Source organism: Periophthalmus magnuspinnatus, chromosome 23 (assembly GCF_009829125.3).
Source record: "Periophthalmus magnuspinnatus isolate fPerMag1 chromosome 23, fPerMag1.2.pri, whole genome shotgun sequence".
NCBI lineage: Eukaryota > Metazoa > Chordata > Actinopteri > Gobiiformes > Gobiidae > Periophthalmus > Periophthalmus magnuspinnatus.
In genome coordinates this window covers 13995098-14067186 of record NC_047148.1, presented here as the reverse complement: position 1 = coordinate 14067186, position 72089 = coordinate 13995098, and positions in this window count along the sequence as shown.

Below are 72089 nucleotides of genomic sequence, written 5' to 3'. Positions count from 1 at the left end.
CAGTCCCTTCTTCAGTTGGATCACCAATCAATATACACTGTTTGGAGAGCTGGACTTGATTAGACCTCACAGAACCACAGTTGTCGCTAATCATACACTGCATCATTTTCATAAGTTTGCACATTGAGTATGTTCTTAAATTGATATTTGCACCATCAGGGATCATCACTGTCTCTTTTTCAGTAAGCTTTTTATAAGCTCTTACAGTATTGAGACAAAGTAAAGAATCTAAGTTAGACACAAAAATCCAGGATGCATATGACAAGGACGTTTTGTATGAACTTTTTGGATTTACAGTTTTAAGGTTACAGGTTCTATTTAATTAGAACATTTTCACAAGCTTTGGCAAAGAACTCTACTGATTAAAAATGGTCATACAAACTACTCTGCATTCATCGAAAGAAATTAACAAACAAATTCATCAGGACAAGGAGAGACACAGCTGTCTTCCAGTTACCAAAAATACAGAACACAGTATTCGATTTCAATCGGGGCTGTAAAAGAAATGTTGAGAGTTCATATTTACAATTGTTCTGTTATTAATCTGGGCTGTATGACTGGCAAAAAGATCAATTTCACTGTTCAGCTCACACAGAAGTTGCTAAATAAGTGTGCTACAATGACTGTAATAAAGTTGTTGTTTTTTTTTGTGTGTGTTTTTATTAGACTTATTAAAAATAAAAATCTGAAAAATAAATGTTATTTGTAGTCTTGGAACTGAGCACCAACTTTATTGAGAATACACTACGGAAAAGTTATAGCATAAGCAGAGGGTTTGTTGACTTCACATGTGTCCTGCATGAGTCAATCAGTGTACTGCCCAGCCCGTCTGTCCCACAGGTGCATCCCACATCCAATCACACGCCACATCATTCGAAAATTTTGGCAACCCCCCCCTCCCCCCTCCCCCCAAGAAAACACAATAAACTGTGCTCATCTTTTATGCATGATTTTCAGTGTCTCTCTAGCTAGCTTGGCTTTTGGTGTATATCAATCATCATAGGACGCTGGAGGGCATGGAGACACAGAGACGAAATCAAAATAAAACACACACACACACATAGCACGGTGGAATATACGTGGCTACAGAACAAGGCAAAATGAAGAGTCCATTTTCTTTATCCACTGACTTGGATTTCTATTTTCGATTTCACCTGCCCCTTCCTCTCACCCACACCTGCTTTCTGCTTTGCTGTTCCCTTTTTACAGCTTGAGACTGCTTTGGCAAGCTAAGAGAGAAAAGAACACGTCAGTGATATGAAAGTGACCCACTCACCCTGTGCTGTGCATCCGTAGCTGCCAGTTAAGAGTAGCATGTTGGTGTTTTGAAGAGACACCTTTTTCCTGAAGCTGTGCGAGTGAGGCTATAGAGGGCACTGGTGCGCCCTCCCACACATCAACAACATAGACTGGAGAGATTTGTACAGTGTGAAATGTGGCTAAACCTGCCTGACATGCTAACATTATCAACATTCAGAGCACATCTGGACTTTTTTATTGTAGAAAAAATAAAAGATTTGTTTCATTTTGTTTCATGTTGGCTGTAGTCACTGATCATTTATTTATTGTTTTAATACATATGTAAAAGGATGCAGCTGCATGTAAGCCTCGCAAATAAAAAGAAAGAAACACGTAGCATGTAACAGTCATTAGTGTGCAAATTTTAAAATAATATGTTGCTACGGCTCAAGTTAAAGACGCTTATGTAGAAGTGTGTTATGCCAGTTGTTGCTCATAACATGTGGATGACACACATTCTAATGAATGAAACTGGGTCAGTGGCTCACATGCACAAACATTGCTCTCAATCAATAATATGCACAGGGAACTCCACGTGTTTTTACCCCAAAACCTTCTTGTCGCAGTCAGCATGCAGGTCAAACAACAGGTGTGAAAGGAGGGCTGCAAGACATTTAGGTGCATCTAGTGATTTAGCATTAGCACAGAAAAGCTTGATTCATGCTTGACGCATTCACGAGGGACATAATGTTTTCAGACCCCCCCCCCCATGCCATGCCATAAAGAAGCAAACAAATACCTGGACCACTGAGGGATTACACAGACATGCCGTAAAATGTGAAAGCTGCTGTTCTAAAATGAGTGAGTACACATTCAAACACAGGTCTAGTATTCTCCTGGCTGTTTTTTACCCTGTGCAGTTGAACGCCTGTAAATCGGACTGCACAGCTACATGCAGCGAGCATTCGAGCACAAACAAGCTTTTCCTGTTGTCTCAATTTTAGTTCTTATGTTAAGAAGCATTTTGAAAAATGGGTTTAAATTGGACGAGGCCAGTTATCCAGTTGTCCTGGCGTCCATGTAAACATATGTAATGCAGATTGGTATGTAGTCTAAAATAAACTCATTAAAACATCACAACCTTAAAAGTCAAGTAAAAATGTATTATCTCTGTACAAGAAATACGTGTTAAAGTGGTCTTTTTATTTATTATTTATTTTATTTATTTACTTGTGGTTCCACCTCATCTTTTGTGTTGTTGTCCAGCTGGAATCTGCCATGTACTGTAAAATTTTGCCAAAAATAAATAAATAAAGAAAGAAAGAAATAACCAAGCTCATTAAAAGGTAATCTATCATTCCTCTGTTGGCATTTGTTAGTGTATTTTACACATGCTATAACCTTTCAAGTGTGCTGCTGTTCACCACACACACAGATATTATTTCCCTCACATCTAATGCCTGACAAGTGTTGAGGGCCAAAGATCTTTTATAAGAAGAGTTGTGCTTTGAATAACCACCCCAAGCACCAAGGTGTTCATTATTCTGATCCACACCCCCGCAGGCCAAGCCATCACAATCAATCAGTCAATCAAACGCTCTTTTTGTGATGCTTTTAACCGCACCATTTGTCACCCTTCATCTACAGTTTCACAGTGCTGTGCACAGCGGGAATGCCAGAACAAAACAAAATGTTTTACGTTGATAATGGAACAGTCTAAGAATAAGGTGTTTAAAAGCCTCATGTAAGTGCGGCAAGTGTGTTTGCAGGTACATGAGGGGCCGAGCGCAGCCACAGGGAGGCTGAGATTACAGAGTAAAGCCCTCCTCTCCATCCCTCAAGTAATAACAGCACAATGCCATTGACATTTCACTCTGAAAGTCACACACACCGAGACAGCAGACACATGCAGTTTACATTATAGGTACTGCAGTAGGCTGGAATAAGCAAACATAACACACATTTATAACAATAATAATAATTTGTCCGCCACCAAAAATATTCTGCAGTGCAGCTTTAAATTCTTAATTACATGCCAAACACTATCTCATTTCTTTTTCCAGAATACATAAAATAGTGAAATGTCACAGAGGCCGAGCTACCAATAAGGCTCTGCAAATAGCAATTAGCCAGACCAAAAGGCCCTGAGTCAATACCAAGACACCCAAATGAGAATAAGACTGCAGCTGGTTATAAGATCAAAGGTCATACAGTGATGAGAGGTCAAACTCCAGGTCCATATGACACATTTAAAAGGTAAGAAGGTCGTAATTGTGGTCAGAAAAATAAGCAAGTGACGAATTGACATCTAAAGCTCTTTCAATGAAGGGCCAGTTTGATGAAATATACATCTGCTCAAATGTGAACTGAACTGATCTGGTGACTCATAGTTACTTGTGTGCTCACTTTTAGCTTCTAAGAATGTCGTTCTTTGCAGGTTACTTACTTAACACATATTATATTACATTACAGTGTTTGATTTGGCCTAGGGGTTGCTGTAAACGTTCTACCTGTTCTGGGCAGACACTCACTGCTCTCTTGTGAACTTGAAATGAGTCACTCTCGGCTCTGGAGTCGACAGGGAGGGTCTGTCCCAGCCACCAGGGTCTAAGGGGCCCACCCTCTTTTTATACACGATTTCAGGAATATCATATCACTGCAAATGCTGCTTATGGGACACGTAGTTCTCCAAACCACTGGCTGTATGTTTAAGGTATACTTTATTAATTCTTTGTTTGTTCTGTGCATTTGACCCATCACTGGGACAGCTGATTTTACCTATGGAGCATGATTGGATTAATGGCAGAAACTGGAATGTCAGGAAAAAAAAATCATCTAAACAGAGGAAAAAACATGAAAATTCTGCAGAGACCATACCACCATCATTTGTCTGTTATAGATGAAAAAATAAAATAAAATAAAATAAATGAATAAGTAAATAAATAAATAGGTAAATACAAAAATAAAAAATAAATAAATAACAAATACTTAATTTATAATCAAATAATAAAACACATAGTTACATAATAGCAGTTATTATTATGAATTTATTCTTACTTAGAAACTTGATAAAATACTAAAATATGAATTGTCTGAGAAATACCATATTCGTGCTGACTGCTCTCAGACAGAGCAGTGAACAAACAGGTCTCTCTCATTCTAAGACAAAATCTCTGCGTTGTTGACTTTATTTTACTTTCTTTTCTCAGGCATTTTCCACCAAATTTCAGTCTGCATGTCAAGTATGAAGCAATTGTAAATAATGTGCACCTGGAACCAAAGCCAAAATGTGTTCTATGCATTTGATAGTGCTCTTAATATATTCCGAGACATAACTGAAAAATCTTGAGTAAGATATGTATACAATATTCTGATATATTGCCTCATGCTTATTCAACAAACACAAGCAGGAAATGCAGATAAGCTTTGGAACAGTGAAGAGCAGGATTTAGTCCCAATGAGTTAGATAGGCTTTACTTTCAGACTGTATATTGCCATTGACATCTGGAGCCGGATCAAAGCTGCAGCTGTGTGAGATCCAGGCGAGGTTTGGTCAATTCCCATCAAGTCAACTGGATGTGGAATTTATCCATAGGTGCCTGATCTAATTCTCAGCACTGGCGCCGATGTGAAGTGAAATTGAACAGTGGACTGAATGTGCCGGCTAGTGTTATTGGTCTTTTCCTGCGCGGAGAGACGAGGGAGAAGGTGGCTCTTTCCCAGACGTGGTGCTCACCTTGTAGCTGCCAGGCCCCATTAGAGGGTGACAAACACACGTCCACTTGGCTCACCGCTGTCAGACCCCGGTAATGAAAGACACATCAAGCCCTGAAAAAGTGCGAGAGCAGGTAAAAGGATGTGTAAAAACAACAGGCCAAGCGCAAACACAAACACGTTTTAACAATAATTGTATTGATCACCATGTGGCACAGGGGGCAGCAAAGGAAGGGGGCACATTTGTTTAGAAGAAACAAATCCATGGGTAGTGTTGATACAGAAAACTAGTCTTCACTTTACAGAAAGAGAGATATTTTTAATGAAAGAAGCAATGGCAAAACAAAATAACAAAATAAAAACAAATACTTCGCATAGGTGTGACGTGAGGATTAGAAACTTCCCAAAGAAAAATGGTTTATTATGTGTTCAGTTTGTTTCCATTAAAAACATGAAAAACGATATTTGACAGAAGCCTTTTTTATGAGTTTGTTGGATGGTTAGATGAACGGATTGTGAGGACAAACTGATCTAAGCACTGTTTTATTAAATGACACTTACAGCATCAGGTTTATGCATATTTTGTGCTTTATTGAGCTGTGATTTTCAGAACTCACAAATATAAAAAGGTTCAAATTGTGCTTTCTATGAAACATCAACTCTTAATTGTTTGGATTTGCACAACACATCATGAGTAACATCAAAATGACTGAGCACTCCAAAACTGGCCTGACAAAACCATGGGGCTTTTTGAGGTTTAACGCCACACTACATGTCCACTAGACTAATGGACGGAGCTGTAAACTGGTAAAAGGCCAGGTTAATACAATCAATTATTTTGAACAATAATGGCTGTCCAAGAGTCCTTGATGCACCCACACACACCGGCACAGCCAGCACAGACTACTTTGATGGCTTGGCTTTGGATGCCTCCTGAAAAAATAATGAAAAACTAACTGCAAGCAGCGAGGTACCTGCACCATTTAACCATGAAGGATAGAGGATACAGCTTTGTGTTGAATATGAAAGAGCAGTTACAATTAAATCACTTTAAATCTCTTTGGAACTTTTTTCTTTCTTATTTTTCATTGAGGTGATTTTTGTCAACAACAACATGAACGAAAATGACTAGTTAAATACTTTTGTTTAAAGACATATACACTTCTAGCATTTAATTTATGACCCACAAATCATTATCATCATTATTTTACCTTTTGTTTATTGTAAATCAATCTATAGATACTTATATTGACTCCCTTTTCAAAACCACATAAACGATTCTCTGCTTCTGGCCCAGCCTCTTCATCAAGACATTTCACCGTCGCATCATAAGCAGTGGATTTAAAAAAAAAAAAGTGATACATTTTGACCAAGAGACAGGATTGTCCAAAGAGGTGCAAGGAAGTCTGATCACTCAAGCCTTGAAAACAGGACAAAGCGAGATTACTCTAACATCCATGAACCACTCTAAACCAATGAAACACCATTTTTCACAATAAAAAAATCGCATGTTGATGTTTTCTCTTTTGGAAAATGTACACTGCAATATGCATCTGGTCAAGTCATCTGGACATTCACTGGTCATTTATTTATTTGACTTAAACTAATCTTTTTTTTTTGCCTCATTAGTCAACCTGTGGTGCTATATCCACTGACCACAATATAACTGCTGCTGCTGTCCACATTGTGTTCCTCAGTGTGTTCCGCAGTGTAAGAGCAGGACATGTGCACTCGCAGGACCTTAGTCTAGTCAAAGTTTTGTGTTGATCCACATTTGTTGTTTTTCACTGTATTTCCAGAGTCACCAAAACGATGCTGTGCTTTTCTGCGAGAATACTTTGGCTGATACAACAAGAAGCTACCATATATTTCTCTATTCTTTCCTTATAAATGCATGAAAATCAGTTTATATAATTCTGATCTTATGGCCTAACTTCAGTTTTATTTATCATGTATTTATTTATCCAGAATACGCTTCAGTGCGGGCCATATTGACTCGCTAAACTTGTGCCACGCTCAAGTCACGTGCTTAACCCTCTTATGAGTTTAGATTCATTGAGAGAACAGTTTTGGTGATGGGGTCTGTTCAGCACTGTTAGCGCCTGCATAACATTAAGTAATAACTTGAGCTAATAACCATTTTATATTATGTTTACTGTGAGGCATTGTTCCCTCACACTAATACAGACAATGGAATGGCATACAATAAAATGGCTTTGACTGCATAATTAAGCACCTTGCCAGCACTAAGCCTGTCTATAAGTGTCAGAGCATCGGGAGCTTTAAAAGCCTTTCATTCACTCGAGCAGATAATTTGATTTTGAGTCTGGTGAGTGTCCAGAGTAATATAGGGGCTGAGCAGCTGTCATCTAAAAGCCGCATCAAACATCTGATAATGAACAATGTGCACCCAGGGTTAAAATACTCCAAAGACCATCAGGCCATCAAGGTCAAGAGAGCTGGGGTGGGTAGAGTTGAAGTTGTAAGAAAATAGAGGAAATCTTCTTTTGTTTGTTTTGTTTCTTTTGTTAAGATCAACATGAATAATAATAATGGGAAAGCAACAAACAGGCGCATAAAAGGATCATTAATTGGCAATAAACTGCATTTAAACTTAAAATGCAAAAGTGGCAGTACAATATTAACTGACTATGACTTGCCATTCTTTTAATAAAGAAAGGAGTGCATGCAATATTAGTTACTCCAGTGTAACCTCTTCATATAATTTAGACATAACTTGAACTCAATATAACATAGTCCCTCTCTCTCTCTCGTTGCATTCTGTGCCCTTCCAAGTAAACAATGAGTAGTGACTCGAGAACAGCCGGCGGAATGATATTGCCCTGTTTTGTTATGCACAAAGAGACATTCTAATGGCTTCCTCTTCTAAAATATAAAGGTAAAGGTTTCCAAATATTCAACGGTTGGTGTGAACTGTAGCACTGAAATTATTTTCAATCCACATTCTCAAAACACAAAAGGAATAAAATCACAACAGATAAGTTTCAGTTGAGCACAAACTCAATCAGTGCATGTGAGATTCCTCTCTAAAGATGAGTCGATGTGACAGGCCTAAAGACGTTAGCTATGAACTTTATTCAATTGCAGCTTAGCAATAAACAGTTCCACAATCCTCCTATTCCCCAACCTGATCAGGCTTATCTTCTGCACGTTCTTTAGCCACCCCTTATATTTAAACACACACACGCACACACACTGCATGTTTCCAATGGCCCGAGCTCATGACACTATTTGTGATGAGTGGGCATCATTTTGCATGAAGATGTGCCAATGGCAAGCTGCCCTCAGTGAGTGCAGCTGCACCAATCAAATATTCACAAACTCAATTGTGGTGGTTATTTTTAAGATTAGTGAGAAGCCCTTTGCATGTGATGACTATGTGATAGTCTGTTTGCCTACTGTGACTATTTGGGGGACAGTCAGAAGGTCTTGATAATCTGGTTTATGGTAGTGGCTTCATCCATCAAGAGCCGCCATGACTTTGACATTAGCGCGCAGACATATTAGCACATTAGCCTGAATGGGCAATGATGTGTTCTCCGCCACTTAAGCAGAGGATCTTAGCGGCTGTGTTATGGTTATGATGATGGTTTAATAGAGTCAATGACAACTCCATTGATCTCCAGACACATCTGCTAATGCTGCATACCTCTCATCTGCAGGGGAATACAAGGAGGAGGAAATTTACCAAACAGCTCCTCTGGGACAATTTCAGCAACCTCCAGCTTCATTACAAAGGCTAACATGTAAACACTGTAGCTACTAGCTTTGGTATATAATTGAAACATGTTTATTATTCAATATTTAATTGCATTATATCAATTGTTGGTTGTAACTTGTGTCTGATGGTGCTTGGAATGGTGTGATTGCTACCACTTAACCAGAGTTATATGACAATGCCAGAGCTCATTTTTGGTGGGGATGGAACACTGCCGGTATTTTAGTAAAATTATAAAGCTGCATTAAGTTCCTGTAAGTTGTTTAAACATGAAATACTTACAAGAATCAATTCGTAAGTCCCTGGAAAGTAATAGCTTGAGTGCATCATTATTTCTGGCCATAAGCACAGATCTATAAATGTTTGGTATTAAAACGGACCCATTGATGGCCTGCCCTCACTCCCTTTGCTCCTGGTAATGGGCCTTTTATGAATCTCAGGCCTCATTTGTCTCTCATGGTTAGGGGCTTTCTGTAGACTGAATTGTGTAATAATGGCAAACCAATTTGCTTTGTGCTACGTTAATCTCAACACGCCCCTTCTCTCTCTGTCATGCTTCCCTAACTGCATTCAACTCATTCATCAATGATTCTATTATCAGTCTATTTCTCTAAATGCATGTGTGCAAAGCTGTTCTATTGGCATATTTGGTGGCGGTGTGTTTGGGAGTTTGAATACACCCAAGTTGGGCTGCTCTAAAAACAAAAGAATATGAAAGCAAGTCATGATATAACTCTTAAATTATAACCAAGCAACTATCTCAAGATACTACTGAGATTGGGTTAGTATTCAAACGTGAGCTGTGTACAAAAAGGACACATATGCCTGGGATCCAGAATACACACTTACACACTAAAGACTACCTTACAAAGATGTGAGTCTGTCACTGATGAATCTCTCCGTTTTCAGATGGGCGTGCTTGACAGGTGGATTAGCCAATCACGGACACACATGGTCAGTCCATATCGGAAAAAAAATAAAGGAAAACAAATATCATAGGGGGGCTGAAAAACGAATGCGAATTTCTGCAGAATCAATGAGCGAAGTACTAAACTCTGTTAATCTGGTGAGAGGTGAGATCAATTTGATTTTATTTATAAATCATGGGTGAGCAATGAGGTCCTTCATTCATGCGTCACTGAAAAATAAAAAAACAAAACAAAACAAATCTGACAGCATGATCACGTTTGGCACGGCTTTAGATGCAGCAGAGGGTGTGGGAACCAGGCTGATAAGAATTTGTATAAAAAGTACAGAGATATCATTCTGGATTTGCCAGGCAAAGAACAAATAACTTCACAGGAAATTAAACCATAAGCACTGATTTAAATTTTTGTCAAAATGTGTACCATATACAGAGCCCCGATGAAATCAGGGCAAAAAATAATCACAGATAGCCACATAATTGTCTTGAGGGAAAGAGATCATTATCATGTGCTCAACTTACTAACACTTACTAATGGTCTATTCATCTATTATTGACCAGTTTGAGATTAAATATGGTTTATCAGTGCATTTGTTCCCATGGGCTGTTTACCTTGCCTTGACATAACTTGGGTGGGTAAGATTACCTCTGCAACTGTGCAAGAGAATGAAGCCTGGGCATTTGTTTGAAAACTTAAACAATATGCAACTTGTAACTATGAATGGTATTTTGCTGTCACAGCTGTCAGATGTCAAAAGCATAATAGACTGCGACGAGGAGAATGGTGTACAAGGGGCTTTTAGTCAATATGTCCATTCAAGTCAAAAGCTGGCTTGACCATGGACTATTGTTTTCTTAGTGTCCAGCCACTGGTTGGTCCAGCCTGCATGTTCTGTTGTATATGATTCAACTAAGAAATACATTAAAATTACAAACTGTGCAGAAATAATTTTGCACCACCTTGGATATAAGTTTGTGCTCTGTGCAAACCAAGGGGTCAGACAAGAAGATGAGCCAGTGCTGGATGAACTTTCCTGATGAATCTCACTAGGATCAAATGTTGCTGATGATGCAGAAACACTGTTCAAGTCTCAGACTGGCCAATAGACCAGCAGGCTATGTTTTAGTAAGTCATGCATACGGGATAATTATCTCTTTCCCTCAAGATAGTATCTTGTTCTCTCAAGATAATTATCTTGCTCCCTTAAGTTTTATATTTTGGCCACGTGGTATGTTTTCCTTAACATCATCTTCAGGGCTCCGTAACAACAACACTGCTTTATTTGTCCTCTAGTATTTGATCAATGCTTTCTGTTCTTTTCTACAAAATGTAGTATGAATAGGAGTAATGGGACAGAAGGAGTAAGTATCATAAAAAATAAGATGAGTGAGTTTGTGCATCCACTGTTTTCAATAACTGCTGATTTTTTAGAGACATTGAGTGAAGGTATTATGTCACAGTAAAACACTTAAAAAGGCCTTAAAAATAATTTAACCACAAGCTCCTCCAGATTTTGTCAGACAGTCTCTGCATATTTAACCAGTCTACTCAATGATGAATAAAACTCAGAGCTAATCAATCTCTTCATCATGTAAATCAGGTAGTATATTTTCATTTAAGAATGGCAATCAAATTCTCATCCATCCCAAATTACATGCAAAAAATAGACACATTCCCAGAATCACAAACTCCTCTGAGACGCTCTGACCTGAACTACGTCTTCATCAGGACTTTTTGTACTGACCACTGCAGACCAGAACACCACACAAGAGACTGGCTCGCTCAATACTGTCAGATGTGTTGACTCAAAGCATCAGCAATAAACACACATCACAATCCAACACCAGAGATTATATATCCAGATAAATATCATATAGATTATGTGTAAGACCATAGACAACTGGAAGTAAAGAACAGTGGATAATCTTTCATTTGACCAAAAAAACAACCCACTTTTGATTGATCTTTTCTTTATAAATTTATAAAACAGCCAAAAATATTCCCAAAGTTTTTTACTGTGATTTCACAAATGTTAGTTTTTGCAAAAGAACCCAAATCAGTCAGCACCAGGGTAAAATTGACAAAATGCATCTCAAAGAATTACATGGGCAAATGATAAGTGTAGGAGTTGGTGTGAAGGAGACAGTTTCATCTGTGCTGTGAAAAGATGGCAGAGAGAAAAGCAATGGCAACGGAGAAAACAAGAGTGCGGGGGACGAGCAGGGAGCCAGGCGAGGGAAGGAAGCAAGGCAGGAAGGCATTTGTGATTGGCTGCCAACTGGACACTTTCTACTATACTCCAACATCCACAGGCCGCCATGACACCTCCTACACACACATGCAAAGTTGTACTCACTTCACAGACAGACACACACTGCAATCAAATGACCTAATAGCATACGCATGAGAGAGTGATTGAGAGAGTGGGTGGAAGAATCATTATGACTAGTTTTTCGCTTCTTCTAATAATCCAAGTATTTCTCGGATTCTATGGCTATTTCTCCCCGCGCAACACTAAAGAAATTTATCACCTATGGCAAAAAAGAAAAGAGAAATCATGCAACTGTACTGCTAATACTGGTAATATTACAAAAAATAAATGAATAAAATAACAGAAAATGGTTTAGCAAAGACAAAATTGGCTGGCAACTGTTCCCATTGGGCGTCTTTTTAAGAGGCCTAGAGCACCTGCCGAACCTGGAAGCACCCCTAACTAAAACCCATTGAAAATTCCAAAATAGCTTCCATTCCTAAAGATTCAAACCGGATCTATTACCTCACTATTACACAAGAAATGTCTCAGATCAAAAAACACGCTAGCTGCTCCATGTGCATTTTTTTTTAATCTACAAATGCTTCTTTTTTAAAGGTTTTGCTCTGTTACGCTACCTCATCCCCTGCCACGGCTCCCTTGTTTTAATTCCTCCACATGTGTTAATGCATATGTCCCGGAGCCATTCGGATTCTCCGTGTTTTTTCATTGCATCGGTTTAAGCTTGAGCAGATGTGTTTGGGCTTTTTTTTTTCTAACCCCTTTTCTCAAAACCTCCTCAGCAGCCTCGGCGGAAACACAGAATACCTCTTCCTAATCCACTTTACCCGCTAATCCCTGCTCCGTAGACCTGTTGGCTTGCTTTTTCCATACAAGACTAGTTTTATCTTTCCCTCTCCCCCCTTCTTCCATTCACTGGGGGTCTTAGTAAAAGATCACTATCAAGGAAACCAACAGAATTAGCCTGCATCACCACGGACCAAGGGGACAGGATCTAGCCGCCACTAGATTTACTGATATTCGGGAGAAGAGTGGAATTGATCGCAGAGCTCTGGGATCCGGCTGCTGTCTACTATTATAGGGCTTTGCGGCGCTGAGTTAAGGTTGCCCATTCAACGGTCGGCCTGCCAAAGCTATGGGGACAGGATTTAGCTGCTTGACAAAAGCTTGAAAGGTATATGTGATATGTCATCTGCTGCAGTGGGCTACAGGGGGATTTTCAGTGGCACAGCGTAAATAAAGGCAGAAAAGGGAACAGCCAGTACTGGAGACCCACAGCGCAGGCACAACCCACAACCCCACGTGAATGACTGGAGGCAGAGATTTGATTCAGGCGACTGGCAGTGGGACATCGAAGAGGGACCGATTTAGGCTAACTGGTGCATTGCGAGACTTGTATTCTTGGAGGCATGGGGCCACAGGATGGTGAGAGAAGCGTAAATGAGTTGGCAAGAGTTAAGAATTGGTCAGTGCTTTGTACCGGTCAAGGGTATTAACAGCTATATGCATAAACAAAAGACTTTGGCCGTGTTTTCAGAATGGTGACGTAGGCGTGCGTGTAATCTGATCTCTGTATTTCTGTATTTCACCGTGTCTGCTATGAATGCGGCACGTGCGTGAGTGAGTGAGTGATTGGCGCTTGGAGGGGCTGATGGTGGTGAGTGTGACGTCACCCATAGCGTTCTGCTTCAGTCAAATGTAGCTCAGTGAGGCTAGCGGTTACAGGGTGAATTTGGTGCCAAGTTCCATATTTGGAATTCCGACGGAAGTATCATAGCAACCAAAGAGCCAATCCAGAGCGAGGTTGATGAAGGTAACAGCTCTTCCTGCCTGCACCGCTGGTTTTGCAGAGGGTGGGCGCTTAGCAACGCTGTCAATCAAACCTGTTGCTAACGCTAGCAGGAGTGACCTCGGGGAATGAGGGCGTCTGGTTTGTCTCTTATTAATGTTCATATCTTGATTTTCGGACACTATAGTGAAATCAAAATATCAGGATCATGTAGAATGGGTCAATATCAACATTTTAAGACCACAATGACAAGTCTGACAGCAGCAGTTACAGAGAGAGGGGTGGTGACCATTTTTCTGTGTAAAGTGAATTGGAGCCAAGAGTCGATAGAGCCGGAAGTGCAGCCCATGATCACATCTTATTGGGAACGTGGCGGATAGCAGGTTAGCTATGTCCATTTATATATATGCAGTCTATGGATTGAATGCATAATGTTTGGATGCATTCTATGGCTTGAAAAGTGCCTCAAATGCAATACTTCTTTACCAATGCATACAGATATCAATCACTTTAGCTATTATCAGTAGTTTTAAAATGTACTTAAATTGATCAGTTAAATGTCAATGATTCCTAGCATATAGCAACAATTTTGCCAAGCGTTTTGCATCAAAATTAGGACAGAAAGTAGAACTTTACTGTTGCTGTAGGTCAGTAGCTCTTGGAACTTATTTTTATTATATGAAGAGAACAAACTGATGGCACACTGCTCATTTAGTTCATAGCCAGGGAGGATAAAGTAAACTTTCTGCAAAAGAACAAAAAAACACCCAACTTCTGAATGTAACTTTTGTTCCAAACTTGCTCAGTAACCAAGTTTCAGGCTATTTTCGGACTCTGTTTCTTAGCAACATGTTTAAGTCAGAGGTGATGTGTTGGTATGGGCAACCAACGTATCTACAAGTCTTCTTTCAAATGAGCTTTTATTGTCACAGGTTTGAAGATTGAAGATAATTACAAAGAAAATACAGGCTCAATTAGTATGGCTTATTTTAATTGAATGTCATTGAAAATGGAACTAAACAAATCACAATGAGAGGTACAAAGACGGGTTTAGCAGATGGTGAATGACTGCAATCCCAGGGAAGAGAAGGGGCCATAATGAGGGACAATAAGGTGGAGGGCACTGGGAAGACCACACTGGAGCAGATGGAGCCGGGCTCCTCTCCCCACACACCCCGGGGAGCGCGCAGTAGAGGCTAGTTCTGGACCGTGGATGGACAAAAATAATCTATAAAGAAATAAGAGAAGCTCTATGTAAAAGCGCCAAGAGGCAGACATAACTTTTTTTTGTTGTTTATTGTGAACTTGGAATGGAGTGAGTCACACACTGCATTCAAGAAACACATTTACACTAATATTGAATACAAAAGCAGATAAGGTAGAAAGGTTTCAAAGGTAGTCAAGCCCTGCTTCGATTCTCACCCAGAAGTCATTTTCAACTTGATAGTTCTGGTCTGAGACACTAAGATTTATAATGCGCTAATTATGAACGACCCACGAGGCGAGCTTGTAAACAAAGGTTTCAGCTAAAAACTCTTCCTCGGGGCAGGACTTATTTAACTCAGTGCATTATAAATCTTAGTCTCACAGACCTGAATCATCAGACTGAAAATGACTTCTGGATGAGAGTCAAAACATCTTGATTTCAAAAACGGTGTCCAGATGACTAGCTTTAAAACCTTCTGTATGTTAGACCACTGCTGAACGGATGAGGGATTACACTGTCACTGAAGCTGATAAGGTTGCTTGTTTATGTTAAATATGCATTCATGGTCATGATTATTAGCATCATATGTGTACAATTAACTAAACATGCAGTATCTAATACATTTGGGGGCAAGACATTCTTTAAGCTGTGATTACTCCTTCTCAAGTGGAATGTCAAGACCTCGGAAGCAAAAGAGGACAATGTATAAAAAGAATGGAAGATAAAGACACTGTTGTACGGAGCTGGCTTGTGCTGAATGGTAATTAAAGGGGAAAATGTCATTAATTAGCAAAGAGGCCAGCTGTGGCGCTCTTTAAAGGCCTGCTTCCTAACATTAAATATAGATTACAGGACATGCAGAACACATACACACGTGAGAGGAGACAAAATAACAGTGATGCACAGATCTAATTAGTGGGATCGATTTTGCTAACCCCAGTGGAGAGGCAGCAATAGGAGCCAGATCCTGTAAATGCCACCCCTCGGCAGGAATCTACACTTGATAATATGATGAGAAATAACATACCAAAAAAGAAAAACAATTGTTATGCCTGGGTCTTGTCAGGGTGCTGCATACAAATATGATGGAAACATATGCCAACATACTTTATTCCTGTTTAATAAAATTGACTCCTGTATTAAAAGTTTTGTTTACATCTTTATTTGACTGTGTGATTACAGACCCTGCCCTTCTTATTATAACTCTGCAACAATACAACAAATGAGAAGCAGAGACGGCCCAGAAGCAGAACAATCTGCTCAAAATAGATGCTATTTACATGAGTATTAATAGTATTCCCAGTGCACTTACACAGTTGAAAGGTGTTTGTTCAGAGATATTTTTGTATTGTGCTTTGTATTTGCATTTTCAGATTCTACTAAGCAGACATTTGAATCATGCTCTCATATGCGATGCGAGGTTATGGTTAATCGTTCACAAGTGGTTGTCCATTTTCAAAACTGCACATATGGGCACAGACACTCTCCATGGAGAAGAAGCTGGTGCATTTTAAGTCCTGTGCTTGATGTTTTTATCGCGTGGTTCATAATTGTACAGCTCACTAAACGGTTGACTTCTAACACAAAACATTCATAATTTATAATAAAAGTTGGAGAATGCTGTTGAAAAAAACATAAAGTAAAAAGTACAACACATGATTGATATTTCCTGCTGCTTTGTTATATTGGTTTATTTAAATGTTACTACTCTATGATTTCTACATGATTTTTTCTCTTTGTGCCGGGGTGAGGGTATACGGACGGCAGTAGAGCCTCCTCCCAGGCTCACAAACCAGAATGCACAGTGGAATAACAGGAGGCTTTTGTCTTCTTTCATGGTTTACAGCACTCTTTGGCTGCTCTATCGATCCTTCCCTCCATCTCTCCCACACACTTGGCCCCGTCCCCATAGCCGTGCAGTAATGTGTGTGTTTGCCAATGAGTGTGTGGGAGTCATACAACTTTGTCTGTCCACCTTTTGTACATTCACTGCGTCTTGTTCAACAGAAATAGTATTACACATGCAAGTAGAACAGAAAATACATATCCGGCTTTTTAAAACAAGCAGAAAGAGTAAAATGGTCACAGCGGCACAAGTTAGTGGAAGGTGTGTAGTCTTTCATGATAATCATTGTGTGCTTTTCACTGTGGTGTCAGTACACATGACAAAGTACTCATGTTTTGCCATGTTTTCCACAGTTCGGACAAACTCCGCTCAGACTAGTGCAGAGTTTGCTCGTTCTCTCTGTGTTTGGATGGGTTTCCTCCCATACCTCCCTCATCAACCTAAAACATCCGGCAGCGGTTGTCCACCTGAAAGGCTGACCCAGCAGCACTGAAAAATGGGTCAAATGTAAAGGTTACACTTTCCTATGGAGACAACACCTTACCTTTAGTGGTATTAAAAAAAGAAAATTACAAAGTTTACAATTGCTACTGCAGTTGAAATGTGATATTTCTCTCACTTGGTGAGTTAGTACAATACATTCTGTGAGAGATCTTGCAGACAGTATGAGATCAATAGATTGACAGGTTCTCCCCCTCCAAGCTATAGCTAACACACTCATACACACACACAAGCTCAAATATTCTTGCTCCGGAAGTTTTTTTTTTTTTTTCTTCAAGACCCTCTCCTTAATCCTGTTGATTTGATAAGAAATCTCATTCCCCTGCGCTTGGTCACACAGAGCAGCCAATCCGACAGATCTGACTCCACTACAGCCCTGTCAATGCTATCTCCAGCGCTTACGGCTACAGCAGACAGAAGGTAAAGCCTGGTACAGGTGGGGGCTGAGAGGCTGTGAGGAGAGGGTATGTGGCCAGGACCTGTAAGACCCTCTCCGGAAAAGGTCTGAGATACCTGAGACAATCGATTCTTATCGACACAGTTGGTAATTACATTTCATTAGCTGTTGGTGCTAATCCACAAGGCCCCGTTTCAGGAAAATAAGACAGAGACAAAGAAATAGAAGAAAAAATACTTGAGACTATAGTATCGAGAATAGCTGCTAAAATACCATTATTATTTTTATAACGACTTAATGTAACATATAATGGTACACAGATGATCAGATATGACTAAATCTACCACCTGCCATGTTTTGTTTAATTGTAGCCTGCTCTGTGTTTAATCAAGGACTATGAATACACTCAAAAAATACAAACATTTGAAATACTAACTGGCAAGTTTTCTCTCTATATCATTTAGATTTCCTTTTACTTTGTTCCTGTGTATCTTATCTTCCTGCAACTGGGACAGAAGAATTCAGTTTGAATGGACCATATTTAACCCTTGGTCTGGAGATTTAAGCAGAGTGAATTAAATACTAATTCTTCCCACTTTTTTCCCTCTCGTCTCCACTGACCCCTCCTCTCTCATTTCTCTCTTATCCTTTCCTTTCTACTCTTCCTCAACCCCTGAAGAGCATGTCAAAATGTTAATTTCTCTTAAATTACTTGCCATTACAGTGCAGAGATGGTTAGCAAGAGAGGGAGAAGCTTTTACTTTGTAAAGGTGAAGAACGCTCAGAGCTGAGCATGCCTTTGTGGATTGCCAGCAGGTAAACTCCTTCTTAGCTGTTTTAGTATCAGATCATCATTCTTCCAGATCAGAGTTTTACAATAATGATTTTTGCAAACAAGGTGAAGCAGCTTTTTTCCCCTAGTTTTCCAGAGTTTTAACAATTTTGACAAGTTTATAAACTGACTTCACATTTGGACATGTTATTTTTAGACTGCTGTGAAGCTATGAATATTATTTACCACAAGTTGTATCCTGCCAAACTAAGTACTGACTTGTCCAACTTCTCATATACACATTAACATCTCAGTTGATCGCTCACATTATTGCCCCACAGACAAGAGGAGATTGGCCTAGCACAATAATCGCAGTATTAAAACTATCTTTTATCTACATCTAACTATATTTGAAGTGATCCACAAATCCATATTCCATGTGTGTTCACGTATACTGGAGCTGTCAGCTTTCTTTAATCAGGTTCATCTATTCTGGACCCCGGTGGGCGGTGCCCGCTGAAGCATTTACAGAAAGCACATGAGGACTGTGCTGCTGAGCTGCTACAGACTGACAGATCTAGCGTAGGCAGGGGCTAGCATGTCGAAAAAGGACCTGTCCTCCAATCACAGCGAAGAGCATGAGTGTAGGAGGATAATTACAAGTATTCCTGTCAGAGGCGTCACGTTTCCATTGATGCACTGAAGTGAGACCAACGCTGATGTAAAGGAGGAAGTGGGAGTAATAGAAAGACACAAGAGAGGTGGGATTAGAAAGAACAACTAAGGTCTGTGACTACTTTAGATTATAGAAAATTGCTATTATATGTCATTTTTCTCTTGAGCAAAAACCCTTTATGTCTGAACACTGCACCACCCAAAATGCCATAATTAACTTCAGTTTCACAGCAGGATAAACATTGTTTTGTGTCTGTAAGAAAATGACCTAAGTTTAGCTGAATAACGTTTTACTTTAATTTGAATCCAGATGACATTGTCGATTTGTCAGATATTTGATGCACATGGGCTTAATACCTGCTGGATATATATATATTTTTAAATGGACATTTTTAACCTTTAGACCAGCTCACAATATGAAATAATGTGATACATTACAATGGTCAGTACAACACATAAATATCATCAATGTCATTCAGCGTAATCGTGTGGTTGTTATTATCCTAATCATTGTGCCTAATGTCTGGCACTGTCTTATGTGCTTGATAATGATGTCTATGCATTTCATTTATTCATTCATTGTTCATAATAACTCTAGGCCTTGAAGTATAGACACACACAAAAATCAAGGCAAGAAAAGTTTCTATGAATTTATCTGGTGAGTTACTCTCCCTGTCAATCACAGCCATCGGAAATCAGGAAGACAGGATTTGGTTCTAGACTCTAAAGGTTTTTTTGTTTTTTTTTAATAACATAAATGTTTGTCTTAGCTAGCTAGGAAAATATTTACAAATATAACTTTAATAGTAAGCAAGTCCCTGTCATGGTGTTAATTTCCCTTGAGTCATTGTCCTAACCCGGTTTTATTTAGTCATTTCTGTAACTCTTGCCATGTCTCAATTCGACGTTTGCACACTTCAAAGTACCATTCGAAGGACCCGGCTGACAAAGGGTGCTTCTCCGTGTAGCTGCAAAGGATGTGCTGAAATGAAACAGGTCTACGCCACAAAGCGTACGTCAACTGCTGTCTGTGCACTTATGTTACGTCTCTCAAATTATGTCGCCTAGTAACCGTGATAACTGCTGACTAATAAACTACAATGAAAGCTGAATGTTTAAAATTTACTCCGCAATAATTACAGTTTTACTTTTAATTATTTATTATTTAATTGAAGAAGAGTCAAGGTATCATCGTCAAAGGCGTTTATTTCTGTTTAGATTGAATGAAGTAAGGAGTTAATCTTTCCCTTTGAATATCAATAGGCAAATGTAACGTTATAGGTGATTTCTTCCCTATTGTAGCGAGTATTACATAACTTTAATAGAATATACCTTGTTTTTCCCATAGAAGAAGTCACACGCGGTGCATGATGGGATAAAGACGTGCGCAAAGTCTGCTCTAAGTCTGCTCCTGTGTTTAGTTTTACTTCTAGCACCAATATAGTGTTTATTCCTTGTCAAAATGAGTTGATACTTGAATCATTTAGGACAGTGAATACTTTTTCTAAGTAAGAAAATACGTTTAGTAAAATATACAAGTAAAGAAGCACATTTTAGATTTGTTGTTTACTCAAAAAATACATTTCTTCTCCTTTAGAACTATATGACTAATATATCTGGAAGTCCATGAGACACTGGACTATTAAGCGGTTGCTAAAACGTGGCTGTTACAATAATCAGTAGTATATTTTTCTGGTAAACTTGGGAGCCTCCAGCTATATTTCAGCTCTCCCAAACTGCCAAGCCAATGCTACAAATTCCACTCAGGTCTTATCAATAGGCAGCCATCTAATCAGCTACGGCTTCAATTTAGCCCAATACACCTCTGGCCAGTCACCACCAGCACCACAGCAATCAGCTTAGCACTGTGCACCGAGCTGCAAAAATGGCCCACTCCCACCTCCCTGCAATGAGAGTGGCCAGACAGACGGGAGAGTGCGATAGCATTCCTAAACTGTACTTTTCAAATCAGTATCCACATACAAATGACTTGTCCTGTACGTGCTGATTCTGGCCGATATCACAGCAAAGTGGTGCAGCAGAGGAAGTGGTGGGTGATCGGAGGGAGCCGTTGTAGTGGTGGAGCAATGCATGATATCTAAGACGAATTAGAGAGACATGATGAATGACGCAATATTTTCACGCCAGAGGGAAACTATTGCACTTGAAATTAGAGGGGGTGACAGGGAGAGGGAAGGAGGCACCAGAGGAATGAAATAAAGCTGCAGGAATAAAGCCTAATGACAGGGCAGAGTGGTTCTGGTGGGACAAGCCACCCAGATCAAAAAATGCAGTTTAGAAATCATTTGACAATGTGACCCCTGACTGTGCAATTTTACTGATACTTTGACACTCGGAGGAGCCAGTAGATGCTATGAATGTTGAAGTTTGGCAGTAATATAGTTGCACTTTATTTATTAACATCTGGGTACATGGAAATGATTACATCTTCATATAGATTGAACTCATTTAATAGTTGTAATCAATGTTGCACTCATTGGATCATTGAGTATATTCATGGCTACAAAATGGCTACTTAAATTACAAACAAGATAAGAACAGATTTGATCCGAAACATATTATTAAGCCCCATTTGTTGCAAACATTTTCCAAGCGGCCCTTTGGGAAATGAACAATTGTCTAAAATGGTGATCTTTGCCTTCATGTTTTTCCTCTGTATTACCCAAGACGCCCTTACACTGATGTTATCACGAGAATAGCAGCTAAAAATAGGATCACTAAACACATGTGACATGTTTACACTCAGGTGGATAGTTTGGAATTTGCGTTGCGCTCCTGAGGTATTAGTTGTCTGTGTGTTTCTCCCTCTTTAGGTGTATGAGATGGGTCAGCATCTGTTCCCTCAGCTAATGTCTTGTTTGCAGTTGTAAGAGAAGGGGTAAAGAAAGAAGAAGAGGGGGTTTTGATGTGACACCAAAATGGGAACAAAATGTAAACACGCCACACGCCCAATCTCCCCAGGGAAATCAGGCGGTGTGAAGACAAGATGTCAGAACGCATTCAAACACGTTGCTGTACTGCTTGCCTTAGCATTCCTAGCTTTAAGACAGAAAAAAACATAACGATGCAAAAAGAAAAAGAAAGAATAAATGAAAGGTACAGGGGAAATAGAGGAGAAAAGCTCAAAGTGCTGTGCAGTTGTACAAGCCAAGCAGATGGAGGGGAAAAACAAAGGCAAACACTTCATCAAAGTTTGTGAATGTCAGCAGGAGCGTGTATTTAGTGGCTGTGACAGTGCCGAGTTTTACTAACTAAACTATTGTGTATGATATTTGTTCTCATGGAAAATACTTTCTATATACAGATCAAAGAGAGTCACTGCAGTCTGACGTGTTGTCAGGGCCAGTTTTTTCTTTTTAGCCTAATTATAGGCCTATGTTATTTTCAAGAAATGTCCAAAAGAACCTCACATTTTGAGCCTGATTATTTCTATTAGTGACCTTGATGCCCTTGATTTCACTTTATAACAAAAAGATGAACAATATAGCTGCATGCCCCAAATTTCCATTAAACATCATTAGCTTAGGTTACAATATCAACTGAACCAACCCAGCAAAATGACATAGGACTATTGACATACATAGGGCTTACAGAAGTCATTGAAGGAACTGTAGCTTAAGCATGTTTGACGGGGAATAAACAACTGAGTGACAGCATCTCTGGAAGGGCTTAAATGGGTATTCCTTGTTATCAGCAATAAAATCTATAAAAGATGGCCCAAAGAAGGGACACACAGATGAGCTCAAGATTAGACAGCCATGATATTATGTCCGTGTTGAAAATATATAACATTAAAAAAATTATAAAAATGAAGATGATGGCTCATGAATCTTCTTATGTGTGGTGGCATTTTACATCTTGCCATAGGGACTGCAGTTGGAAACTAGCTGTATAGCTAATACTGGCGCATTTACAGAAATGTCGATTAATGTGCATTGTCCCTATTCAAATAAACTAATAAATAAATAAAATAAAAAAAGATACAGTACACCTACGATGATTTGCCTGTAATAGTTGTAATTGTAAACAACCAGTAATGAAAAATGCAACAGTCTCTATGGAAACATGAATTATTGAACTGATTGGATGGACAGGTAGATCCAGTCTTGATTTAGGAGTAGCAGGGGCACACTTCTTCACTCATCACTGTTGTTGAAGGAAAGAAAAAAACTAAAGTATGTTTGAGGAAAGAGTAATCACCCAACAAGCTCATGGCATTAATATTTCAGACTTTCCTCCGGTGAGCTTCCTGTTTGTGAAATCCTCTGGACCAGTGTGATATCCATAAAAGGACTTCTTCCTGAGGACCATGACAGATGTGTCAGAGCAGGAGTTGACATGGAGCTCTCCAGGGACTGCTTTAAGTGTCACTGGGAAAGCACATACACACACACACACGCACACATACACGCTGGGTTTACATGTCGTATGGGGACATTACATTGACTTCCATTCATTTCCTAAAGCCGCTTGTCCTAACTTTAGCCTAGTCACTAATTAGCTAACTAGCTAGTTAACTTAAAAACATGTTGTTGATCTAATGAAAAATTATTTTTCATGTGGAACTAATTTTTGTCCCCATAAAGAGTGAATGTCTCCATGAACTGTAAGTGTGTATACAGAGTTTAGTGCCCACAATGTGATGAATACTCATCCATATTATGTTTCTGCAGAAATGCTGAATAATACAGCTATACTAAACAGTTTGACCCAATTAAACCCTCCAAAACGAGAGTGTGTATTTGTCAGCATTTGGAGCTCTGGAGTCAGAGGCAGGACTGAATGTCAGAACATTTCAGCAGCTGCAGAACAGTCACACCTCACCATGACAGGAGCGAAGAGGGAGGCAAATGAATGGCATGGGAGACAGGAAAAGCAAATGATATCAGGCATAGTTCCACAGTGAAGAGTAATATGGGCTCTGGTAACAAAAACACCCCCACCCACATATACATATACCGGTATATATATATATATATATATAGTGGTAAACAAGTCCCTGTCACAGCTTTATTGTGAAAATGAGTGAATATTTGCTAAAAACAATAAAGTTTATCAGTTTAAACATTAAATATCATGTCTTTGTAATTTATTCAGTTCAAAATAGGTTGAAAAGGATTTGCAAATTATTGTATTATGTATTTTTAAGTTTTACACAGCATCCCAACTTCATTGGAATTGGGGTTGTACCTTTGTGTAAAGAAAATAATCTTGTGAGTATTCAGTCAAAACAAAAACAAAAATGGACAAAACATAACTGAATACAAAAAGCAAGATATAACTGAATACAAAATGACACAAAGTAGTTGAGTGTGTTATTTTAAAATATCCCTTGGTGGCTTGTTGTTACAGTCTGATCTCATATCGACTCCTATGGGTTTTCCTACACACTCCAGAAGGTTCCACCTACTCAACAACCAGTGTTCACACATGCACTAGTCCCCGTCTGGAAATGCAAGCAAAATGACAGGTCTTTCAAGCAAATTGCTGTTCCATTAAAAAATAGTCCTCAGGGTAAAACAGTCTGTTCTTCACACGTTACCACACTCTCTTACGGCTGCCTGCGCTGAAGAATGGCAGACCACACTATATCACTGCACTTCTTATTTACACTATATAGATGTTTTATTTGATTAGGAAATCAACAGACATTCAGGTATTCATAGCATAATTAGGAGGAACATCCAGCCCACTAACATATATCCTCTGTATGTGGTAACCGCATGAATTAAAATAGAATTAGCAGACCAACTGACCCACAATGGTCAGCCAGTTTAGTCAAACAATGCCACTCTGGTTTGGTAAGGTACCAGGTGTGGCCCACCAAAGACAGAGCAGCACTGAGGTTTGTCTGGAAGCCAAAGGCGAAGCACTCAAGCGTACCAAAACAAACATGGCAACGCCAACAGACGTACTTCAGCCTATTTTAGCATCAATACAGACTGTTTTGTTTGAAGAAAACTTGCAGAAGGTAAATGCTTTGTGCATTTGTGGACAGGAAAGATCTCTGTGCTTTTCTCTCAGCTGAATGCAACAAAAGCAAACATTTTCAGCTTGTTTTGCTGTTGCTTTGATGCTTTGACCAATCAGCTTCAAATAATCGTCATGACATTCAGCGTTTTCAGATCACTTTCAGTGAAAGGCGTCCCAGATTGCCATGAGCCAGGTGACCACAATCCAGCCTTTGCCTTATTTGAGCAAACAACGAAGACCGGTGAGGACGCTCTTGACGCAGCCAGTCAATTATTGATCGTCTTTAGAAGGGCCAAAGTTGGGCCATCAACCCCCAAAATGAGTCGAAGGTATTTCCATACAGTTGCGTGATGCACTGCGCAATAATCACTACTGTAGAAGCGCAGAGAGCGGCGCTAAATGAATAAAGGAGATATAAAGGAGCTGCAGAGGCGACTGAGCTAATGAGGTGAGAAGGAGCTGCGTAGGAGCGGCTCGTCAGGAGCTATCCTGTGGATTAAAGTTTTAGATGAACAATTTGGCCTACATGATTAATTTAGATGTGTCTTACAAATACATACCATGATTTATTTTTTGTATATGCACTTTCCAAATCCAAGGTGCGCAGAGCGAACATGCAGCAATAAGACTGGCCCCCGAAGACGCCAGAGCTGCAAGACAGTGCATTGTAAACCCCTTCAAATTGAATGTATAAATTACCAAAGAGACATATAAGGTAGGCACAATGAAACAAGAGTGTAGCCCCACGGCGTCTGAGCGATCTACAACACAGTAAGGTCCGTGCCAATGCCATGATTTTATGAATGGGAGGGCCACTACTACTACTCACCACCAAGCGTGCGAACCAGCTGCGTGGCCTCCGGGCTTTAGGGCAGTGTAAAGGTGGTAGATTAAGTTTTGATTCACAGGTTGTGTGGCTGTGGTTACCATAGCTCTTGTGTCCACGGTCGACTTCATAGTGACATGCGGGAGGTGAGGAAGAGAGAGGCCAGGTGAAGGGACCTTTCCAAATACATTTCCATTGCACACAATTGGTCAGCAAACAGATGTGTGTAACACCACATTATGTAGTAGTACAAATGTGTAAATTGTAGTCAATTACTTTCAAAATATTGGGGAGGAAATAGAACAATACTAATCCTAGAATTAGGATCTACGATTGCCTGATGGGGTGATTTTGCAGTCCATCATTGTGATGGACAAGGTTCAGATAAATACATCATGAGCAATTGCCACACTAAGTTTGTCTTGCTTTTATGATCTTAAGATGATTTCTCCCTGAGGTACGCAAACTCATGTGGGCGCATCAGAATCACCACTTCACTAAAAAGCTGAAGGGAAAGAGGGAGAGCAAAGGCGCTCTGGGTAAGCATAGGTTCAGCCTCGGCCAAATAAGTTATGTTGATATAGAACTTTCAGAACTTTTAAGTCAGCTGAAAAGAATCACATTTGCTCAGCTACCCATGTTGTGACAAGGACAAAAATGTACTGACCACTAAGTAAAGCTGCTTAGCCCTGCCCACTAACAACATAATTTGGGCTGAGAATCTAGATTCTGAAAAACAGTCAACATGCATCTGATGTTCTTTTAAAATTATTTCTTCACCTTTTGATCCAACCGTTTTTTCACTCTCAACTTTCTAATTAGAATCTCTTTTGTCAAGCATCTTCCTACAGCGGTTGTTATTCCAATTCACTTATACAACAGTCAATGCTCCTTTCCCAATACTGCTAAGTTTCAGATGACACACTTGAGCTTATAGGTGCAATCAGACAGCAACAGGCCCAGGAGCCCTGCAGCGCCGCTAATGTTTCCTACCACTTTTAGAAGTCACAGTCCCAGAGTGGATCATTAAACTGGAGAATACCAATGGCAGACAAGCCAAAGGCGCAAGAGTATGTCGGATCACTCCAAAAACAGGCAACAAAGGAGGATGAATAGAGAAATACATTTCTTCTAAACATTACTCATTAGCAGAAACAGGTAAAAGGGATAGGAAGCTAAAAGGAAGATGTTATTGGGAGTAGAAGAGGCAGGGGGTGATGACAATGGGGGAGTGACAGTTGCTGAAAGTGTCTAATCTAGTGTGAGACATCCGCATCAAAATTGTCTACAGCACCAACAGCTTCCTGTCAATTAGAAGGAAGGAAATCGTGCACACATTTGTCCAAGAAGGAGAGAGGCACACACCCAAGCGCACCTATAGTCTCTCACCTACACACGCACACGCACTTCATCAAAATCAGTCAGCCAATGTGATTAGTTTATCCTCAACCCAGCATGCACCAGGGCTCTTACAGTCGTCATGGCGAAGCAACCATTTCCCATCACTTGTTTGATAAATAGAAATGTAATCTACAAACTGCAATTGTAATTTGGTAGGTAGTGAAGTTTTTTTTTTCTCTTTTTCTTCCAGTAAAATAAAAGAAAGTCACAAAGCCCTGGAGTCAGCGATGTAGAGGGCCCGCTGTTACCTGAATAAAGATGACGAGCTAAAATTACCATTATTACAGAGACGAATCAAGTGGAGAGCTGCCATGAGCTGGCAATTAGTCTGCAGTGCCCAGCAACTGACTACACTCAGGAACAAGACAAGCAGTACCTTTTTGGCATTATCTTGAAATTAGTTGCAACCAGTAAAAGGAGTCTGGATTGGAATGTGGTGCATGTTTCACATTTTAATAAATCTAATTAAATCAAACTCCATAATGTAATCTGAATTGCATTAGACCCATCCTTTAATGCATTGAGCCAACTCGCCAGGAGAAGCAGGCGCCACACAGGGACCTCAAGATCTGGAGGTCCCCGTGTGGTGGCTGCTTCTTTTGAACCTTGAACTGCTGTTTTGCTGTAAGATGAAAGCACTAGTCGCTCAGCCGTTCAAGCTAATCCCTGGTATGTCGGAAAAAGATTGTGATGAACATGTTGGATGTGAAGAATCCAACAGAATCCAAATGTTGCAGGTCGATTTCCCCCTATAAATTCAATACCAATATAGCGTATACCAGTTTTTATACCTTTTGCATGTACTACGAAGCACTGTGACTCCCAAAGGTGCATTAGCCACTCTCCTGTCCTCCCACCTTTCACATTACATAAGACACACTGTTCTTCTGCGGCTCTCTTTAAGATGTCAGTCCATCAGTGCGGGGCTTGATGTTCCCGTTCTTGTCTTATCTTGGCTGACAGAGATGACAGTTCAGCTTTGTTCAAACAGTAGATCAGGAGGCTCACATTAAGAGACTATCTACACACTCCAACACCTAAGTAAATACACATCTGCATTCAGACATGTCAAGATTGATTTTCTCAAGAGCACTTTGGTGATTAGGGCTTGCTTTATCAAACAAGGGATATGGGTAATATATCACATTTGTATGCAACCAAGATCTAAAAATCCTGGTATGTAGTGGTGCTATTATGTGACGATAATCTTTGATTGGAGTCGTGAATGTTCTTTTCTGTAGGTTTTCTCTCCTGAATAGAAGCCATGTTAAATGAACTGGCAAATAAATTTTTCATAGATTGGCAGTCTGTCTTTGTATCAGCCCTGCCAGTGTCTATTTTTGTGAAGAGTGCAATCACAAAGTTGCTGGGATATGAATAAATAACTGGCACATATAGAATATATATTAGATGGAAAAATATATATATATATATATAATTGTACATATATTTATTCATCCAAGTTCATACAGAACAATACAGTTGTCATTTTTCTTCAAAGTGACAGTGGTATTTATTGAGACATGTGCATAGGACCATGTGCACACGATTTAATAGACCTAATATCACAGAAACTGTTTCATAAACAAAGCTACACAAAAAGTTAATTGTTAAATCAATGGATTTAATGCTATCATTACCACCTAGAGCTTCAGACCCATTTGATCTCTAAATATCACAATAAATGGAGATTTCATTACTTTTAAAAAAGAAAACACCATCAAAATATCCAATTGTCAAATCCATTTTATCTGCCAAAGTGTGGACTAGTCCTAGAGTGTGCACTCAGTGAGGGGCCCTGACGCTGTAGTTTCAAAGATGTTTAGAAAATGGACAGACATTGAACTACTGAACGATTCCAATTGGACTTTTTTCCCCCTTGAGAGGCTTGAGGATGTGTGTGGTGAGGTAGGCAAAAGCGACTCTTGACTGTATTTTTCTAGCTTTATTTTCACTTAAGACACAGCTACCTATCAAAGAGTCTGTTCAGAGAATCCTTTTCTGGTGCACTTTTAGACAAACATGACGCGTGAACCAAGAGTGAATGCATTGAATGTGTATTAACTACCAGCATAATAGTGTGTATTGGCATATTAAATGAACCACTGCCCCAAAATATTGTTGTTTGTGCATATTAATAGTCCGCACCTAATAACCTGGCTGAGAGGCAGGGAGAGGACGAGCTGCTGAACCTTACTCACAGAAATGTAGTCCCACTGAAAAAATAAGTTTGAAACCATCACTTAAGCCACTTAATATAATTTATTTCTGGGTCAGGACAAATACTTTCAGATATTTAATCTGCCCCACCCCGAAACTTTCAGCAGTCACTGACAGATTTGAGCTCATTGCTTTGGATGTGACTCAGCCCTCTCTTTCTGTCTCTCTGTGCGTCTTTACGCACAGCGGCAGCTCCACTGGCAGTGCAGGACAGACACACACATGCTCCTCAGACTCCTCTGTGTTCAGCACAAGCGAGATTGAAGGGGGAAATGAACAGAGCAAAACGCCAAAGCACATCTAAAAAGTGCGCAACTTCAAACCGTCTTTGCATATATTATTATGCAAATTAACCGGTAACGAGGCATTATGTGCTCAGATACGCACAGAATCTCCTTCCCCAGTTAAGGATGAAAACTGCTGCGTGACTATAGCCTGTGACTGCTCTTTGTCCACAGGGCTTCCATAGAAAAAGTGAGCAGGCTATAGAATGATGTACAGAATGATGTTTAATGTGCACAGAGGGGTACCTGGATGTGACAGATTCTGCTCACACCAGAGTCAGCTTCAATGTTAAAATGCATCAGAAAACTCTCTGCTCAAAAGAGGGGGAAAAGCCTGACCCTGATTTGAACATTGTTGTTGCCCAAGGTCCAGTACCTGATCCACTGTGGAGAAGTGTGAATGGTTTTCCTGATGCATGTTCCTGATCAGGAAATCCAAATAGTTCATTAATATGAATGACAATGTCCTTTATATGCCAAACATTCCATAAAGACAATACTTTCACTTGCATTTAAAAATAAATTTGTCTAAAAGTTGTATCAAAATGTCATATTAATGCGTAATATTGGACTACAATGAGAAATCCATGTGTGACAAGTGATGAGTCCTGTTTTGACTGAGGCTAAACTTCATGCTAAAATAAATCTGTGCTTTGCTTTGAAAAGACTGGCGGGGCGAGAGAATCAGGCCAGGTCAGATTCCCACTAAATTTGTTCCAATCTATATCTGCTGCAGCTTTCTTACCCAGCTGTGGCTTGGTGTTTTTCCACCCCAGAGGTTGCACTAGAGATCCAGGTCACTCTCTTACACAAGGGGGTGGGGTGTGTTACTGTGCCCGACCTTATCACAGCGCATAAAGCTAACACAGACAATATTTCCTGGACAACCTGTCACACATAAGCACTCGCTCCAAATCATGAAGAGCCTCAAACGTGTGTCTGTATGTGTACGGCCTAGAAGAACATCACATGCCCCCCTTGCCTCTGCTGTCAATCTTCTGCTCTCACACTGGAACCGCCGGCGCATGTGGCCTTTCCCTCTTGCACCTCACAAAACTAACACAAAAAAACACACTCGCACTCTCCCACCTGCCGCGCCACAGCTCCTGATGGACAGCCAGGCTTACTGCTACCGTAGCACTGCAATTTCAATTACTCTGCCCTTTCTTCCCTTCTTTTCCTTCATCCTTGGTGACACAAAATGCACACCTCACTTTCAGGAAAAAAAAAGGTTTATTTTCAACATCCAATTCAATTTTATACAGTTAAAGCAGCATTTTCGATTTCATCTAGAGCGCCAATCCAGCCAACGCCAAAGCAATGGGGCTCGAAGTAATGCAACTCAACCAAAGAGACACGCTAACCCCCTCGCACCCTTCACCCCGCTAACAGGAAGTAGCGGAAGAATAGCTTGGTAACACGCTGCGGTAACTGCTCATGCGTAAAATCACATCGAGCTAATAGAATGGCACAGCTATCTGAAGCCAGTTGTAGAATCAGTGGATAAGCATTAGCAGTCATTAGTCACATGCATTAGCTCCTGTATTGGCTTTGACAGGGCAGAAGGCCAGGGATTCATTTGACTGGAGTGATGTGTGGACAGAAGGACGGACTGATGGATTGACATGTGATAAATGGAGAGGGAGTTTAGGGAGGCCAGGCATGAACGGGTAAAAGCAGACGGACACGTTGATGAATTGAGTAAATATGATGGAGTTACTTAAAGTGCATATGACAGGTTAGACTACCCATTGCACTAAAATATGATTATATTTTAAATTGTACTAAAAATCTTGCCTAGTTTTTTACATTTATTTATTTTCTTTATTTTTTATTTTTTTAAATCTCATTTTACTTCCTGGTTGGACACGAACAGCAGATATGACATATGTTGAGGCAATTACATAACTGTTATTTGGCAACCATGGGCTAAAACCTAAATTGCACAATAGTTCTGTTTAGAGTAAAAAAAATACTATTTATTTTGTTAAATCTGTCATAAAATTGTGTTCCTTGTATGATGTTGGCGTAGGTAGAGGTGTTCTGTATTTTTGTTCCTTTCTTCTCAACTTTTTTTCCCTACAAACTTCCACTTACCTGATGTAAAACTGTGATAAATATTTACCACAGACGCTATCCCACCAAACCAAGTAATAATTTGACCTGTCGAATGCACTTTGGGTTACAAGTATGTCTAGCCAAACAGAAAAAAGAAAAGATAGAGCAGGATTTTATAATATTAAACTATCTAACTATAAATATTTGTCAAATATAATAGTGTCCATTAGTGGCCATGAAATAATAATGTGTATTTAAAAGAGTAAAATAAACCATTTTTTCATTTTTGAGTATTCAGCAATTTTTTTGTGTGAATTAACATATGGAGTTCTAACCCTCTTCATTATCTGGGAAAAGAAGTCAAGCAAAAGGTACACTGCACTGGCGGGTTTGTGCCTCAGTGACTGCATAAATAGGGTACTGTGACCACAATGACTTATTATTGCATTTATCCCAATTATCCCAACTGTCACCCCAAAGCATTTACCAATCGGGTATTTTTGGGCAAATTTGATCTAAACCTATATATAAATCAGGAACACAGAAACCAAGATGCAAATGAGCCAATCTGTCCATAGTCATCCACTAAAAGTAATGGTCTAATGCGTAAAATAGCACAAACAATACATCCTACTCTACTTTTTTCATTTTTTATACATTGATACATCTGTCAGCAAAAAAATAAATACAAATAAATAAAAAACGACCAAATGTCATGCTACATCTTTATGACATTTCAGCTCTCTCAGTGGGAGGTGATGGGCGTTGGATCCGCCCTGGTAAATGTTAATCAATAGCACATTGCTATTAGAGTGGTGCAGATGACGCCTCCACCCCTGAGGTGCTCTGAGCCTTGTCTAAATGAAAGCTAAGGTCAGAGCCACAGCTGGTTAGCACAAACTCTCACACATGCGCCGCGGTATATGAAAGACGAGGCAGAAGAAAGGAGCGGCCGACCGTAGGAGTAAAAAGAGATATGTTAGTTGAAGGTGGCCAACAAAATCAGCCACAGTGCCACTGAACTGGCTAAAATAATGAGGCCGGCATAGCGGGGAATAAAACTAATATGGGAAGATCAAACCAGGGTAGACCTCCAGGAACATGCTCCCCGTGCTTCTGGCAACACCCCGCTGGCTCTGCTCCACCCACACCCACACGCACATACAGGTTATGCCAAGCAGAGGAACACATTTAGTGCAGTTTGTTTAATTGCTCATATAAAGAATTCAAAGATTTGACCCGAACTTTCACTGCCATAGTGAGGGATGCGTGCAGTGTGAGCCAAATGTACCTTTAATGAGGAAGGCATAGGGATAAATAACAACATGGGGAGCTTTTTATAAATACAGTGTGTTGGGAATCTTAGTGTTTAGTGTTTGCAGAGAATGTCTTCCTCTAGCAACTTTTTATAATTCTGTTTCATACAAGCCCACTGCGCTGTATTTTTTTTTTTTTTGGTGTGATACATGTAGGATTCAGCCACATTGCTGCAGCTATCCATAGTCATCCATATCCATAGCCATGAGCATGGTCCTGCAGCAGCCTTTGTTTTGATGATGTTTACTGTGATGAACCATAAAGAGACAGATGGGCATGATTGAGAGGTGGATTGACAGGTGAATTAGCCAATCAGGGACAAGCACGGTCTGTCTCTAAACAAATATGGCTGGTTACAAGGAAAAGAGATTTTGACACGGACTCGAGGCGCAACAGAGGGCGCAGGGACCAGACTGATATCATCTGAAAAAAACCCCAAAAAAAACAATAGATAGATATCATTTTAGATTTACCAGGCAAATACCTCCTATCAGCTAAATATTATCTGCCCTTAGGTTTGCTTTGTTTCGGGTTATCTTAGACCCCTATTTCTGTTCAAATATTAATTGTCTTTCCTGACATATATAGCCTCTTTTTCACACCTCTCTCAATTTTAAGTATCCCAAAAATGTAATAATGATACATATGACACACCAGGAATTGTTATAATCTGATCAACAACAGCACCAGAAAAAGTAAGACTTCAGAAACTGCAGAATATTCAAATATACATATACATATACAAATTGATTTTGTCATGGTTAACAGACTAGTATATAAATATTTGATTTATATATTTCTTGTGCAAAGAACACGCTGATAGACTCGGTGCATTCCTGCCTCTAACGACACCCATGGGAAACACTGTCAGATAAACAATGAGATGTGATTAAATGACATTATTATTTAAAACTCGCTTGACTCAAGGGGGAAATAGGCAGACAGAACAACACATTAGCATACTTCATTAACTTGACTGGTACAGTGATTGGTTATGTCAGAATGTATTGATGCCAATGCAGACAGTTCTCCTATGACATCCCTCCCACTTAAAATCCACAAGTCTCCAAGCAATCCTCCTCTCTTATAATGGCAAGCCCATGAACTGTACATTGAGACCACATTCATTCAAGCATCCTCTAAGCTAATAAACCTGGTTTTGGACTTACGCTGTCTTAGTCTGAAGTGTCATTAGAAGTGGCAGGCAGCTGTGGCAGCCTAGGAGGGGCTAAGAGGCTTGAGCTCCCATCGTCTGTAATCCTCAATAAATAAATAAATAATATTACAAAATAATACATGCATCATCCAGGCAAACACGTGCCATGTCTTACAGTGCTAGGTGATGTGAAAATACTATTTTCTAAACTTCAAAGCAACACTGGAAATGCAAAGTCATGCTTATGTCAATCCTCCTTAAAAGTAATCTGACATGTTGACATTCAAAGGATGCAGCACTGAGGTATGCAGATCAACGGCAGCTTCACAGAGGTAGAGCAGCGGATCTGTGAGGCACACACAAGGCACACACAAGCATACATAGCTAAGTGGTAATAAAGGCTAGGGCTTGTTAATGGGACAATCTGACAAGCACAGAAAGTGTGCTGGGCGTTCTCACACAGGGGCTCATTTGTGACGGCTGTAAGTTATTGGAGGCGAGGTAATGCTGCCGGGAAGCGTCTCCCTGAAGCCACATTTCCACATCGAGATGAAACAGCTAATTGGAGATGGGACCTGCTCAGCTCTGCAGACACAAATAATAGCTGCAAAGAACTCCCCCAAAATTATAAGCCTCATGCTCAAATCCATGGTATTTAATTCTCCAGCCTAAATGAGCTTGCTTGTGTATTTTTAATTATTTATTTTTTCCAAAACTGTATTCCCTGGTTTATTTATATTCACCATTTACACTATTTAAAGTATTATATGTGATTTTGTGTTTAGACAGACCCATCTCTTTGGGGTAAAGGCAAACCAGGAAATTGGCTATAGGCCCCAAAGCTGAGGAGGGCCCAACACATAGACTTGCAAATGTAACAGCTGTTATGCAATGTTTATGTTTATATGATTTATTAAAGCAAATGTGTCCTCTGCATTTGACCCATCCTTCAATGCTGCTGAGGAAACCCACGGCAGTAGTTTTAGAAGTTACAGGGTGTATTCACATTGGTCTCAGTTTGTTCCTGATGTTCACATTGTTTGGTTCAATTTTATCCCTGGTACCTAGGCCAAGTTAAATTATAAAAAGATCTCACCATCTCTTATCAAAACCATATTTTATAGAGACCTAACCTAACATAAATATGGAGGAATATCAACCCTAACCCCTCACTTGACACAATGTTGGGAGCAATGTTCCCTCTAATTTTTCACGAGTCTGAGCAAACACACAAACTCCCTGAGCGTCCCATGGACCACTGTGAGCAACATCAGACGTGTGCACTGTGGTCATGCTGCATCACATCCATCCAAGTTAAATGGATTATTAAAAGAATCAAATTACCGCATTTACATTTCTGTTATAAGACTTTTAATTAAGTGCTTTAGCCACTTATACAATGAAAATGACACAAATCTTGCTCATGACCTGTGTAGTATATTAATGCTATTGGAAGTATAAATATTTAATTTTAACTATGGTAAAACATGAGCTTCAACCAAGCCAAGACAACTGTAACTCCAATGTTGAAAACACACTTAACATTTTTATGATAAAGCTCTGACTTGTATTATGAGTATAAGCCATTGTGTGAAGCTTTTGCTGTGACTGAGTGAGATTGTCCTACTGTGTCTGGGAGACAGTCCGGTAACTCTTTTTCAGTAAATGACACGATCATTTGATTTTTACAACTCATAAACTAGTGACAGTATCAACGACCAACACACACTGAGAGGAATCTGTATCTGCACAGCTGCTCTATTACTGTACATTTACATATCATATCAAAACACAATATAAAATGTATATTTGTATATAAAATATAGTCAAAACGAGTGGTATGGGTCAAAATAAATATATATTTACAAATCACACACGGCAAACAGTGAACAAACACACACACACACACACACACACACACACACACACACTTCAAAATGTAAACAAACACACACTGAAAACTAAGAACACACTGTACATGATTGTACAGTGACAGTCATTCTGTGACAGTGGCTCAGTGGTTAGAGGTTGGAGGATCGGACCAACTTCTGTCATTGTGTCCTTAGGCAAGACAACTCGCCCAAGTGGTGTGTGTGTGATGATTGGTGGTGGTCGGAGGCGCAGATTGGCATTAGCTAATGCTAATGATTACACATAATACACATTTGACCCACAATTAAGTCAATAGCAGAATAAACCACACTTACCGATCAGGAACTTCATCCTGTCCATCAAATCATAAGATCCTCTGCTCCTCAGTCCATCATGAGATCTTCACTTGGTTCCATGAACCGCTCCGGGTCCAGATGCCTCTAGTTTAACTTGTACAAACATCCACAGTGTCCTCGGTCGCGTACTTCCTTTGTTTTGTCCGTTTCGTCATGTTTAAAACGCAAAACTGCTACAAAACAGTGCGTAACAGTGCGCCCGAGAGCGGGCCGTCGGAACATTAAGGGGTTAAACACTTAGTATCATTAGCATCATTAGCATCATTAGCATTATTAGCATCATTAGCATTATAAGCGAGTCTTCACTCCACATCGGCCACATCGGCTAAACCTCTGGGAGCGGGACATGAGGAGCCTGTCAATGACGTGGATAAACTGCGCAAATACGTATGTGAATCACATAATTGTCTGGAGCAGCTCGTCCCCGGTCACACTCACTGAATCACATTGAAAAAAAGCGCAGAATGAATTGTGTGTTTATTTTATTTTCGATTTGTTTGTGCGCAACACAGATTTTCTGTGCGCGGAGACCGTGTCAGCAGTGCGCAATTGCGCACGCGCGCAGCTTGGAGGGGTTGGGAGCACTTTTCCCTCCAAGCTGCGCGCGTGCGCAGCTTATCTACGTCATTGACATGCGTCCTCATGCGCCGCTACCAGAGTTTTAGCCGATGTGGCCGACGTGGAGAGAAGACTCGCTAATGATTTTAAGTGTTTAGCCCCTTAACGTTCCGACGGCCCGCCCTCGGGCAAAGAAATGTAATTGCGTAATTTTACGCACTGTTTTGCAGCAGTTTTGCGTTTTAAACATGACGAAACGGACAAAACAAAGGAAGTACGCGACCGAGGACACTGTGGATGTTTGTACAAGTTAAACTAGAGGCATCTGGACCCGGAGCGGTTCATGGAACCGAGTGAAGATCTCATGATGGACTGAGGAGCAGAGGACCTTATGATTTGATGGACTGGATGAAGTTCCTGATCGGTAAGTGTGGTTTATTCTGCTATTGACTTAATTGTGGGTCAAATGTGTATTATGTGTAATTATTAGCATTAGCTAATGCCAATCTGCGCCCCCCCCCCCCCTCCCCCCCAGTGTGTGTTGGTCATTGTCACTAGTTTAGTTGTAAAAATCAATCAAAAGCTTCACACAATGGCTTATACTCATAATACAAGTCAGAGCTTTATCATAAAAATGTGAAGTGTGTTTTCAACATTGGAGTTTACAGTTGTCTTGGTTTGGTTGGAAGCTCATGTTTTGCCATAGTTAAAATAAAATATTTATACTTCCAATAGCATTAACATACTACACAGGTCATGGGCAAAATTTGTGTCATTTTCATTGTATAAGTGGCTAAAGCACTTAATTAAAAGTCTTATAACAGAAATGTAAATGCAGTAATTTGATTCTTTTAATAAACCATTTAACTTGGATGGATGTGATGCAGCATGACCACAGTGTGCACGTCTGATGTCGCTCACAGTGGTCCATGGGACGCTCAGGGAGTTTGTGTGTTTGCTCAGACTCTTGAAAAATTAGAGGGAACATTGGTTGGGAGGAATGTAAAAATGTCAAGTGCATTTAAACAGAGTTATACTATCACGTGTTTTGTCCAGTCACTGTCCGCTGTCTCACAATAGATTATTATGGTCTATATTGACTCATGCCATAATCACTGCTGTCCACTATAGTTTTCAGGATGCACTGTGAGAAATTTTAAGTGCACAATTTTTCAGTTTGTGGACACGACTACAAAATGCTGACCAGTATATTGTCCCGTGTATGGAGTAGTGTAGACATTCAGACACAGCCACAAGCTACTCACGATGAAATAATCAGTCACTTATCACGACAACCTCACCGTGACCCTGTTGAGGCAGCCAAGGAATGCTTACAGAAGTCTGAATTCTATCTTCTCATGCCTAAGCTTTTTATTTATTTATTTGCAGTTATGCGTCATCTCTCTTCCTTTCGATTTATTTATCTTTTTCATTTTTTTTTTTTCTCTGCAGAGCTAGCGGTGTGAGTTTCTCTTTGAAATGCTTTCTAATTACCGTGCACAAAACATAGCCAGGGTTACATTAAATTGCAGAGATTCAAGGAGGTGGAGGTCAATGGCTGTGAATAGACCATCATCACAGATAATTGGAGGAGATATAAGGAGAATTATGTAGCCTCTTTCTGTGCTAAATATCTATAATCAGAATGACAGTGGATGGCACACAGATTTTGGCGAGAGCTGTTTGTTGAAGCAGAGACATCTTGTGAAGTAACTTTATTTTTAGAAGTAATTATGAGAATGATAGGGAAAAAAATCAGTTTGTCTCTCACAAATTCTGTAAACACATTGTATACTGTGTTTGTATTTAAATGTGTTCAGGATTTCTGGAGTGTGAGGGAGAAAATACATAATACTCAGAATACATCTGTGCTAAGGTGTAAGGAAATGAAATATTTTTACTTTGTACTGTTTATTGTCGTAATAGTGTACTCTGAGACTTGGGTATTGTTATCCCTAAAGCTGAGATATATTTTAGTTACAAATAATAACCATACATTCATTAAAATTACGCATTATCCTCGTCCATAGATGTGAAGTAAATAATGCAGACAACAAAAGATTTATGTCACAGGGAAGCAGGGGTGGAGGTGCATTCTGGGAAAATGAGAGAGTAATATGTCAGCATTGTAACACCATCGAAAAGTCACCGAAATGCCAGGTCACTCTACTCGACGGGAAAAAATCAAACGGCAGAACAACTATTCATGTCACTAAGGCAGCCAAACAGGAGTGTGCAAAATGACTTAAGATAAAATTAAGTGTATTGTTAATTAGCACAATGTATACAGTAATAATGCAAACATATAATGCAGCGTATACAACCTTTTATGCCTTTTATAACAATTAGTTTAGTTGTATTTTTAGATTCTTGTAAGTATAGTAAAATATTGTTTTGTGTTTGAGTTATTTTTGTACTGTTTTACTAATGATTTACTTTCTCATTTAAAGTATGAAATATAACATAACCTTATGATGTGCAAATAAAGTACTAGTGTGTACATAATAAAGTTTACACATCTTCACACTTCTGAACAAAACAAAGTAAATGTAATATAGACTTGAATGCAAATTAACAGGGTTAGTGAATAATGTGTGACCGCTCTGCCATAAGTGAGAAGATATACTTTATTAGACTTTAAAAGCCTAGTTTAGGTGTGTACTACTACAATAATGTGTATTTCAATCTGCCTTCACTCATTGTCTCAGAGCACATGGGTGGGAGAAAGATGAAGAGAATGTGTGTTAAAAATTTATTTGCGCTTCATTAATTTTTCACACAAACGAGCGAGATGTACAAACGTGTGGCGACGATGCTCCGGAAAAAGCTTCCCACGAGGCATTGGCACATGTATTGGCATAACCTGCTGAGCTTTGCACTGTGGAAAAATAAACAAAATTTCCCCTTATCACACTTTTCTAAGTGTAACTGTTTGACTTGAGTTTAAATACAAACTGAAACTGAGGCGAATACGCAGCATGCCCCAGCTCTATCTTTCATCATATCAGCGACCACTGAACCTTGAAAACTCTCCAAAGTAGATTTTTTTTACTTGAAATATGAGATGTCTGCTGGGATGCAATCTCAAGGCTCACCCACACTACTAAAATCATTCTGATATTGTGTTTTGGGGACATGCTGTGTTTTGAAAGTGTTAATCCATGAGGAACCTTAACAAAAAGAAAAATGGCAATGTGAGAACAATCCCTCTGTTTAAATGAGCTCCTTCAGATAAGACAGAGGAGTGTGCAGCATGGTTGCATTTTAGTTTACCGAAGCTAACTAGTGAAAAACAAAGTTGAATAAAAAGCATATTGATAGCACACATAAAGCAGCTCAAACAAATCTATTGGGAAAATGGTTTCTTCGTAATATGGAAGCAGAATTACTTCAGTTAAATCACAGCTGAGTAGCTCGGCATGCCATTCTCCCTTCTTGACAGCCACTCAGACCACTATCTGCTCTTCACCCTATTTCCATAGTCAAGTGTGCCAATTTACTTCTACTGCTGTGGTCCAGGGCATTGAACCAGCAACCGTGTGCATAATACACAAGGTTCCTATGGTGTAACTGACTTTTTTGACTAGAGTAACCTAAATAATATCTGTCATTTTTTGCATCCATGATTCATAGAATCATAGTTACATACATAAGTCATTATACTGGTGCAGTCCATGGCTGTGAACCAGCAGCTTTGTGCACAATAAAACTATAGTGTAATTGACTTTTGACTGAAATAATGTTTGTGTCAATTTCCAATACCTTTGCATAAAGTCATTTCTGTCTGTAGGTAGAGTTAGATATGAGTCCAAACAATAAAAACTATGATGTTGGTCCCATTAACTTTTTTGCATGTTGTGGTGAATACAATTGATCCTCAAGGTTTTGTGACACTTGGATAATTTATATAGCACCGCCTATAACACACTTTTATGTGAATGGTGCTTAGTTAAAATTTTAGCTCTGTAGGCTGATGTATGTGGCTATGAGCGGGTACCAAAGAAACACACAAAAAAACAAAAAGAGCTCAGTTTGATCAAAATGATGTTGGACTCTCTCACATCCTATAGAGGTCACTTAAAAGGTGGCTTTGTAGAACCATTTTGTGTGGATCGTGTAAAATATTGTTATGAGAATTAAATTTTCACTAAGATGGTTGACTCATTTATGACATTTATTGTGGTACAGCACCATTCAACTGAATGGGCGGTTTGGATGGCTCTAGAGCCAAAACTGTAAAATTAGGGCATGAGTCTAATGTTTTATGGGCTCGACACACGGGGAGCGACTAACGACAGCGTGCAGCGACACTCATCACATTTAAAATCGAACACACGGGCAGCGACAAACTGCAGCGACTAGCAGCAGCTTGTCACGTCGCGCTCTGTTCCAGAGCAGATCGCGAGCCTCCTACTCGTCTGATTGGCTGTTTATTTGGAGGGAATTTTGAGGTTAATAGCGGTAGATGGGGAAAAAGACGCTAAAATGAAATCTCGTAAAGTTTTGCTTCATTTGACTAAAATATTACAATTGGTTGCACTCTACAAAACTAAAAAAAAAAGCGATCTTGGTTCCACCCTATTCTGCAGCTAATTCTGTTTAATGTAAAAACCTTAAATAAATAAAAAAAATATTATATTTATTTATTTATTTTTTTCTTTAATACATTTGGTTATTAGCCTCCATAAATTTATCTGAATTAACAAATTTGCGCATGTTAACTTACCTCATATTCACCCTGGCACCAATGAGTTCCCAGGCAGCTGCTTTTTTTGATATATCTCGGTCGTCTCTTTGAGATGTCAAAAAGAATTGGGAAATCCGACACCGTGAGTATAATTTTCTCCTCCATGATGTTTCTGAAGTGGACAGTGCATTGGCTCGTCAGTCAAACTCTCGCTGATTGGCTGTTGTGCAGGCGACAGCGATAAAAGTAGAACATTTTTCAACTTTCATTAGTCGCGTCGCAGGCCTGCGTGTGCACGTCGACATGCACGAGCGCGAGGTTTTCACGCGCACGACTTTCGCTTGTCGCGGAGGTGAGAGAGACGAGCGATTTTCGCAGTGTTGCACAGAGACCATGGAAAATAAATGGAGAGCGAGCGACGTCGCTCCCTGTGTGTCGAGCCCATTATGATCAGGGGCACATAAAGGTATTTTTGGCAAAATTCCAACAAATCCTTTCAAAGTATATTTTTTTTCCCCAGTCCCATTGGTGGCATTATTTCACTGAGCATTAAGTGTGAATTATGAATTTAATCAGTGTCAGACAGTGTATAAGTGATGCAAATTCCATCCTGGATGGACTAAACATGCTTCGTGCAAGATTTTTTCTTAGTCTTTGCACCCCTGCTGGCCAACCGTGAAAATGTCCCATATTAGACATTTTAGCATCTTCTCATCCATAGAATTGAATCTTCAAGTTCACACAAATCAGATAATGTTGTCGTTTAATGGGACTATAGTGTATACTGGTCATATGGTTATTAATCTATTGCGTTGCAAAGTCTTTGAAGAAACGGGAAATGAAGGTGCTTTTCACTGGCGTGCTACACAAAAAACGTAAGGAGTATAAAAAAAAATAGCTGATTATTGGATTTCAATGTGTTTAGACGTAGTATCCCAAATCTAAGACCTAGTCTCATGGAGCTGTGTCACTGTTCCGAGTTTTGTGAGTTTATGCCAAAATGTGCCTGTCTCCACTCCCACAGGTCCACTTTTAGGCAGCGCTGTTGAGATAGTGGGCAACGGACATTCTCGTGATGCTCATTTTATATATTTTTTGTCGGGCTGATTGTTTTTATACCCCCATGTGAGACTTTCACATGTTCAGGGGGTCAAAATGCGATAATTACATGAATTAGAATCTTTCCCTAGCCCTCTATTCTCTAGCACTCTATTCTCTGACTCCTCTCCAAACCTGCAACAAATGAAACAAAACCTACAAAATACTGTAGCACTAAAAACATAGAGCCATAGAAACATCTGCATTGCTTACTCACACAAACAGTAACACTTTCTGAGGTGCTTGCAGCTCTCCTTGGACATAAAAGCTCAGAGCCTGTTTACTGTGCTGTGAAGTCACCGGGAGAGGAGGGAGACAGTTCAGTGGTGAGGGTGCTGGAGTCACCCCGAGGAGAGCCTGGATGTGCCTGCTCATTACAGCAGCCGCACAGGACGCTTTGAACAACACACCATTAGAAGAAGTAAACAAGATACACAGATCAGTATACATTTAATTAAGTGACATCAATGACATTGGCTGGATTTTAATGGGCACAAAGCTTAAGGGGATCTCAAAGTTTGATTTTGTTAGAGAGAAAAGGTGAACTGATGTTAGCAAATACAGAGTCAATCTGACTTTCACATCATTAAGGGGCTTAAGGTAGAGCTCAAGTACAATATATACTATAGGACTCCAAATATAGGCAAGGTGGGTGAGTTGTTTTGCCACAGAACACAGCAACAGTATAGACAGGTCCAAACGGGGATCTGCCAGCCTCTGGGTTAGTGAGTGAACGCTATAACCATTTTTCCACTTTTTTGAGGTTTGCATGTCTTTATGACGCCTCATAATAGCAGAGACGTAAATCAAATGTCACTCATTTTATTAGAAGCTAAAACACTAAAAGGACTTTTTAGGATATCAGCGTCAAACCCAGGGTATGTCATTTTTTGCCAAAAAATAGACATAAAAACATGTTTTTGTTGCTTTTTTGTTATTTGTTTATGTTTATTTCACTGAAAAAACTGACTAGTCCGAGTGGGCATGCATCTCCACAAACATGACTCTTACAGTATTTGGCCTATACATATCCTACTACCTCCTAATTTACATGGAAATGTTGTTCCTTTGGTTATAATCGTTCAAACTTTGGCATAAAACATGTCTATTTCTGGAGCATGTTTTGAGGTATGGCTTTCTATTTCCATGGAATCTTCCAGGTGACATACCACCTCCAGAAAATGACATAGTGTACTTTTAAAGCATCAAGGGAAGAAGTGTTAAATTGGTAATTATAAGAATGAAACAAAGAAGTGATGTCACCTCTACACTGCCAATGTAGAAACTAAAACATTGGGTACTTTGTTATTTAGAAGACAATCATTTAAAGTCATACATTGTAATTCTAGGCCCACATGCACATTGCATAAAAACATTTTTTGCATAAGGGTGACAGTATTTACTGATCCAGCTCATGTGCTGGACCAGCCTCACTAGCTGTTTGATGCGTGCACGTTGACAGGGCGCGTGGCCACAACTTTATTCTCCTCACTGACTTGGCCTTTTGAGAATGGGAGAATTTAAATGAGCGCTCCTCTCTCCCCTTTCACTTAGAGTTTGTTCACACACATGCACAGTTTAATGAGTGTGCCTCATTATAACCGCCCAGAGTCTTATCGCAGGCATCAAACGCAACACGCTGCCACCCATGACAGGAAGAGAAGATCCTTCCTCTTCTTTTTTTCTTTGTTACTTCCTTATTGCACACAGAGGTTAATAAAACATGTTAGCTTACACCTGTATCTGTGCTTGTATTGATGCAAAAAATGTATGCTTTTCAATCCTAGCATGTCTAAAACACTAACTGGAGACTGCATCCAACGCTTTGCCTTGGGAAATGATTGTTGCTATGGCGCTGATGCATATCTTGCCATTTATAAATAATGAGGTCTTAGGAGTGAACTGACAGAGAAAAAACGCATGGCCACCTGCTTGAGCTCTCAAAGGGAATGACTACTTAAGAGAATTAAGAACTTCTACATCAAAGTGTCAGGTGCCAAGGCGAGGCGCATGACAATGGCAAGTATTCACTTACTTGGTGGTTGTGACAAAAACATCAACATGACAGCAGCTTGTGACGCACAAAGTCTGTCAACCAAAGATGTGTTGCTGGTGGTGGATTTTTTTCTCTTTTTCAGGAGAGGATGACTTCATTCAAAAAAGAAACAACAGAAAAAAGCTATAGAAAAAGGGGTGGAATAATGCTCAGGAGTGAAGGGTCTGAAGACAGGCAGTGAGTTTTAGGCTCGAGATGCCTAGAGCAGTGCAAAGTCATTAGAGAAGATTTGTCACATTAACAAAGGAGGAGGAATCAGGCTCTTTTTGGAAGAACAGATAAAGAATGACACAGACAAGAAGACACAAAGAGGCAAGGCGGCGAAATAAAAGGCTCCTGGAGATGGGAGGGAGGAGATCAGGAAGCGAGCGCTGATTGATTGATGCTAAAGAAATGGGAAGATGTTAAGATGTTGCACAGTTTTTGTATTTATTTTTTAATGACATTTGATGAGATACATTCATTGTTTTTTTATTTACAGTTTTCCTTGAAGACATGTCTTGTAAGCTGATAGAGTGGACATTATCTCACTTAGCAATCGCCACGGAGACAAGAGCAATAATATTTTCATGCGACAAGCAGGTGACTTACATAGTGCACCTTTAATGTTCTTTAGTTCTTTATTTTCACTTCTAGTCATTCATATTTATTCCTGACATACCAGCCCTCACTGTATTCAGGGACTAGCAGTGCCTTGTGACCTTTCCATGCACTGTTAGGTGTAGTAGCATAATTGATCAGGACAGTAAACGTGTCAAATTATTATTATTACAAGAACATCTCTATTCAGACAGCAGCATTCTCCCAGTGCAACGTAAAGCGCCTCTGCAGACAGCCCTTATGTTGTGTGAGATAACCCTTTCACTACCTGTTAAGATGTTAAACAGCCTCCGGTTCGCTCCGCTGGCGCTTTGATCCTTTGACAACCTGGTCATGCTAAAAAATGCTAAGAGGTGGACTTGAAAAGAGAGGATCAGGTCGCAAATAATACACCGGGGCAGATGGATTTAACACAGTCTCCAAGGGATATAGCCTCTTTCTTCACTCTTTTTTTCCAAATCTATTTCTTAAATGAGTCTCTTTGCAAAGGTGAAGAGGTGCGCCATGGAGACTTGGGTCTGTATCATTATGGCAAAGGCTGTTGTTTCCACCGGCTGTATTAGCTATTGCAGGGTTCAACTTACAGCTAGAATGATGCTTTGTGCCCTATAGGCAGACTTAGATTAAAACCTAAAGCTAACAGCCTATATCGCACAAAGTTCCAAACATGATTTCTCAGCTGGATCCATAGAGACGGATTTGTAAAGTAAATACCTTGAGTCCCCCCATGCTTCCCGCTGGCACACAAAGAAAGCAACTGATAATGATGACATAGCTTGTCAAAATCTGACACCTTTAACCTCGGATATCATCGTTATTGCTTCCCGGTGTTGCCGCGGCTACAGACACAGTTGCCATCATGAGCCGAGAAGTGTCCGGAAGCGGGGATAAATCTTCTGTATCTCGTCTATCTCTGACAAGCTTTCTGTGTGTGTGTGAAAACAGCCATCTACGGTAGCGCCTCTCTCCAACAGAAAGATAATAGATTCATTCATTTTCACTAATAAAAACCAAATCATCATATAAATGATGCTAAATGGTGAGATTGTACGATTTAATATATGAAAAAATTCAATCTTATTAATTTGATGTGACAGGGCGATTTCAAAATAATCCAGATGACTGAGCTAATGTTGTTTTTTGCAATATCTCCTCTTTTGTTAGCAATTAAATTGGCAATTATCAGTGTTTAGGCAATGGATTCCATGGCAATAACAATTCATTTTTTATCTCTAACTCGGTTTTGTTTTAGCATATAACAGCAGAAGTCATATTGTGAGAGGCTGTTAAGGGATTGGCTAACACGCTTGGAGCAGAAAGTTGAAACATTTGTGAGTGCTAATCTGTTTTTTGATGAGGCTCTGTCTCGTTACCTCAGCTTGTCTTCTGGTGATGACATGCACAATTCTCTCATGCCTCAAATTCACAGTGGGGCAAAAAAAAAAATTGCCCTACTTTTCTTTGAATGTGTCTTATAACAAAAGATCAAGAGATCAACTGTGTGTGTATGTGTAAAATGTTACAGGTCATTAAGTGAAAACAACACATTTTACCTGTTCACAATAAATAAAATTCCCTATAATTGCAATAGATGAGTTTTGCAATCACAGTACAGCCAATGACAGCTAACACGCTAACCATATACTTCCTGATTAGCGGACAATAAAACACTTTCTAGTTAGATGCAGGCAGTACACAGTAGACTTATTTTAACCTCAAGAGCTGCTTATGCAATATATATGTACTCAAATACATGGGGAAAAATCAGGTGCTAGAGGTACTTTCATGTCAAATTCTCAGAAAATTCACTGTGCCACTCTAATGTGAGTGGTTATGTTCCTTGAAGTTCATTTTTAACCATACAATCAGCTCAGAACATTATAAACTTGTTAAAGAGACTTGCAAATTTCGCAGTTTTCCGTGGTAAGCCTGTGACAACACTCAAATGGGTCACATTACAAAAGCAATGCCGCATATATTTTTCAGCTTTTCACTGGGAGGTGGCATTCGGCAGATTTTCACCGCAGCACGCACAGCTGGAGCAGAAACAAGATTCCAACATATCAGAGTGAGTGCCAATGATATATTTAGGCTGTGAAAATGACTTAAAATATAATGCAATTTTATATCAGTGTCAAGACAGGCTTTTTTCCTTTCATGGGTTGGCGCCTCTGACAGAAAGAATTGCATTTACCACGAGTGAGGTAATAAAGGTGAACAAACGGGGAAAGATTGGGGGAAAGAAGGTCAGATAAAGGCTTTGTGAAGCTGGGACTCCCCGTTAGGTTGTAGTTTCTTCAGAACACTGACAAGATGAAAACACATGCTTGTTAGTGCAAAAATATAAGGACATAAGGAGGAAGATGAAAAGAGTTAATATCTGAGAGATGCAAAATGGCTCCAAAAGTGGGGGCTGGGAGGACGCAGTCTTGGAGAAAAGCAGGTTGTAATATGATGCACCTTTATCCCTTTTGCTTTTATTTGCCATTTCTCCCAGCACTTTATTAATATATCTTCGCTCTGGCACGTATAGCGGCTGCCACTCATTGTGGGACCCAATAACACTGCCATAGAGCTAGGAAATTATTCCCTGCACAAGTAGCTATTCATATTAAAACAAACAAGGATATGAGAGGAGGAGCACATATTAAAAGTCAACCTTGTCCAAGTATCTGGCAGGCTGCTGGCCGTTATAGAAAAACAAGTACGTTTAGTTCTGATGGGACGATGTCTTTGGCAGCCTTTTAAACACAATTTTTCTTTCTGTGAACATGTTGTCACTTTTTTGTGTTCTGGTCTCCTCAGAGACAAGAATAGTATTTTTAGTGTTATGTACAATCCAATCCAATACATGGCGAGCTCATTTGATAATTTTCCACCAAATACAAAATAACTATTGTTCCCAAAAGAGGTTTTTCTTCTCTTTTTTTCTGCATGGATCTATTCTAGGCAACACACCTAACACCATTAGCCCTGGGATGTTGCATTTGTGTAAGTTGTCTTTCCAGGTGTAACCTTTTCACCTTATTCCTGTTGCTGTGGGCGTTGCCATGGTTATTCAGGTTGTATTATTTTGCATGGGGCTGTCGATCCTGACAGCAGATAGGTTCTATAGGGACTACAGAGCCGTTTTAAAGCTACCCAGAGAAATGGTGCAGTGTTAACTTGTTGTTGCAAAAAACATTCAACATTTGACATAAATCAATTTACTATATATCATTTCATCATTTTAGCAGCAAAACTTTTCCCAAATTCTCCATTGAAAGGAACCAATTATCGAAAAAGTGGGAAGGGCAGAGTAAGGTCAGTAGCATTAAAAGATTTAATGAATGGGCAATGCTGTGTGTTTTTGAAAATGCCATATTATGTTGTAAAGGGTTTTATTATTTGGAAGGCAAGTTTATTTGTATAGCACAATTCTTACACAAAGTAATTCAAAGTGCTTTACAGAATAAGAAAGACATTACAATCACAAGACAAATCAAAACATAAATCACAAATAATAATCATAAAATTAACATTAAGAGAGAAGAGCGCAGAATAAAACCCTTTCAGTCATGTGCACAGCTAAACAGAAGCGTTTTGAGCCTGGATTTAAACACTGTCAGAGTAGAGGCCTGTCTCACATCTTCAGGAAGACTGTTCCAGGTTTTAGCTGCATAAAACTGAAACGCTGATTCCCCATGTTTAATCCTGACTCTGGGCACCAGCATTTATTGAAGGCAGTTGGTTGCTAAACAGTATATTTTGTTAGACAGATAATTTTCCTTCCTTTTACCTTTTATCCTTCCAATCACAACAAAAACGCTTTGCAGTTTTCTTTTGTGCGTCACAGGGATAAAATCTGTCCATAACCTTTCACACCAGACTGGAGTAGATTGGCTTGTGACCCCTGTTGTGATACGGTAGAGTAACAGATCACCTATTCTTCCAGTGCTTTTGATCCAGAGATTGCATTTTTCTCAGGCCTAATTGTAAGCGTGTGTCTTTTGAGTAAAGTCAAGGACAGTCCAGATGGATGCTCACCAGGCTTCTCTTTTCATGTCGGTGTGATGTGCGTGTTGTCTACGTCCATCTCCCCAATCTGTCACTCGCTCGCTGCACTCCTCAACTACATTTTTTGAGCTAAAAATTTGCTCAGAGTTGCACTAATTGGCACAGACGTCACTGCCATGTTCGCATATATGATTCGTTCAGTGTGAGCTAGTCAAGCATGATCCATATGTTTCACACTGGTGATCAAAACCTGTGTGAATCTCCGCCTATAATGTTGGTGCAATTGGTCCCACTGGGGCATACTTAAAGGTGGCTATAGGAAGAATTAAACCTGTTCTATCTTAGTCTATACATTTGCAGCGTGCTATCTAGGTTTAGCAGGCCTCCATCGCCGCATCCTCCTCTCCTTTTTTGCCTCCACCCATCTTCAATCGCTCATTCTTCTTCCCCCACACACCTTTTTTCTTCCTTTCCTTGATGTGTGCAATCCCTTAATCCGCTTCATCTCATATGCATTGGGGTACCTCCCTTTCTTCAGCCATTTTGCCATGCACATTTCTCATCACATCTCCTTGCACCGCTCTCCAACCTCTCATCTCTCCATCCGCTTTCCCCTGTCAGTCCTCAAAAACCTGCCGCACTTCCTCATTTTTTTTTTTTCCTCACCAAATCACAGCCAGCCATTCCCTTGTGGTTTAGATCATATTTTTAGACCCACTTGATGTTCGGTTTTTATGACCTTTTGTTGCTTTTCATCACAAGTCCCTGATTTTATCTGTCTGTCAAACTTAATCTTCTCTCTCTTAATCAAAATTCTCTTCATCTGATCCCATTCCTCCCATCTACCGTGTTATGTTTACATACTTCAAAATAGGAATCATCCCTTTAATAATGTTTTATTGGGTGGCAGAGCTGTGGGTGTTGCACCGGAGCTAATATTTGCTTAATTACGCCAGAACAGGCACTGGCATTTAATGAAATTTGAAACATAATAAAGAAACCATTTTAATTCAAGCATAGATTATGTTAATATTCACTGACAATTTAACTGATTATATAGCCTCTCTTTTCCTGTTTGCAGAGGAGGAGTGGTGAACTGTCTATTAAATGCCACTTAATTATATGATAAGACCAGCAAAGTGCACACACACACCCCCACGCGCACACACACACCCCTACATACACACACACACACACACATACATACATAGTGACTGATTGAGATAGTTGTGACGCACACACTTACATTGTATTATTATGTGCACATTGATGTAGCCCAGCACACTGGCAAACACATTAATCATCATACATGCTTAAACACGGACAGCTTAGCAAAGTCCCTCCGGAATCACTTTCTAAAGAGGGGCCTTCTGTGTCACATTAAAAGGAATTACAATTAATAATGTTATTATAGAGGGTTGGCTCACAGAAAGCCAAAGGCCAATGCTAAATAAAAGCAATGAAACTGTTAATATGGATATAATTAAGCGTGTAGAAAATGCAAAGAGATTTTAATTAGGTGTTTAGCATAAACAAATCCATTAATACATTTCCATGAAGAAAAGTTGTGATGCATCTAAACTGAGGTGATATTAAAGTTGAGTGCAAAGTCAAATGTGTAACGGGAACTCATAGTTGAAACTAATTATCACTGTCAAGACTGACAAATAAATGATACAAAGGTTAAAAGTATGATTTAAATTCTTTCAAAACTTGTAAAAACAGAAAAAGAAAAAAAAGTACTGTTTTATCAGTTTTTAATTGTGTTATAAATACACGTTGATTGACTGACAGTGAAGTGTTTTTTGTATGTGCAAATCAAAATGTCATCTGATCCTGTCTTTTGCCTTCTCTTGTTGCGCCAACTAAATAGATTCTGGTTCCAATCCCAGATAAATGTGAGTGGTGTGTCAAAAAAAAAAACATGTGAAGTCAGAGCCAACCTAATGCTTCTTGTACATTGCATATTTTAATGTTAAATTCTGTTGCATTCTTATATCTCCAGCTGCAGAGAGGCAACTTTTCTCCCTATTTTATGTCAAGTGTCTCTGGACTTTAACCTGCTGCTTGTCGTATTACCTTCTCTATGTCTCTCCTGGCCCCTGTTTGCTCCGTGTCTGTTGTTTTGTTTTTGCACTCCACCTGATCCCTGCCCATCTATTTCACACTCATTTTACCTCACTTTATCTCCTCATTGCTGCTCTGCTGTTGTCCAGTGCTTTCTCTGTGCCAGCGTAACCTACCTCACCTACTTCATCTCATGTGGCATTACCTACTTCGTATATTCTGAATGAGCGGTTCTTAAACTGTGGTCCGCTGGCTTGTTTGTTGTGTGGCATTAATACGCAGATACAGCCATAGACACTTTTCCCATCGTGTGAAGCCTTATAGTGTTGAGCCAATACAACAGGCAATTTTAAATGTGCTGTTTTAAAAGAGCAAACACTTCGATTGCCTTTACTTGTCTTATATGTGACTCAGCCAATATCTAGACCTGATATGCAATGACGATTCACATTTCATAATTTATTATTTTGATTTTGTGATCCTCAACTAAATGCCTTGCTGTTAAAATAAAGAATCTTGCAGTGTAAACGATCTCTAAGCAGACAATAGAGTAATCAAGTGTCAGAGGGGCCGTGTGTACAGAGAAGAGATGTCTGGGGAGATGGAGGGGATGAAGGATGTTACCTGGGTGTTTGTCTGACAGTTCTTCCTCTTGGTGTCTTCACCCCTGCTGGCAGCGCTCATCAACAATATTAATCAAAGTCTCATGTCTGCACAATTAAAGCCTGGCTCGTCTTGACAGAAACCAGATAACACAAATCCTATGGTGCACAGCCATCCACACACACTATTTCATAAATAAAATATGTATTTGTAAATGTATTATGTTTTTGTCCTACCCACGTTTGGCAATGATGTACTGCACAAGTCTCAACATTGCACAACTTGTATCATGGTATGTTTTTTTTCATGTGGTATTAGATTGTAAGAATGACATTTCAGCTGATCAGACAAAAACATTTTGACCACCTGTTTATGGGCGTGGGGTGGAAGTAATGGTGCAGATTGAGATGGTACAGATCGATTGTATTTGAGAATGTATTGTGCAGCTTCATAGGTCATATACAATTGCTTTCTCTAAGTATAATTGTATAAATATTATCTAGATGTCAAAACAACTGAACAACATTGAGGACAAAATGTTCACTCACCCACTAACAAATGCCACAAAGAAAACATCAGCTGAACCATGTTGTCTTAGTGAATAATGATACAATTCTGTCTTCCTGTTTGTTTGGGTTTTTGCACTTACTTTTTTCTGTTGGTGCCCCTGCAGATGCCACCTATGTCTCTGTCACCTCAGCTGTTGAGCAAATGCCGTACCTGTTCTGAACCCTTATGAGACTATTGGAGATATACAACAGGGTTTGTGCCTCATGATCATTACACTGTGAACATCTCCAGCGTCAGTGCCGTGTGTCACTGTTGCCATGAGAGATCGGTGACATTTCTCCTCACTGCCCACACAGTCTGGAGAGGAATGCATCAAGAGCCAGCACTGAAAGCTCACTTTCAAAATCTGCACATCAGTTTAACTAAAAAGACAAAACTCTGCTTGGATTCACGTATTAAAGAGTGAATCAAATAAATATATAATTAAAAAATTGAATAAATATTGTGAGTCATGACTTGGAGCATAGCATTTCCTGTGCCGTTTGCAAGAATAAGCAGTGTCATCCCTGTGTCAGAGTGGTTAAATGCAGAGTTGAAATAAAAAACCCAAGTGAGGTGTTCATTTGGAGTGGGCTTGAAAAAACATTTATATTCATTTTACATATATATTTACAAAACAGTGACTGAACACAACAAGTTGCAGAGTTCTGCTTCAATGTTTAGCAGGAGCGGTGAAGGTAAAAAAGCCATAGTCTTTTGACTATTGGTTGGACCAGTAGAATGCCCCAGGTATGAGAGAGACAGAGAGAGACAGGGTGCACAAGTTATTTATCTTCCTTTCACTCCGTTCCCCTTCTGCACATCCCACTGTTCAGGCATGTTATTAAAAACAAACAGCTCGTTGTACTTGGTGACCTACTACTTCACCTGGCACATCAGTGGTGCTTCTGGCTTGAATGACTCCTCAGAGTCAGACAGTATTTTCTATTATTTATTTTTTTAATAACCAGTGAATTCTGGCTATTATTCGTTTCTGTAACATGTATTATTGATACAATTATGAATTATAATTAATTAATTAGAATTTTGTTTTTAAAATCCTCAAAAAGACACCTTTATCCAAGTAAAAACAAGCTATATTTGGCATTATCTGCCTTGCAAATCACCAAATGCACCCATAGCAGTGGCGCAGCTACATGGTGGCCAGGGAAGCCACAAGCCCAGCCCCCCCTGCACAACTGGACCAAGTGTGACTGACACACACCATCGCAGTATTACGAACACAGAGGGATTATATTTTCATGGCCATAGAACACATACATAACAGCGCATAACCTTGCGTTCTCTCTGAAAACCTTTGCCCTGCCCGTCACTTTTAACTCTGTCTAGCCTCATTCAGACAGAATTCTTCAGGTGTTGCAAGAGCTCCGTCTGACCGCTCTACAGTGTGCAGTTTGCTAAGATCACTAAAGCCTGCTTCAATCATACGCTATTACAAGGCATAACTGGCTCAAATAATGGGCTACTAAACCAAGAAAGGGTGCAGGACGCAGAGTCTGGATGCAGTGAATACAACGAACAGCACCGGGTCACGACACCGCTCCTTTGAAACAAGCTCGACCAGCATCACGCACTGGGCTCACACAACGAGCTATGTGAACAGCATCTGTCAGCATATCCAGGTCTAACGGCACAAAACATCGCACGCTGTCGGATATTCGCTGTTTTCAACACACCGATTCTTGTGGATTCTATGGATATACATGATTATTTGGCGACTCTTTGTGATGAGAGTACAAACAGACGACTACAGCGGTAGTAGGTTGGGTGCGGTTTACAGATAAAGAGCTAAAAAGACATCAGCGCAGCAATAGTGGACACTGCCGTCTGCTGACGCTACTTATCATAAATGCAGCTAATGTAATATCTGTTTGTTGGTTCACCTCTGGCTTTACAAATGTATCACCACTGTCATGTGGCGGACACATGTTTGTAATGCTCTGATATCTGTGCGTTTGGTAAATGTGCTCTTCGGCCACAGTCTGCTGTATAAAGGGGACAGTAGTTAGCTCTGTGTTGTGATGACTGTACAGTGGTGAGTCCATTTCGGGGATTTTGAGCTTTGTGGAGGAGAATATCTTATGACACTGGGAGGGTGCGTTTGGTGATTTACAAGACAAATAAGGCTGAAATAGGTAATTCAATTTTAATAATTAAATAGTTACTTTATCTGATAATTAGTTTTCATCACAATTACTTTGGGGGGATGTAATAGGTAACTATAACTAATTACTTTTTTGAAGGATCCTGCCCAACACTGGTAAACATTCTCAACTCTTTAACCCCGTCCTGTTCGTAAGATCTACTTTTCTTTTTGGAGAATAATAAGAGATAAATAATGACAGTATGTACGATTCAAAGTAAGCACCGTTACCTTGAATTGTTTTTGAAGCACAGAGACCACGAGGCCGTGCTGACCAATCAAACATCAGAACACATGTGCACAGCTCCTCACTTGTCCAATCACAGGGCTGTTTACTACTGGTCCTGGGTCAGTTTTACTTTCTAACAGAGAAATAAAGTGTACGGGGAACACAGAGGGTCAGTCTGACTCAAAATCCGATTAACAGTGAATCGAAGCAGAAAGAAAATAAATTGCCAACTGGACAATCCTTTCTTGAACAGGAATGTGGGCCTTAGACATCATCTTTCCCCCATCGTCAGACTCCATCCTCAGACCCAAAACAAACAAAGGAAACAAAGAGAACAATAAATATAGCCAGAATGTCAGTAGTGTGGAAGCACCCATAAAGAGCTGAATGGATATGCTAAGTAAGTCTCAGGCACAGTGCATAATTAGTGCAGCTCAGTACACCCAGCATACATACAGAAACTGTAAAGAACAGCGCTTTCCAGTTTCAGTGTAGTTGGCTCCTCCCTTCAGATAGGTATGAAGCAAGAAGCAGCTAGGATGAGCAGCAAAATGTCTTCACTCCTACAACTTTTGTCCAGTTGACATATTTTACTTTTGGCTTTTACTATGGACCAGACCTGGATGACTGAGAGGTTACACAGTTATTAAACAAAACTTTATCTGGCACTCTGAAATAATTATTTATGTAGCCTACTTTGGCTAACCCAGTTGATGTATTTATTTACTTTGTATTTATTTATATTACTGAACAGTGAACATAATAATATTATTGCTCAGGTAACTTAAGTTTTATTCATGTTCGAGTGCCACCCCAGAAAATTAACTGGCCCTTGCCGGGCCACCTGTAAAAAAAAAAAATCTATGCACCTGACGCATTATAAGCTCAAAAATACAGAAAACTGACTCACAACTGTGCAGTCAAAACAAAATAGGGCAAACAACTGTCCCTTTTAAGCAACAGTCTGGCCAAACAGCACATTTACCAAATGCAGATATGAGAACATAACAAACGTGTGCATGCCACATGACAGCACTTGTAAAACCACCAAACAGATATTAAATTAGCTGCACTTACGATAAGTAGCATAAACAGAGGGCTGTGTCCCTGTAAACTCCAAACACACTTGTCACTCCCCTTGTAGTCATCTGTTTGTAGTCCCATCACAAAAGAGTTGCCAATTAACATTGTAAATCTATAAAATCCACAAGAATGGGCACACTTCCTTGTGTGTGTTGAAAACAGTGAGTATTCACTCGCTTGTCAGCAATATACCAATGAAATGCCAAAAGTCTTTACCGCCGCCTAGTCATTAGTTAGCTTACATGCTACTGGTATGAGGAACGCAGTTACTAATGCCGTTATACTTAAACAGATTATTCCCAATACTGAGTGTGTCAATCACCACTAAAATGAAAGGCAAAAGTCCACTCAAAAACAAATCAATTCCATGTGGGACTATTTTAGGTATCCCAGTGGTAAAAGCTCATGGATCTCCCTGAGCCAATGGATGTATATAATATAAATTATCTTGTTGTGAAGTTGCTATTAAAGGCACTAACATGTGATCCAAGTAAATTGTGCCAAGTTAGATTTAGGGTGTGGTTTGGGTGTTAGGACGGTGAAGATCGGGGTTGAGGTGAGGAGGAGAAGGGACATAAATCTGTGGACCAACAATCCCTGGACTCTGCACAAAACTACTGGTCTTTTTCAGTGTGCTGGCCTCTTAGGATCATATGACAGGTCATTTTGTTGGACTATGCAGGGCAATAATTGCTGGGGGAGAACGGGCCAACATATGCGAAAACGCCGCACATCACACTTTTTCGTTGAGGTAGAAAAAAATCCACACGTGTGTGTGCGTCCTAAGCCTGTGGCTCATTTTGGATCTCCATATGGATGAAGTCTCGTGCGCTCTTTGGTGGCATGAAGAAAAAAGCGTGAGGGAATCAGTGACAATAAACTGCAGCTCAGGATCTACACAGTGAACAATTTGGGGGCCAGGTTTTTCCGGAGTATCCAAGCACACAGGTGCATTCACCACTGTGCCAAGTGTAGCAATGTGGGATAAACAAAGATGCTCATATGGACAAACCTTTCAGTTTTATCTCTTATGATCGGTGCCACCAAAGATTGGTTAAGGTGCACGCCAACATGCCCGGCAGCCCAGAGCCTGTAAAAGTGCAGGTTTGCCTTTGGTTACTGTGGACAATATACAAATGTAATGCATCGCTTACTTTAATTATGCACAGATGTGCTCTGGATGGATGCCCTTGTTTTCAGACGCATTGGTACAACACCTAAGAGGTGAGCCTGGAGCTTATTACAGAAGGCCTATGCCTACAAATTGAGTGGAGGTGTCAAGTAGCCCATCCTGATATCAAATGTGAGCAAAATTATAATTATACAGCTTATACAGGTTGTGAAGTTATATTATCTCATAAAATAGATACAAAGGCTGGTGCCCCAAGTAGGGGATAGTGTGGACATTCAGACACATCACAAAAGCCTCGTGTTCCCTTGCAAATATATATAATTTTTTTGTATTCACACTACATCCCCTTGAGGGCATCGTATATTCCTAACACTACGTTGCCTTGTGTAAATTGTCTCTCTCCTGGAAACCTGCAAAGGCTATTTTGTGTTTAGATTTTTTTAAATTTTTTTTTTTACATTATCTTGGTGTTACCGGCACTATAATGTTGACTAGTGATATTACCCTATGCTGTCTTGAAGACCTACTATTATATGAATTTGATATAACGTAGGCCTAAATGTTTATCAGTTGATTCTGGTGTTCATTGAGTTGGTCTAGAGCTGATGCACTGAGTAAACATAAATTGTATATGACAATATGTATCCCCATTGTGCACAATAATTAACAACCAGCCTGTGGTCCCAGTCTCTGCCCGGACTGTGAAAGTTGCTCTAACACCAAAATGCTTCACTAATCAATTGCAAGGCCTCTGCAGTTATTATCAACCCAATATTTGGGACTTAAGTTTAAATTGATTATTAAACATAAGCTTTACACAACACATGGGAATGTTACTGCTTTTTTGCTTTGGCTTTTCAAACTCTGTGAACCTGTCATAAAACTACAGTTCCCTGTGTGTTCTGTAATTTACTGCGTTCTGGAGCGCACAGTATATTCTCTGTATGTATCCGTGCTTGGCTTTGTACATCAGAATATCCCAGCTGACCAGTATCCCCAAAGAGTTATTCTCAACCACAAGGTGAACTCCAGAATGAAATGGTTACATCAATAAATAAGTTAAACCAAATAAATTTTAAATTGTATATTATTGCGATTATTAGCCAATTTGTCTTGTTTTATATCCCCTGTATAAATAAAATGCCATATCAGTGTTTCCTGTTAATGCAGGAGACTATGGTGGCTCCCCAAAGTTTAAAATTCTCCCCTATAGTCTGAAAACAACCTGGACTATATTTCAATTTAAAAAATAAATTCAATTGCTGCTCATTATATTATCATAAATTTGTCACAGTTCACAGTTCTCACAGTTCTGCCTGCTGTTTTCATATTTATCCCAGTCCAGCTCCATTTCCCAACCTGTTCCAGTCCGCCTTTTTCTATCTCCCTGTTTTTCCTTGCAGCTGCTATTAATTTCCTAATCAGCTCAGAGTAGCCTATATATACTCCCTCTGTTCATTGAGTCTTTGCTAGCTTGTTGACCAGTCAAGAGAGACACTTAAGCTCAGTATTTAAACAAATCTGTCATTTGCATTTCTGCAATCCTTCCTTCCTTGAGTCTCCATGAATCTCTGTTTGCGGGACCTGTTTCTGAGTTTATTTTCCCAGCCTGTTTCCTGATTGGAGATTCCTCATAATGGAAGATTTTTTTGTTGACATTAAATAAGACATTCATTCCTAAATTGTCTATTGCCTGATTTGTCATATTAAAAATGACCTGTTTGAAGGATATTCTTTATTGAACTTATTAAGACTTTTATTTCACTGTGAAATTCTTTGTGTTGCATTTGAGTTCAGTTTGCTGTGTGATAGTATAATCTTCTCGGCACACAATGAGAGCCCAATGAAGCGGCTTGCTAGACTTGAAGCTAGCATGCAGCAACACCAGGCCAAGCTAGCATCTGCTGCTTTTGCAGCTCATCAGTCAACTGCAGCTAGTGAAGAAAATATTGCTAATTTGCCTGTGTAATCCCTCCGTCGTCCAGGTCTGATCTTCATCTTTTGCTATTGCTAATTTGACAGCTCAGACCCAGCGACTAGCAGTCACTGTTACTCAGCTAGTCACTGCTGTCACTCTTGCTCCACCAATCCTGCACCACAACCTTCTGTTGATGATTGCACCTGGACATGTTTCAGAACCTTGAGTAGGTGCACCTGAACACTATGGGGAGACCCCGAAGGATGTATTCCATTTTTGACCAACTGCTGCATTCTCTTTGCCCTACAATCTCACATATTCGCCACTGAGAAAGGCCAAGTGGCCATCAGCCATCTTACAGAAAGGGCTCGGCTGTGGAGAACTGCTAAGTGGGAGCACCAGACAGCTGCCTGTGCCTCTTTTGATGCATTTGCTAGAGAACTCTGCAAGGTGCTTGGAACCACATTCTGCAGCTGGTGGTCTAATGTGAGTTCAACAGGCCTACACTGTTGCTGGTTACTAAGCCAGTGGAATGTTGCAGCTCAGACTGATCTCTTGAGTCTGAATGACTACATTAAGGATGAGCTGGTTTCATATGATCTCACCTCCAACCTTGATGACCTGATAGAGCTGGCAACCAAACTTCACTGTGTCCAAGCTTGACGTCAAGAGAAAAGGCTAAGACTTCCTGAATGATGACCTATCCCTCGTCCACTTTCCCTATTTGATTTTGTCAGCCACACATGAGCTCCCCATGATGGAGGTTCAGAGCCCATCTAGGTGAGTCTTTCTCCTGAAGAGCGGGAACGCCACCGTCAGGGTAATCTGTTTCTACTGTTGAAAACGCAGGCTCAGTAGAAAGGGGAATAGTGATGAGTCTAACCTCTATGCCTTCCCCTGTTAAATAAAGAGGTTTAAACAATATTACTGTCAAGAATCGGTACCCTCTACCACTCATCTTGTCAGCTTTTGAACTGCAACATAATGCTGTTTTCACTAAGCTTGCAACTCTTATAATCTTTTCCAGATCTGTGAAGGGGGTGAGTGGAAAACCTCCTTTAACACGCCCACAGAACACTATGAGTACCTGGTTATGCCATTTGGTCTCATCAATGCCCCCACTGTGTTCTGGGCTCTGGTCAACAATATCCTTTGTGACATGCTAAACAAGTATGTCTTTGTTTACCTTGACGACATCTTGATCTTCTCTAAATAGAAGGAAGAACATATTCATCATGTACAGACATGTACATGACGTCAGTTGCCTTTATGGGATATATCATTGGTCAGGAAAGTGTTCCATGGATCGCTCTTAAGTAGAAGTTGTGAGCTCTTGGACCATTTCTGAGTCCCGTAGATGTTACAGTGCTTCCTGGGGTTAGTAAACTTTTACCAATAGTTCATCCATGGCTATAGTTATGTTGCTGCTCCCCTTACAGCTCTCACCACCTCCAAGGTGCTACAAGTGGTCAGCAGAGGCAGATGCAGCCTTCAAGACTCTGAAGACCCTATTCACTACAGCTCCAATCCTTCTAGTTGCAGATCTGGAAAGACTGTTTATGGTCGAAGTACATGACCCCTGACAGGCCAGGAGAATTAATTCATACCTTACACTCAACTGATATGTTCTCAGGTCTCTCAGGTTTGTCTTTCAAGCATGCATCTCCATTTCAAGGGAACATCTCAATCCATTTTGTCAATAAAGGAACTTTTTGTTTGAGACGCTAACTGTTAATAAATTGTACTAGCCCGAAAATTGAGGCGAACAGGCATGATGCTGGAGTTCTAATGCATTTTTTACCATCAGTACGGGACCCACCACCTGGAGACATGACATGTGATAGTGTTGTACATTACAGTCTAGTACAGTCCAGTCTGGCTACGCTTCCATTGTAGGGAGTATTATACCTCTGATGACACAGGCTAAGATAAGGACTGAGCTGGCAGTAAGCCCTCAGTACACCAGTAGAAGCAATTTCTCTAACAGAGGGTCCTCCTTTCCCTTACGGGACATGACCAGGGAACAGACAGGACAAGGTACACAGAAAGGAGAGGCTGCCGCCAACAGGAGCCAAAGTAACTTAGTCACAATACACCAATGATGCCCACACACTCTCCGCAATTACTGGGCTTGGCGGCCTTGCAACCATAATCTTTGTGTGCCTGGTACATAGCACCCTTTTAAACATTTAGTTTTTACCTTACCTTTTTACATTTACCTTACCACACATCTAGGGAGTAAAGGTGTAGTACAGGTAGCAATAGTACAGATTTCATAAGTAACAGAAGCAACAGAGGTAAGAAAGTGGTAAGTTTTGTAAAAGTCTATGCATTAATGCCCAACTCCTGCAGGCACATGGTCCTATGAAAACAGGCCTTTGGGCAGTAATTTTTTTTTTTACAATATACTTTTTTTTTTTTTTTTTACTGCTGATGTCCAGTGTCTGTCATTTAAAAAAGACCAAATGCCATCTTGATCTTTTGCTAACCCCTTTAAAAGGTGTATTATTGGCTAATGAAGCAAGTGTTTGAGTCCCCTGGTCCCCACTCTGGACTCTTCCAGTCTGCTCTTTATGCATTAGACTGGAACACTCAGGACAGCTCATGCTAATTCTCTCCCCGAAGAAAGCAATTAGAGCAGCACACTCATCTAATGCACAGAGGAGGTGGGGACAGGAGGGCTGTGTGTCAGTGGGTGGCTAAATGGGAATGATAGCGAGATGGAGGTAATGACAGGGCAAGAGAGATTGCACCAAGAACTCAAAAGCTTTTTACCAGCACATTTTCAAGCATCTATTCCTCCACCAATTATGGCAAGTAATAATAATAATTTCATCCAGGTTTGTTCCTTAAGAACTGTTGGTCGTGTATAATGTGAGCACAAAATGGATGGAACTTAAAAAAGATGGAGGCACAGTTTGTAACAATCTTGTGTGGAGCTTCTTGTTACTATCTCTTGTGCACCGTCTAATCAGAATGACCTCAAAGACCTGTGAGAAAAAAATTATGAACAAAAACAATTTAAGCAAAGTTGCGTGTAACTCCTGACACTCTGTTGACTTCTCTTAAACTTTGTCAACATTATACTCTAAGTGTTTACAGATGTTTGCTTGTAAATGTGTCAATAATGTAGCAGAATCCCAAAAAGTCTGACAGATTTTAAGTCCATAAACTGTCTCCGAGCTCATTCTGACCATAGACTGTATAAAGAAGTGGACTAAGGGAATGTGACATGACCCATAGTGTTCGGCTCCAATTAAAGGAGCCAATTTGAAACCAAGTTCAACATTTAGAATTCTGACTGCAAGTATCATAGCAACCAAAGAGCCAATCCAGAGTGAGGCTGTTGAACGAAACGCCTTCAGTGGCCATGGAGCGAGTGCTTAGCAACCAACATGACGAGGCTCACTGCAGCAGTTACAGAGAGAGGGGTGACAATTTTTCAATGTAAAGTGAATTGGAGCCATTGTCGAAGCCAAAAGTGTGTCCATGATCTCTTCCCATTTGGAAAGTGCCGGCTAGCGCATTAGCAATGTCTGTTTATATATACAGTCCATGGTTGTGACTGATTCTGCAGTCAAATTGTGTTCACAACAAACACGTGACTGTATTAGCATAGCAGGTATGATGCTCAGTGGCTGATTTCATTTTTTCATTCAAGTCGGTGTAATAACACATTCTTCCAAGAGTGGTTCACTGGATATTTTAAAAAAAATGTGTTTTCCATATGTGAAATACTAATGCCAAGGTGACCAAAATCATGTTAAATTAAAACTGCAAGCAGTGCTAATGGGCCCTAACAACCTTTAAAATTTAAAATACACAATACATTGGATTAGTTCAGATTCGACAATGCTTGAATAAGTTAATGATCACTTTGTTAAGAGTTGGTCATGACCACACCCTGAGACTTAGGTAAATTTGTAAATTAGATTGTAGATATGTCCTGATGATCCTACCTCAGTTTGGAGGATGTCAGTGAGAGGGTGTGGTTCACGTTTTTTCCTCACAGACACACACAGTAAATAATGTGTGTATCAATTTTCTTCAGATTATTAAACAAAATGTATTTTACTTTGTTTTGACTTTTTTGTAGGTGTGGTTATACTAATGTGGCTGCAAATAGGATGTGGTTTTCATTGGCTTTTCTGTTTAATATCATACGAAGGATGTGTGTACCCAGTTTCATTAGTCTTATGTCAAACAACATTTTTCAGTCCCATTATTGCAGGAGGTGCTGGAGAGGCTTTTTTTTATTCATTTTTTTTTAAATTGACATCTCAGGTCATAAAAAATCACAAACGTGCCATTGGGTTTGTCTAAAGCCGACTTTGCAAAAGTTCCAAGGACTTTTATGCTTTGAAAATAGCTGCTTTGTTAAGAGCCTGTTATGACCACAACCTGAGACTGATGTAAATTCTTTTAACAACTTTTGATCCCAGCTATGTCCTAATGATGCTGCCTGGGTTTGGAGTCAGATCAAAACAGGGCCTAGATTTTGGACGTCTCAAGTGTGCCCCAATATGTCCTGTGTGGTTTAGGGTGGGGCCATAATATACTTTTCTGTCTATCTCAGAATGCTCTATGTACCTGCCAAGTTTTATGTGTCCACAATGAAAAAATAAGCTCAGCACCCTCCTATCTCATAAAGGTATTTTAATTTTCCAAACGGCGTCTGAGCCATCTTGCTACGTAGCTGTTGTGTACATAAAATTTTAGTCGATCTCTAATTTTGATCAGATTTTCAAGAGCTTTTGAGTATTTTATTTTTTTTTCTCTCAGAAGTGATTGGTGGAAAGGAATAATAATACTTTTTTTCTTCCATTTTAAATGCTCAAACAATAAATAAATAAAAAGAATGATGTGATTCTGTCACCTTGTTTCCCCTTTATGAAGACCACGTCTGTAAATTCTTTCACAGCTGCACAACAAATAGGCTTTTATTTTATAAAATTTGGAGGGGGCGCTGTAGAGCCCTAATTGTTTAATTTATTACTATCCTGACATGACCTATTTTGGATGCTAAGTTTCATTTATTTACTATGACATTTGCGTGGGTCGGGCTCCATTTGGTGCATTATAAATCTATTGAACCGTCTTTCGATATTTTTAACTCACAGAACTTTTTGATGCCGCTTGACTTTTACGATTTTCCTCAAAATTGTACAAACTCAATAGAGCTCTTGCATGAGTGTGGACAAGTCACTGACTCGCCCTCCTCGCACTTTGGTTCTCAGGCCCTAATCAAAGCCACGTAAATGCATAATACTTCAAAACATTAAGATAAATCAAACAGTGTTGCCAAATTCTGCCATCTTTGTTTTTAGCACGTTGTATCTATAGAGTTAGTATTAACAAAAACTTTCTTTTTTTTATTAAATTATAATTTTTGGTTTCATTTCCTTATTTGTTTGTTCTGTAAACCATCACATTATGTACAAATTGTGTTGACATAATCCATTCATTGATATACCTGTCCCAAAGCTTCAGGAAAATGACTAAAACTACTACAAAAAAAACAATAGGCCTCCATCAATTGATCCTTCGCTCACTTTCAATCTTGGCCCAGAAACTAACTTGTTGGAGTCACATATTTGAGCACATTTTAAAGCTCAAAGTAGCTCAAAAATTCTATATAAATAAACAATGCTAAATTTCCTGAAAAGTTGGGTATGCAGCTGTAGACCACCACAAATACATGACAGAAGCGCACAGCTCCAGTGGGGGCTCAGCCTTGATCACTCTGGACCTGTCATTTCTTTGTTTTCTGGACACTGATGAATGGGAAGTGATAGAATGTGATGTGAATGTGTGTGGTGGTTTGTGCGCTCCCCCTCTGTGTCTGTATACACGATGGTTGCAGCGGGCTGTGGCTGTCAGCTCTTGTTACCTCAGAACTGACATGGGGCTGGTGCTGTAGGAGAGCACCGCATAAAATCAACACAACAAACTGTGCTCGAAGCCACTTGACTTGTGTGAAAATACTAAAATTAGACCATTTTCTCAACGATATTACATTTTGAATATTTAAAGTTATTTGCAAATAAACACCCCAAAAACATCATTAAAGCTGCAGTGCTCAGACCTGAAATAATGAATCATTTTGTTCAGAGGTAAATTAGCCACAAAATCTTCACAATGATAAAATATGTAAAATTCAACAAACATACACAATCCAATTTTTACTGTTTACTGTTTAGGGCCTGCTGTACAGTAAACTTGCAGCACTGTATGCACATAGTATTCCAATGAAACAAAACAAGGATCAGGTGACATCAGGTTTATCTTTATGCCATTTGTTTGTTCTGTATGAAGAGTTCTGTAATTTGACTTTCTGGCTCAACAACAACCTAAAAATAAATAATTAAATACATTTGACAACTGCGTACAGTTTTGCATGCATTTATAGTGACTCATCTAACTGCTGCACATATACTATAAATGATGTTACATGTGAGACAGAGGTCAGTCAGTCCTGTTGTCTTGTATTCTGCCTGACTGATGTATATGTCTGTATATAAGAGCTCTGTCAGCAGTGGAGTAATGGATGTTGAGTGCTCCACGCTTCAGGGCAGCCCCAGGGATCAGCAGGAAAATGACCAGTTTGACTTTATGTATCTAACTCATCAGACAAAATTAAACCACTTTAGCCAAATAATGCCAAATTATATTTGAAGTAAAAACTGGACTAACTAACCTTACTATAACCAAGTAACAGGAAATTAAAACTGATATTTTTACTGGAAAATTAATTAGACTTTTTTGATCATGCATGAAACAAATATTTCTGTTCTTTCTATCCATTCCACAGTGAGACAAAGTGGTCTAGCCCACTGTCAAGTGGCCTTTATCATATACGCTAGTGTGTTATATCTTATGTTTTATTGTGAGATGAAAGCTAAGTTGGATATGGCAATTTAGCTTTTTAAACAGATGTGTCTTGCCGCCTGTTCTTCAACTTTAACCAATAAACTAAACGGTTCTGTGCACATAAGTGTATAATTGAGTAATTGCAGGTAATTGTTCCAGTGAGAAAAGTAGTGTGTTGCTACCACCAACAATGCTAGTACAGATGTTCCAATAATAATGAATCTGCCTATGTTTTCACACAGCATTTAGTCACTGTTTTATTTGTTCCTGAAAGGGAGAGTGAGCCGCTGCCGCAGGCTGCATCTATCAAGCAATAAGCCAGTGCAACCAATTGATTTCTTAATCGAATATCATTATTTGTAGCAATTAGCATGACTGTAGTTCAAATTCCTCATTAACAAATGCTGTCTGTGTCTTGAAGAAACAGAAAGATGCATCATATGAGACTCAGTGAATTGTCACACACCTATTCTTAGGAGCAGGTATTAATCACTCTCTCATTGGTGTGTTGTTTGATGCAGTGCTAAAGCTGAGGCAGTGGGGGCCCACCTGTTTGTGTGTTCGGCAGATGGCCTCCAAGGCGTGGTGCGAGCTAATTACTGTTGATTCCTACTAAACATCCAGCATGGCTTTTTAATGGAGACATGATTTTTAGTGAACAAGAGGGAGGGGCCGACAGGGGGGTCATTTGTGAAAAGTAATCTAACAGGCTTGGAACACATCGCCCAATAATTGACATATGGTGAGGTTGTAGTAGCCTTCTGCATCATATGTTTTAGGTAGTTTTTTGCTTGTTACTTGTCCCATGCATTTGTCACCTTTAGTTTGGATAAATCTCATCTATAACAAATATTAAAATCTGTTCAATCAGCTGTTCAAATGGGTTTTTGCACAGGATCAGTATGGTACAATTTTATTTAATAATATGATGATGATGATGATGAGTTTAATCAAGCATATATTTTGATCTTTCTAAAATGTTATTGTTAAATAAATGGTTCATTTACAACGGACTGGTTATTTAAGTGAAATATAAAAACCCACTTGCTTCTCATACTATACTGTTCTCTCACTCATATCTTTTTTTTTTTTTTTTTTTTATCACATCTCATTGTCCTGGTTTTTAGTTTGACATTTGCAAAGTGTTGTTGGTGCGTGGGGTGTTCCATTGTTCATTTTTTTAGTTTGGTCTTTGGGTGTTTTGTTGATCTCACCAACTTGGCACCTTGAAGTAGACCTACAAATTCATCATTCATATACACTTGCCATATAAAATAATTTGTTATGATAGAAGGCAAGTTTGTATATAGACAACCTATACATTAAGCTGTATCATTGGAATATGACCAAAATTATTATTTAAACTAAACTTAAAAAAAATCACAGAGCAGCATGCAATAGACATTTTTGAATTCTTCACAAACAACGGTAATGTGAGGTGAAAGCGCACAGGCTTTTGGATATCAGGTCATATCAGTCGCACCTCACCCGGACTTATTTTGGTGGAAAAGTGGAGGCGAACCGCAGAGAGCAAATAAAGGCGACTCGCTGATGGAGAGGACCCAGGCAGAGGCGAAGCGAACAGAGTAATTCGTGTTGATTCAAATGTCACCAGGGCAGAGGGAGGTGCGGTTCGGGGGGATGCTTTTAGCTCAGCCGCAAAGGTCCCTGGCAGACTGGAGTGGGGAGAGCGTCCGTGGCTGGTGGGCTTCTGCTGAGGTCTTTGTTAGGGCCCATTCTCTCAGTAGCTGCGGGGGGAAGAGCTGAACGTCGGAGGCCAAGTCGACGAGACACGGAAATCAATAGAACTGCTGGAGACCATCTTCCCGCTCGGCACGGCGCTCACACCGCCAGAGCTTGCACAGTGTTAGCCAGCGCACTATACCCCAGCTTGACCCCATCTTTTCCCTTTTATTTTCACTCTCTACCTAACAGTGTGCCTCACTTTCTTCTGTCCAAAAACTCCCTCTCTCCAACCATTTTCCCTGGACTTACTGAGCTACATTTTGTCCAGACAAAATTCAGTTTAGAACCACATAATACTGTCGACGAAATATTCCTATGAGCAATGTATCAAAGACGTTAACTGCTGCATTTCTTATGGAAAAATAATGTAATAATAAACATGCCGTCATTTGTATGCAGCGACAATTGCCCATAGCTATCCCCTTCTGTTTTAGACATTTAATTGGAAACATAAAAGCGACCCACGCCTCAGCTAATACACACAGTGTTTGTAGCCCCCAGAGGTCTAACCATGATACAATTTCAGTTTTCACCACAAGAAAAAACACATCTCAGCATCTATCCCACACTACATGTAAGGATGTCATTTATGAATATGGGCTCTGAGTTAGCATTCTGGGAAGGGACCTCCAGGCCATGCTGGTGTTCAGCAGTGTGCTGCTAATTAAGCCTATTAACAGAAATGGCAAAGAAACAACTAACTAGTACAACAAGGTGCTCTATCAGCTGTCCAACAAGTCATCAATCCATATAGTGTTTTCTAATGAGGACACAATCACTCTGTATAAGTACACAGCTGATGCAAGAACTGCCATACAAAAGTGTATACTTCCAAATCATAAACACAGGAAACTAATATTGCATAAATAAAATGACATAACATTGACATATCCTCAAACACAAATACAAAAAACAAAAAAAAACAATTCAAATATGATTTAATCAAATACAGACACACTATGTGAACTAAAAGGGTAATTTCTCTGGTTTAATGATCTATTCTTTGACAAGGCTATCACAGCAGTATGCTGATAAAGAACACAAGCGCTTTGAGAGAACTTATAGGGATTAGCCCATTAGGGTAAATCAGCTAATTACATGGAGATTTTCTTACCATTTGATGGGCTAATTAATTGGAATGAGTACCACCACTGTGCTTGACTCCTCAGAGAACAGATTACGTCAAATCATTTTTTCTGCACGGAGCATGTCTTTGCAAGGTTCAGCACGACTTATGTCTTGGCATGAACTATTGTTACAAGTTACATTAAGCCAAATAGATCAGTGTCTGTTTTCCTTCAGTGTTAAGGGCACACAAAGAGTGATGGGCCATCTCTGTAGGGCTATGAGTCATTACAGGTTGGAGGAGGATTTTTACACATCTGTAGTATCCCTTCTGGTCAATTTATTACTTAACCTGTGATCAAGATTCATAACAGGCAGTGTGATCCCAACACAAGAGTCGAAGGCAAAATTATATTTGTAGTAAGAGAGTGACTAAAGTAACTTGATGATTCACTCATTAAAATGCCGTTAAGAAAACAGTGCATTTGAATAAATACTTGAAGAGTATGTGGAAAAGAGAGATGTGGAAAACTAAACCTCCAATTCAAATACACGGACAAAAAAAACAACAATACAAGTACCAATACAGCAAATACTGTACAGGCATTGCATTGTGGGAGACGAGTTGGCAGGTGTGGGTGGGAGGGAAAAGGAAGAGGTGGAGAATATTCAGATGTCTAGGTTTTCACACCATTAATTTAGCCGTGCCGAGCCCCACCGCACCACTCTCTCACTCTTTGGCGCTACTGTCGGAAACATGCTAATTAGGGAAGCCAACTGACGTGAGCGAGGTTTAAAGGGTAATTAGCATAAAATCCTACATGCTGTATTTTTACTTTCTCTAATCAACACCCTCACACGTACACATTTTTCTGATGTGAGGAAAAAAATCACACTTTGACGCAATTAAAATGAGAATCAGCATCAAGGGACATGGGGGAGGGGAAGACGTTATGTTCTGTGTTTAGTTGTGTATGCTTTTTTTCTTTTTCATCAAAACGAATATTGCGGTTGTTATAGGAGACGGGATTTAGCTCTTTTGTCTCAGACATTGTTGGAAGCAAAATTAGTGATTGCTTGATTAAATTAAATAGGACAGGAAAGAACGAGATATGCGCCGTGTACTTTCTACCAGTATTGTTATTATCATCATTACAAGTTAAAAGTGAATCTATCCGCTTGTCTTTGTTGCATCTTTGAGGCACTCTGGCAGGAACATCCCTTCCTTTATTGAGTAAAAAGATAATGAAAAAAAAAAGAGGTAATCTGACTCAAATCACGTTTAAGTTTTGCTTGTAGATTACATAATTCATTTATTAAAAATCGAAGAAAATGGGACAGTTGGCTAACCTTTCTTGGGCCTATGCAACAGCCAGCAGCCTGAAGCCTACATGGAAAATCTTGGTCCTGGTACAAGCCTCCGAAGCTGATCCCATCTTCTAAATAAAACAAGAGAAGAACGAAAATATAGCTCACCCGCTTCACAATCCATCAATACATTTGAATCAGTAGGAACTAGGACAATCTTGCTACTCTTAAGGACTTGCTTGAGCCATTATAACATAGCTTTTCACAGTATTAAGTTGAACATACATATTTATTGAATGTACTAATGGCAGTATATTGATTTTAGATGGCCTTTGCATATTATAGAACTATTATATTGAAAAAATATGTACATTAAGCTTATTTACCTGCCATGTTTTGGTGGTCATGCCCTTATACGTTGGGTTTAAAGAAATGGTGCACTGCCTTTTATTAGAATTCCATGCACTTCTGTCATATCCTCTGTTCATATAAAGGTCCTTGAGCATCACCACCATGTTCATATTACCAAACCATCTCAGGTAAACAAATTATGAGTTATAAAATATTTCATGCATACTGAGCAGTTCTTTAGAAAATCAAGTGCCATTTACACACAAGAAATGTCAAATTTACAGCTGGTAAAAAAAAACATACAACTTCCTTGAACTGGTAACTTTTTACAACTCGAAAGAAGTGATATGAGTTAATATTAAATGTGTCGCTAATGCACAAATGCGTGAGAACACAATGTACATGGGAGGTAGGGCTGACAGTGAAACAATTATCACTTTCCTATTTTTGGTGCTGGAGGTGTGAGACCCGCCCAGTGCATTCTCAAAGTGATGTCATTGTTACCAAGGCAACCCACTGCCGAAGCTTTGCCAAACTCGATGGGAGAGTAAAGAGGCTGCGTGCTTCCACTAGCCCCATACATGTCCTATAGGAAATGATATCACGCCTTCCTCAAGATGGTTTCAATCCTCTGCAGTTTCTCTATGATATCAATGGCATCTGTTCATTAAGATTTGAAACATTTTTTTTTTCATCTTCAGCTGCAGATATGCCGGAGGAGCTCTTCACGCCCCCTCTAAACATAGACTATGTAGTATTTATGACCATCTGTATCTAAATGATGTCACGATGTCACACTTGCGGCACCAGAATCATATCTACTGCAGTCATTTGGGTGGTTGAAGGAATCTCCGCGTCTAACCTTCTTCAAATTCCGGTTTCTATTTTGGGGGTCAGCAGCTCATGTTTGGGTGATCCATCATCCTCTGTCAAATACTGGGCTTGCCAAAAAAATTGATACCCAGATACTAATCTTTACTGCAAACTACAAAACTTTATTTTCCTGGCAAGTCTAGAATGATATCTCGTCCCTTTTACACAGAGGGGTATCAGTCTGGTCACCACTCCCTTGTTTGTGCTTCAAGCCTCGCTCAAACACGACACTGCAATTAGATTTGTTTATTGCAGTGACACATGTGGAACAAAGGAACTCGTACGTCACCATCGTTTTGAACAGAATTACATTTCTTTCACCTCGGATTAACACAGCGTTTGCAACTGTGGACGGTTTACACGTGTAATACATTGTTTGTTTCTTTACAAAGGTGCAAAACGTTCTGTTTCCCATGCAGCCGTGGCCATATATCACACTTAAGGGAAGATAACAGCTATGTTCTGGTCGTTTGGTTAAAGCCACATTGCTTATCTGTAGCTCCTCTCATCTCAGGAATGTGTGACCCCCATTCTGCGATTATTAGTTATAAAACACTCACCTTGTTCGACTTTGC